Consider the following 71,348-nt stretch of genomic DNA (forward strand, 5'->3'; position numbering starts at 1 on the left):
TAGGCACTTATGAATGGGTAGTTATGCCCTTTGGTTTGAAAAATGCTGGTGCAACTTATCAGCGGGCAATGAATGCTATATTCCATGAATATATTGCGATATTTATGGAGGTTTATATCAATGACGTTATGGTCAAGTCGATTTCAGTGAATCAACACATTGATCACCTAAGAAAAGTATTTGTTACCATGAGGAAGAAGGGATTAAAGATGAATCTTTTAAAATATTTGTTTGGTGTATCGGCTGGGAATTTCCTAGGTTTTGTGGTTCATAAGAAAGGAATTGCAATCGATAAAAATAAGGCCAATGCAATATTAGCGGTGTCTGCGCCCAAATCGAAAAAAGAAGTGCAATCCTTCCTAGAAAAGGTGAATTACCTTAGAAGGTTCATTTCAAATCTTTTTGACCGAACTCGAGTGTTTGCACCTTTAGTGAAATTAAAGAATGACTCATAGTTTGAATGGACAAATGAACACCAATTGGCATTTGATTCGATTAAGGCATATTTATCTAAGGCTTTGATTATGGCGAATGTTCGTCCATATGAGCCCTTAAAATTATACATTGCAGCATCTATGAACACAATTGGGTGTATGCTAGCCCAAGATGATGAGAATGGGCATGAACGGGCAGTTTATTACCTTAGTCGAGTATTAACTGATATCGAGACAAGGTACTTCCCGATAGAAAAATTGTGTTTATCTTTGTACTATGTTTGTATGAAGTTAAAATGCTATATGGTTTCCAAATCGGTAAAAGTTGTAGTACAAACTGATCTCATTAAATATATGTTAAGTTTTCCGATGTTACGGGGACATTTAGGAAAATAGATGCTAGCTTTAATAGAATTTGATTTACAGCATGTCCCTGCTAAAGCTGTGAAAGGTCAGGTCAGTGCAGATTTTCTGGTTGATAATTCGAATAATCTGAATGACTAGAGGGCAAATGTAATCGATATTGAAGTCGATTATTGGAAGTTATATTTTGATGGATCGAAGCATAAGGACGATGCAGGTGTTGGAATTCTTATTATTTCACCAGAAGGGATTCCATCAGAATTTTTATTTGAGTTAAAATATCCCTGCTCGAATAATGTGACAGAGTACGAAGTTTTGATTTTGGGTCTCAAAATATTAATTAGTAAAGGAGCTTTGGAAGTCCAAATACTAGGGGATTCTCAGTTAGTTTTAAAGCAGTTATCGAAGGAGTTTAAATGCAATAATGAGAAGTTGCAAAATTATTTAACAACTTTTTGGGAGTTGTTAACCTCCTTTCGAAAAGTTTCTCTAGTCCACATCCCAATGATTTATAATAAAATTGCTAATGAATTAGCCCAAATTGCTTCGAGATATAAAATAGGTCCAGAAACTCTTAAAAAATTGGCTAATATTCATCAAATATTAGTGCCTGTGGATGAAAGAGAGGCTTTGTGCATAGATGAATTGGAAGATAATGATTGGGGAAAGCCTATTGTTGAGTATTTAAAGAATCCCAGTATCCCAATCGATAGAAAGATAAAATTGCAAGCAATAAATTTTGTCTTAATGGCTGATGAATTGTATAAGAAAGGAATCAATGGAAGTTTGTCGAGATGTTTAGGCCAAGATGATCAAAATATTGCTCTGGGCGAAGTCCATAAAGGGATATGTGGAGCCCATCAGGCTGGGAAGAAGATGAAATGGGTATTATATCACAATCATGTGTATTGGCCAACTATGATCAAAGATTGTATTGAATATGCAAAGGCATGTCAAGAGTATCAAAAACATAGTTTGATACAACAGATCCCAACATCTGAGTTGCATTCGATCATAAAACCATGGCCATTTAGAGGTTGTGCTTTGGATCTAATTGGGTTAATTCACCCTCCTTCATCAAAACAGCATAAATTTATCTTGGTAGTAATCGATTACTTCACAAAGTGGGTTGAAGCGATTCCCTTAATAGAAGTTGGTCAAAATGAAATAATATACTTCATTGAGAAACATATAATCCATTGATTTGGAATTCCTCAAACATTGAGTACTGATCAATGGACTATGTTTACTGGTCAGCGGATTAAAAATTTTGCAGTCTCGAGGAATATTAATATGATTACCTCAACTCCTTATTATGCACAGGCTAATGGGCAAGTAGAGGCAGCAAATAAAATCCTGATAAGTCTGATAAAAAAGCATATCGGGAATAGACCTCGAACATGGCATGAAACTTTAAGCCAAGTATTATGGGCTTATCGAAATTCACCAAGGGGGTCAAGGTACTTCACCCTATAAATTGGTCTATGGCCATGATGCAGTGCTACCACTAGAGATTAATTTGAATATTTTGAGAGTATCAAAACAGAATGACTTGCCAGTCGATGATTACTGGAATGCAATATTTGATGAGTTGAATGAATTAGATTCAGAGCGAATCTTGGCACTTGAGAATATGATTCGACAAAAAGAAGGTGTTGCTCGAAGTTATAATCGTCGAATAAAAGAAAAGTGTTTCAGTATAGGTGAGTTGGTTTTAAAAGTTATTTTGCCAATGGAAAAAAAATCGAGATTTCTTGGCAAATGGTCTCATACTTGGGAAGGACCTTTCCAAGTAATAGGATTGTATTCGGAAAATGCATATCGGATAAAAAATATCGAATCGGGAAACATAATTGATTCGATCGATGGAAAATACTTAAAGCAATATTATTGTTTGCTAAATTAGAGTCAAAGTGCATAAGTCTGAAAAGAAATAAAACTATTACAAATACTGAAATTTAAGAAGAAGTATGAGTCATCATGAGATTTGCCAAGTCTGAGCGTAGCTTTGCTCTTTCCTGATCCAGAGCTGCAAGTGCCTCAGCATGCTTGAATTTTTCATATTGGACCTTGTCAAGTTGTTTCCCATATTCATCTTGTTTGGTCTCAATAGAAACAATTTCTTGGATGAGTTGTTGTTGTTCTTGCTGGGCAGTAGTCAAAGGTATGGCTATGTTAGCTCGTCTCTTGCGTATTTCGGCAAGTTTTTCATTGATCTGGGATAATTTTGTTTCAAGTTTTATCTCTTCCTTGTCATAAAAGAATGAACAGAGATAGCCTGAGAGATTCTCAGATCAAATTCTTCATGAGAAGCTTTGATTGGTTTAAGGGCTGCAACACAACCTTCTACTTCAGTTTTGATTTTAGCTTTCTTGTTCTCGATCTCTTGGAGTTTGTTTTGAAAAGCTACACTGTTGTTGGCAACTTGTTTGAATTGGCGGACTATGGCAAAATGTGGAGTAGAAGCCGAAAGTTCAAAGGCAGAATTCAAAAGATCAGATAAAAGCTGGTTGAGAATTGCATCATTGACCCATGTAGCAGGTGGATGGTCCAAGAGTTTAAGAAGTGACCGAAGTTGTTCTTGAGTATCAACATTCAACTCGAATAAAGAACTAGATGTAGAAGATCTTGGAAGTATTGGTGCAGAAACAGGCACTTCATCCTCTTGGATGGCTTGATTTAAGATGGAAACCAGGTTGGCTAAGGTGGCACTTTTTGGTGTGGTAGAAACACCCAAATTCCCATATCCTTCACCAGGAGGAGTTTGAAATTCAGCCTGCTGGGGAGGACTAGAGGGCCTTTGGGGAGTTTCTAAGACTCTAGATCGAGGCGAATCTGAATTGGTAGTTTCAGTAACTCGAGAGACAGAGTCAAAGTCTGGAGCCACTTGGTATTCAGTAGAAAGTGCAGCCTGGTTGATTGGTGAGGTAGGCTCAAGGATTTGAGTCTGTGTTGGAGAGTGGTGAGTAGGGTCTTTGGTCAAATCAACCACCGGTGTTCCAGTGGGAGGTGGAAAAGGAATCTGTAGTGGTTCAACGGACACCGTAGCTTAGATTGAATCATGAGATGTGGAATATCCCATATCATGATGTGGTTGTAGAAGTGGTTGATAAGGTGCCAAAGGAGATATGATTGAGTGAGCAGCAGTAGTGGGATGATATGAAAGGTACACAGTTATAAGTTAAGATTTATTCTAACTCGAATGAAATATATGTAGAAATGATAATGTTACCAGAATGAGTCTTGGCTTTCGAATTAATTGAGGACCAGGATCTGAATCGGCTATATCCTCTGATTGAGAGGAAGCAGCAAGGATGTTCCGGATGGATTGCTCACTTCCATCGGAGCTCTCACTTGACGGTTGTAACCATAACTGATGAAAAAATCAAAATCAAGAGTTGTTAAATAAATGTGATTTTCAGAATATTTCAATTTAAAGTGTATGGATATATGCAGAAATAGTTACCCTTCTGGAAGTCCTGGTGGGAGTCCTTCGACTCTTGTGTTGTGGTTGTCTTGAGCAGGTTGTGGTGTCAGCTTTTCTTTTTTAAAATTTTTTGGGAGAACCTTCAGCAATAGGGGCTGTTCGAATAGCAGATTGCTGGATTTCCTCTAAAGTACGACTGTACCTAAAGTAGTAAGCAGTCCACCATTCGAAACAAGACTTGGTGATATATGAACTGCGATCATAAACGAGGAAATTGAAATGCTCCCTTTGTTATTGATTTGTTAAGAGGCAGAAATCAAGTTCAATTTGAGAAGTTAGAGTGATGTGGCAAAATGGTTTATTGTTTCAAGGAAGAGGGGTTGGAATGACCTGTGAGAAACCCAGTTGCCTGGCTGTGAAATGAGGGGCATACAGGGTTATTTTGAACTTTTCTTTTTTGTGCTGGGGCAATCCTGTAGGAATTACTTGAACGGCCAGCAAATTTGCCCAATTTCGATTAGCCAGTTCATTTTCCTCAGTATCATGTGGAAAGAGCAAGCGATCAAGCCATGCAAGACCACAATTTCGATGCAAAAAGGGAGCGAAATTGAGGTTTTCATTATAAAAATCTTTACAAGAATGGAAGAGAGAAAAGACAGCCCAAAATTGGTCTTCATCCGATTGTGTACTTGAGAAATTTGGCTTATAATCAGCCAAGCGAAAGCCTTCCTTGTGTTGTTTATCAGTAGCACCACCTCCAGGCTTTGTCATATACTTTTCAAAAACGGCATTAAGCCATAGTTGGAGAAGCCAGAGAGGGCCACCTGTACTTATCAGATAATTATTTCGGAGACAATTTACAAATTGACCAAGCTCTTCATAAATATACCCTAGAAGAAGCTGGGCCAAATTAAGATTATTTTCCTCATGAAGCAGAGCAGCCAGAGGAAGAAAAAAATTTGATATTTGGACACTTCGGGAGCAGAAAATGATTGCATTTAGCCAATAAAACAGAAAGGCCAAGCCGTGAAGTCAACCCCTCGAGGGTTAATCTTTGAATTGTTTCTGAAAGATTTTTGATTGATGAAGAAAGAGATGTCAAGGGATTGGTTGATTAACAAATCCTCTCCTTGAGCACTGGGGAAGAAAGGTAGTTTCTTGTTGGCCCTTTCCAGGGTTTCGACAGGCCCAAGGAAATAATGAACATCTCCACCCACTGTAAAAGGGATCAGGATTCTGTTATCATTGACTTAGTTCAGTACACGAAGAGATGGTGGAGCCGGTGGTTCAACTGCGGGGCCTTTGCCTTTGTCTTGAGCGGCAGTATGAGGCGATGAAGCGGCCATTGCAGAACAGAGAAGAGTGAAGTTTAGGGATTGAAGAATAGTGGTCGCGGAGAAGATGGATGCAAGAGAAATCGAGAGAATAAAGGTTCGAAAAGATTTGTCAAAGATGGAAGTGTCGAATTTAAAGGAAATTTCACTATAGCCGTTATCGCAGATGGAATTCAAAGGGAAAGGAGGTAACTTCGCAAAGAAGGCGAAGTGGTGGAGAAAGAAAGCGCAAGTCACAGGAAACGTGTCGAACGGGTCAGTATTAATAAATGATAATTATTACCGACTTAGGAAATTGAAGTTTTGAATTTGGATTAAGTGCTTTATCTTCCAAAAATGATTTCGAAGACAAACACGTTAATCCAAGGGGGCAATTTGTTAATCGAAAAATAATTTCGATTAGGTGATGCTAATTCGAAGTATTGAAGAAATAATTAGAAGGGAGACAGATGTAGAAAAAGGTGCACGTGCAGGTATTAGTTGGGAGTTGCTTGACATGCACTCGATTTTGGATTCCTTCTTAAATCGAACGGCCTGATCGAACAAAGTATTCGAATGAGAAATCGAATAATTGCTCGAATAAAGGATCGAACGGTTACATAGATGGAGAAGTTGAAGGCTTTTACCACATGAGGAATTGATAGGTAACATTTCATTAGTAAAAGAGAGGGAACGGTTACCAAACAGTGCGCATTCAAAACAGCACCATGTAATCGATAATCGGTTATAAAAGTAGACTATAAATGTTAGAAAGTTTTAGGGAATAAAGGTTGGAACTTTGCTTCAGAAATTACTCATGCACTCTCACGTCCCAAAGACTTTTTGAGTTTGCCTCGAGTCAATTATGTGTAGGGTTCCTTCCACATGTCTTTATTTTCCATTTACATTTTCTGTAAACTTTATCTTTCAAGCAAATTTATGTTTCAAGCAAACATTTAAGTTTCAAACGTAATTTACATTCCAGTACCTTTAATTTTTATGTCAAAAGCCCTTTGACCCAGTCGAAGGCATCTTTACTGCTTTCTTTTAATTTCAACACAATCTTTTCGATAAACCTCTTTTATCCCTTTACAATTTTTTATTTATTTATTGTTTCAATACCTGTCTAATCGAAGACACTTTGATGCACTTATAGAAAACTGGTACCTGCAAAAGAGGAGTTGGTTTCGCTCCCAGACTATTAGAATCGAACTACCATCGATTTGCTAAAAATCGACAAAACAAACTTTAACCATGTACATCTCTAATCCAAATGGACATTTAATTCTTTTAGTTTTGTCAATCATTATGAAAAGTCTTAAATGGCTTTAGGATCAAAGAAAAATCTACTTCCAGTCCTAAATAAAATAAGAAAAAAAACAATTAAGAGAACGAAAAGAAAATAAAAGAATAAGGAAGCAGTAATTCTGTCAACAATTACACCAAGTATCAGCCGAATTTATTTACATAACAACTCTAAACTGTCATTTGACTAAGAGCTATACATCTTTATAACTTAAATTCCTAATAACTAATAACTTCCTTCTACAACATTATAACTATAGTTACCTTAGGTAGTAACATGGGTCCTTTGTGATATTCTACTTGGATGAAAAGAAGCTCATGCACATTGGGGGATGAACCCCAAATAAGGCAAGAATTGATGAAGGTAGAATCCATAATCCATCACCACAAATCAAACCAGAAGCAACTGCAGGAACCATCAAACTTGCCTCCTCACTTTTTAGTTTGTGCCAAGCATACACTACCAAACTACCTACACACATGTCGATTGCAAAGTATCCACCAACTAAGAAAGGGACAGCCATTGCCATTGGAAGTGGAATCCATCTTCCAACTTTCTTGGGGGAAAGATCCCTCACTAAGTTGGCTGCTATGGCAAACGCGAAAAAACCATAACAAAGTTGCAAGCAATGCTGGGGGAGGGTGGAGAAGCCTTCAACACCAAGAATGGCCATGTTTCTGTATATGATGGCATATGGGGCCTTGTACTCACCATCTGGATTCCCTACATCAAAGGCCTTGTAGAAAAGGAAGAATGTCAGAGGCGCAACAACACAACCTATTGCTGTGCCGATTGCTTGGCTCAAAAGCATTGATCGAGGCGACGTGTAAGTTAGATGGCCGGTTTTGAAATCGTGCATCAAATCGGAACAAATGGAAACAATTGATTTGATCAAGCCACAGGCCACGAGTCCAGAAACTACACCATCGTTCTTTCCAACCAAGGCCGCAACCATAAAGAGCGCCACTTTGCCATAGTTATAGGCCATGTTCATGTCAGTTAAGCCTGCACCATATGCATTGCAGAAGCCAAGTGCAGGTGCAAGAATATAAGCAACCACCACATAATACCACTTCAACTGGGGAATCATCAGAGGGATTACAATGACACAAATGACGGAGAAGAAAATATACCCTGCAGCTGCCAACCATACTGGAATACTTTCTCTTAGAAACACTTCATGCCTTCTAAGATCATCAAGAGGCAGCTGATTCTTCTTGTCCAAACCTACATGGACAAAGAAATATTAGATTTCACAGACATATAAGCTTCAGTAATCATACATGTCTAACAGTCTATACTACATGTATCAGGCCTTAATATTTGTTTACTCAAAATCCTTACACGTATCAAGATTTTTTCTTTTCTTGTTCTCATGTATCTTCAAGGCTGCGGAACAGATAAGTTTCACAAAATTGTAGAGCCCATCACCAAGAAGCAAGGCAATTGAAATAAAGACCTGGGAGGGTATAAAACGTTGAACAAAAATTGAGGCCTTCAAAGATGAAAACAATATAGATCTTATGGAGTCCTTCAACTCTAGCTAATATACCTTATAGCCATTTAGACTTTTCATGCTACTTTCTGGTAGATTAGTAGGGAACCATTCTCCCTTTTGTCCCCTGATTTGTGGCCACATAATGCCCCATGAAACCACAGCACCGAGAAGCAAGGATACGTTTACAAGATGGGAACAAATCATTCCTGCTCCAACATAAGTCATGCTAAAATCGAAGTAAAATCTGCTGAATTCAAGTGCTTTAATTAATTACATTGAACAACTATTCTATGATTCAGACTTCTATTTAAAAGAATAGAGACAAAGAAGACGCACGAGTTTTTCCAGGCTTTCAATCCAAAAGTGGGAAATTGAACAAATCCACAATGATCTCCACCTGCATAGAACCATTGGAAGAAGGCCCATAGGAAACTCAATGAAAAGTACTTCATGAAACTATGAACCTGTCTCCTGCAAAGAAGTTGAACTAGTTTATCCTTTATATAGATTGACCTTGTTTCAACTTGAAAGACTCCAAGAAAAAGGGAAAAAGGATAGGAACAGATTCACACTTGGCCATGGCATCGCCTTTAGGAGTATGGAACCCATTAATAAGAACAGCGGTAGCTGTTCCACTGGGATAAGTCAATTTGTAGTCTATTACCATAATCTGTTAAACAACAATATTATCATCATCAATTACACCATTAAAGTCACTCACAACCAAATTCTTGTACAATTAAGCTTATTAATTCATCACTTCTACATCAAACTACTAAACCAATAAACTAGGAGAATAACAGCCTTTAAATTACCAATTGTGTCCAATGAAGTTTGAAAAAAAAGCCATAGAATTCCTTGCTAATAAAAATACCTTTCTTATGGGGATCAATGCAAATAGCCCAACAAAACTAGTTACAAAGAGAAAGGATGACATCCAGCCAAATCCAGGATCCTTGATGCTAGTAGGACTATTTCCATATGTATCAACCCCTGCTAGCTCGTATGTCTTCCGATTCAAGGCCAAGAGATTGGAACTAAAACCACCTGCAGTTACACAAATTTATACACATCACACATAAGAGAGTTGAGAAACACCATCATTTACACGGAAACAAGCTTTAATTAGGGGTTAATCTAAACAGTAAACAGCAGAGAATATTCCTAAAACAGTTAAACAATGACCTCCAACTGCAAGTGTGTAGCACGCCACTGAACATGTCTGGATTACGGTATTCTCCTGCCTAGTGAAAGGTGTTGAAACAATATTGGCTTTGGAAAGGAGCTTAGTCCAAGTCCTAATGAACACAAAGCCAAGTAGTGCAGCTGAAACATTAAGATTGGGGACTAATCCAGTTGTCAGGTTCAGCTTCATTGCTATCACACTATAAATGATTCCAATCAATATACTAGCTACTAGTCCGCGGATTGTGATTTGCCTCGTCCATGGAACTATCTTAGCCACATCCTCAGGCTCAATGGAAGCCTCTTCAAGGTCCTCTCTGTTGGAATTCTCTGCTTCTTTGAGTTCTTCATTGTTTATATTATTCATTGGATTCGACAAATCTTCAGCTCTTGGTGATTCCAGCAGCAAGGGAAACAGAATAGGGAAACATAATATATGAGAAGGATAATCATGTAAACCAATCAGATGATAAGAATACAGAGGAATTTGAGAATCTGATTCTACGATGAAAAAAAAAAGCAAGATTTTTAATGCTATACTTAACGTAATTAGTGCTGAAAAAAATTTCCAAATGTTAATCTTATTACCTGAATTTCCAGCTGGAGGTGGAAAAAAGCAGAATTTTCAAAAGAAGAACAATGAACTCTTGAGTGTAATTGGCAAGAATTGTGTTCTTCCCTCGGTGAATTGTAATTGAATTATGCAATTACGTTGAGCTGTCTTGCATGTTCTAACTAAGAAAAAGAGACGAGACGAGAAGCGTGAGAATCTCGGAAACTTAGGTACCTGAAATGGAGCAAGAACAGAATCAAGATGAGATGAACGAAATTCTGGTAATTACCAATGTGTGTTTGGCATTGCAAGAGAATTTGAATTGTTTTCGTTTTACCAAAAACAAATTAACATCTCTGCGTGTGAGATAGTACAACGTTGTTGTGTTGTACTGCCAACTACCTCTTTTTAAAAAATAAAAATTAAAACGTTTGTTTGTTGTACTACAGACAGTACAGTCACTCAATCAGTACTCCACTTTGATCAGAATTACTCAGCAAAGGGCCACCGCCACCACTTTGTTAGTTTGCATATTTCTAGGGTGAAATATTCGATTTTTTTTTGAACTTTTAAATGTAAATACCCCACTTTAACAATAACTGATTACTAATTCTTGTCTTAAAAGCTTTTTCTAATCATTTTATCTATGATATCATGACTAAATTTTTTTATTGAAAAGCATTCTTTTCTTTAAGTTTTCTTATTTTATAATAATAATAATTTAAATTTTAAATTATATTTATTTAATTCATTTACTAGGGGGACAGGTCAGGCAGTCTCTCTCTTTGCAATTCAGTGGTAAATGGTCAACGAAAACGAACCATAATTTACTCCTATCTTAAAGTTATAGATATGGACCTGGATTAATTAATGCAAGGGCAGGGGATGACTTTTCCAAGATTTCTGCGTCACAATCACATACTCATATGTTGACAAAGCTCTCGGTAATAAATCTGCTTATAAAATATGGGATCTGAAGTTATATTGGTATTTTAGAAAAAAAAATATATCATTAGTTATTTTTAAATTAAGATAATAGATTTATAAATAACAAATATTATAAATTTAAAGATGATTAAAATATTATTTTATTATTTTATTAGTATTGTCGTTTTAAATTTTTTTTTTTAAAATGATGGGATTTCTCACGCGTAAAGGTCAGCGATGTTCTTGGGTGTATATTAGAATTAATTAGTATTTATTAGAATTATTTAATATATTTAAATATTTATTATAAAATATTATGTCTTTATTATTACGATTCTCTTAGCAGTTAGCATCTATAAATTCCTTTTTATATTGTATGATTCTACACAATTTGAATAGATTCAAACATTTTCTCTACTGTTTTTCTTATCCTTTCTAAGAGAATATGTTATTTATCTTTAGGTAAAATCACCGTATTCGTACTTTTTTCAGTGTCATTTTTTTTCCTTTTCTTTTCTCAATGCTTCGATGCTTTCTCACCTCACCCGATTAGTTCATTAATTCACTACTTATTTATTCTCATGGAGAAATCATATGTTTTTCATCACTTTCCGATAATTTGTCATCTCTTCACACTTTGTTACTTTTCAGTAGTTTTCCAGCATGTCGGAATATATTAGAATCAATTAACATTTATTAGAATTATTTAATATATCTGAATATTTATTATAGAATATTAGGTTTTTATTATTACGATTCTCTTAACACTCATAAATACTCTTCTATATTGTATCATTCCACACAACTTGAATACTCACAAATATTTTTTCTATTACTCCCTTTCACCTTTCTAATAAAAGAAAATTTTAGTACAATTTTTCTTAAAAAATAACCTTTTTTCTTCGTCTACTTTATCACTATAAATAATTTTAGAACTAGAAAGAAAAATAAATTTTTTCACTTTTTAAATGATAATATTATTTACTAATTGTATATTATTAGCAAATTATTCTTAAAAAAATGATAAGAAATAAAATAATAAATTAAAAGATAATTAATAAAATCGCACAAAAAAGTGATATTATTGATTTTGGGAATTATGAAATTATTCTTCTAATTGAAAAAGGTAAAAACAATAATGAAGGAGACTGGTGTATGTGCATTGATTGGGAAAGATAGATAATTTAAAAACAAAACAGATTAAAAAAGAAAAAAAAATAGAATCACCATCACCATTTATAAGCCATATATAGGATGGACAAAGCGTATGTGATTATATTGAATAGAATTAAGATCTTTTAAAGTGAGAAAGTTGATAAAGTAAATATTTTTTTTTAAAGATATATCTTTTATTGCATAAAAGAACTTTATATTTGGAGTATATTATGTTCTTGTGGAGTTTCAAGACAAAAGAATTTTTCAACAGAGATGTTAAATAAAACTTATTTAATGGGTAAAGAAGAGAAATAAAACAATTAAGAGAGGAAGAAGTTCCAAAGCGGTAGTAACTGCTGTTCGTAGAGAAGGTTGGTTTGAGAAAATGATGTCGTCGGTATTTTTCTTTCAACAATATCACCTGAGACAGAATTTCCCCAGGTTCTTGGCGTTGGTCCTCAAAGACTAAAGCGTTCTGCGCCAACCAAATCTGCAATAGAAGGTAAGCCACCTGAACACTTCTGATTTTAAAATTGGGTTTCTCAACTTCCATGAATTGACTCCACCAATCCCAAGCTTTTAGGTTAGGGTCGCGGAGAATATTAATCACTATTAATTTTGTAACTTTTATAAAATATGTGTTTTATTATCTTAATCTAAAAATAATTAATTTTGATCCTATTGAATAATTCGGATGATGTTCCTCAGAATATTATTTGAAATATGCTTATATATCAGTCCAAAAAGCAAGAATAATTGAGTAAATAGGAGCCTTCATCATTGAAAGGATTCTAGTACTTTTTGCTGAAGAAAGTGATCATTATACTATTAGTCACATTGCTCCGCTGCTGTACACATAATCTTTGTTTATTCAACATTTGGTTCATGCATCAAAGGCAGTCTTCGACACCTTATGCAAAAACTTGTTCCCCCATGAATAATAATATTTATTTAAACCATACCCTTTCCGTCCACTTTTAAGTGTCATTTTGGTCATGTAACTTGAGAATTTGTTTTGCCTTCCAATGAATTGTAGTTGCAAACTAGATACACTGATCTCTGATTCATGAATGTAGCCAAAAAAAAAATCAAAAGGACCACCATTTAGGAATGGACCAGTAACTAATAAGCATCCTCCTCGTATGACATTATGCTATAATTACCTCATCTAGTATTTCTGCTACATCTATATTTCATCTATTTCTCCATATATGAAGGGAGATTCTGAAATACTACTTGGATGTAAAGAAGCTCATGCAGATTGGTGGCCGAACCCCGAACAAAGCGAGAAGGGATGAAGGTAGAATCCATAATCCATCACCACAAATCAAACCAGAAGCAACTGCAGGAACCATCAAATTTGCCTCCTCACTCTTCAGTGTGTGCCAAGAATACACAATCAAGCTACCCACACACATGTCAATTGCAAAGTATCCACCAACTAAGAAAGGGACAGCCATTGCCATTGGAAGTGGAATCCATCTTCCAACTTTCTTGGGGGAAAGATCCCTCACCAAGTTGGCTGCTATCGCAAACGCGAAAAAACCATAACAAAGTTGCAGGCAATGATGGGGGAGGGCGGAAAAGCCTTCGACGCCAAGAATGGCCATGTTTCTATAAATGAGGGCATATGGGGCCTTGTAATCACCATCTGGTTTCCCAACATCAAAGGCATTGTAGAAAAGGAAGAATGTGAGTGGAGCCACAACACAGCCTATCCCAGTGCCGATTGCTTGGCTTAGAAGCATTGAACGAGGGGATGTGAAAGTGAGATGGCCGGTCTTGAAATCATGCATCAAATCAGAAGAAATGGAAACAATTGATTTGATCAAGCCACACCCCACAAGCCCTGCAACTACACCGTCAGTTTTTCCGGCCAAGGATGCAAGCACAAAGAGAGCCACTTTGCCATAGTTATAAGCCATGTTCATGTCAGTTAATCCTGCACCATAAGCATTGCAAAATCCAAGAGCAGGTGCAAGAATATAGGCAACCACCACAAAATACCACTTCATTTGGGGGAACATCAAAGGTATCACAATGATGGAAATGATGCTGAGCAATATGTACCCTGCAACCGCCAACGATACTGGAATGCTATCTCTTATAAACACTTCATTCTGTCTAAATTCGTCATGAGACAGCTGCCTCTGGTTCTCCAAATCTGCAGTGACAAAGAAATATGAAAATGGCTGAGATCATAAACAGACAAACCAAACAACAGCTCTATGCAGAAAGACACATGGACTAGAATGATTACATGTATTACGCTTCTTCTTTTGCATGCTTGCATAGATATTAATGGCTGTGAAACAGAGAATTTTGACAAAATTATAGATCCCATCACCAAGGATCAAGGCGATTGAAACAAAGACCTACATCAAAGGGGATAATTGAAGGAAAATTAAAGCCTTGAAATGTGTGTGTATTTGGATTCCTTCAATTCTAACAAAATTTAGACCTTATAACCATTAAGACTCTTCATGCTACTTTCTGGTAGGCTCGCAGGGAACCATTCGCCTTTTAGTCTGCCGATTAATGGCCACATAATGCCCCACGAAAGCACAGCACCGAGAAGCAAGGATAGATTTACAAGATGGGAGCAAATCATTCCTGCTCCAACATAAGTCATGCTGAAATCAAAGTAAAATCTGCCAAATTCAAAGTGATTTAATCAATGACAATGAACAAGTACTCCGTGGATGATGCATTTACTAAATGGAAGATATTTAGATGAAGAGACACACGAGTTTTTCCAAGCTTTCAATCCAAAAGTTGGAAACTGAACAAACCCACACTGATCTCCACCCGTATAAAACCATTGAAAGAATCCCCAAAGGAAACTGAATGAGCAGTATTTCATGAAACCGTGAACCTGCTTCCTGCAAAAGCAGTTGAGTTAGTTTTACCTTTCATACATAAATATTTACTTTGTTGGACAAAATAAGATAAGCCAGAAATCAACAAAAAGAAAAAACGAAACAGATTTGTACTTGGCCATGGCGTCTCCTTTAGGAGTATGGAATCCATTAATAAGAATTGCAGTAGCTGTTCCACTGGGATAAGTCAATTTGTAGTCTATTATCATTATCTGTTAAAGAACAAAAGTTTCATCAGCAACACCATTCAAGTAAAAATTCTTGTACAATTGAGATTATGAAAAAAGATGGAATTCAATTCAATACCTTTCTTATGGGGACCAGCGCCAATAGCCCTACAAAACTGGTAACGAAGAGAAAGGCTGTCATCCAGCCGATTCCAGGTTCCTTGATGCTGTTAGGTGTATTCCCTTCTGTATCAATCCCTGCTTGCTCATATGTCCTCCTATTCAATCCCAAGAGATAAGAACCAAAACCACCTACAACCAAACAATAGAGTTCAATTCAATAAACCAAATATGCAAAGCACTCCCAGTATAATTTACACAAACACAATTCAACAGCTTGAGAAAACCAACCTGCTATGGCGATGCTGTAGCAAGCCACTGCACAAGTCTGGATTACGGTATTCTCCTGCCGAGTGAAAGGTGTTGAAATAATATTGGCTTTGGAAAGGAGCTTAGTCCAAGTCCTAATGAACACAAAGCCAAGCAGTGCAGCCGAGACATTGAGATTAGGTACTAGTCCAGTTGTAAGGCCCAGCTTCATCACTATCACACTGTAAATGATTCCAATCAGTAAGCTAGCTATTAGTCCCCGGACAGTGATTTGCTTTCCCCATGTAGCTATCCTGTTCAGCTCCTCACCCTCAATCTGCGGCTGTTCAGGGTCCTCTCTGTTGCAATTCTCAATTTCTTTGAGATCTTCACTGTTTATACTATTGATTTCCATTGGATTCATCAAATCCTCACCTGTGAGTGAATCAAGCACCACCAAAAAAGACAATTAGGAAGCATAATATTCAATGATTGTTATTAAAACTCCTTGCTGATACACTTGATTGTTAAACTTATTACGCAAAGAGAACAAACAATGCCGTATTTGTAATTGAGGAAAGGAAATATACTAATATTTAAATGAAGAATAAATTAAAATTCTAATAAGATATCTGGTCCAGAGACCAAAAGGACAAAATGATATTAGAATCTGATCCTAGAGCTGGGAAAAATCAGATATTTTATTTCAACGTAATGACTGGTGAGAAATGAAACCCCCAACAGATAGATTACCGCTTAATTCTTCTTTCCTCTTCAACTACACCCAAAAACAAAAATGGAATCTTTGAGACAAAGACCAAAGCTTTCAATTCTCCACGATCAGGATCAGAAAAAGATGAAGAAGGACAATAATATTGGCCACCTAAAACAACAAAGTCTGAGACAGAAAAAACCACAATCCAGAGTTTTGCAGCTTTCAAATCAGTGAAACTCAGAACAGAACGTAGACGCACCAATAGAACGAGTCCTTCAACGTTGAAATAGCCGTTAGTATTGATGATAAAAAGACCAGTATGTAGAAGGCAATAGCATAGGTGAAAATAAGCAGCAAAGTGCGCTATTTATATATGAATACAGATGAACCTTCATCAATATCCCTCTCTGCATGTAGTACAACGCAACTGTGTGGTACTACAAACCAATTTCTAAAAAGGCGATTTGTAAGAATTTTTTTTGTACTACACAACTACCCACTTTGGAAGTAAAGTTTTGTTTTTTGTGCGCGCGCTATGTGTTCGGCTGTGGAATTTTATTGGAATGATTAATGGGAAAATGAAAATGGTTGGCGTTGACTCATAGATGGGACGAGTTGTAGGAAATAATTGGGGTAGTTGCTATGTTCTTAGCTTCACTAACTTAAACATGTTTTTGTTGTTCATGGCTTGGCTTAAAAGCTTAAGAAATCAGTGCGTGTTTTTCCATTTCTGTTATGTGTTGTTTAGCAGTGGTGGTGGTGGTGGAGACTGGAGAGAGTGGCGTGTGGCCAAAGCATGCGGTAAGAGTAAGACTGGAAATATACCACTCTTATACGCTGTACGTTATGATAGGTCAACGAGCCATGTCCATGACTATATTTCTCCTGATATTTTTTTTTTTTAAATTCATGGGAAAATGAAGGTCAATTTTTTTTTCGTTGTATGAACGTCAAGTTGACAAGACAAAAATTTCGGTTAAAAAAATGGGCTCAGAAATCTCGACTAATTTAATTGGGCTGGAGTCAACAGGTGAGCGATGCCCAGAAGAAACTGGGCCGAGGAAACAAGGGCCAAAAGTGTGGCCCCCTTTCGTCATCCTCAACCTCAAGCAATCACGTTAGGATTCTTTTCGCCTTACAGACCGACCCTCTTCGAGAGAGCGCGATAGATATAGAGAAGAAGAAGAAGAAGAAGAAAGGGTTTTGATTGTGAATGCTTGTTATCCATATCGCAAAGAAAAAAAAAATCGCCATACAAAAGTAAGATTTTTTGAGTGAGGTGAAACTTAAGGGGTTGGAAAAAAATGGGGGGTTCATCAGATACGAGGTTCCTGCAAGACTTGCTATTATACGCGGCCAGCGCTGCTATGAGTTGCCTGGTTCTCTTCGTTGGGTTACGACAACTTGACCCAACCCGGGAGGCTTCCAAAAAGGTCCTCGAACACAAGAAGGAGATTGCCAAGCGTCTTGGTCGACCCCTTGTCCAGACCAACCCTTACGAGGTTACTCTCTTTTCCTCTGTTTGTTTGTTTGTTTCTTCAGTTTACTTTGGAATTTGTTAGGATTGGTTTTATGCCCTTTAGTTTCTGAGTTACGATGTTGCTACTGCTCCAAATACATAGAATTGGTTTGAATTTTGAATTGTTAGTTTAAGTATTGAATTTTGAATTGTTAGTTTAAGTCTCCATTTGTTTTGGTTAGGAGTTAGGATGACTGTGTGTGTACGAGGAACTTTCCTAAGACCTGTTAGTTTAAGTCTCAATTATGGTTTTGGAATCCTCTTTGATGAAGAAATTATTTTTTAAGGGCAAACTATACTTATCTGCCTGAGGTTTGGTGGAATCCATTGTGACTCCCTTCTATTTGTGCAGAGTTTAATGTTTTCAATGTTATCGTTTACAAACTACGGAGTGTTTTATTATGCAAATCTACCCAAGCCTTAAAGAAGTTTGGTGGAATTTTACCGAAATCTCAAGACAGATTAGTATGATTTTGCGTTAATTTAAACATAGGATTGTATTTTCTTTTTTTAATTTGTGCCCTTAATTGTGTGCAGGATGTTATAGCAGGTGACGTTATAAATCCTGATCACATCGATGTGGAGTTTGACTCTATTGGGGGATTGGAAACAATCAAGCAAGCTCTGTTTGAGCTTGTTATACTGCCTCTGAAAAGACCGGACTTGTTTTCGTATGGTAAGCTTCTTGGACCTCAAAAGGGCGTCCTGTTGTATGGACCTCCAGGAACTGGGAAAACCATGCTTGCGAAAGCAATTGCTAAGGAGTCAGGAGCTGTTTTTATTAATGTGAGGATATCAAACCTGATGAGCAAGTGGTTTGGTGATGCCCAAAAGCTTGGTAAGTGCCACATATCTTCATGAATAATCCTACATTCTACTATAAAACATCAAAACTATAGTTATCATGACAGACACTGTTATTTCCTGATTGAATATTTGAATGTCCATGCAGAGTTATTGTCGACTTCGGCTTTCTGTTCAATAAATTAAAACTCTTATGCTCTTATCGGTCACACACAAAAGTTCAACTGTGAAGATAATACAGTAGTGTATCATTGACTATTGTTTTATGTTTATTGAAAATTGGCTTGTCTTCCTGTGTTGTACTTATTGTTATACACGTTCTGTTGTTTTAGTGAATTATGCGAGTAGTTACTACCATTCAGATAGAAAAACTTATATGAAATACTGTTTATATATGACAAAATTTCTGTGACAAATTCAACACAAGTTATCTTAGTTATTAGTTATTTTTATGGGTGAAGTTTTACAGATAAGTTGTAAGATGATATTTCAATGTAATCTGCTGAGCTTATTGATTATTTTTGAATAATAATGATAATGCATTTGTGATAAGTTATCTTAGTTTTCAAGCCTGCCTTTGATTTTTAATGTTCTTACCTCCTAATGTTCTTCATTTGATGTTTGGTTTTTGTGTTTTAAATTTTTTTATTTGTTTATATCTAATTTAATGTTAATGATAATATTCTGCTATTCTTTTGCAGTGACTGCTGTATTTACCCTTGCTAATAAGCTCCAGCCTGCCATCATATTCATTGATGAGGTTGACAGTTTTTTGGGTCAACGTCGTACATCGGATCATGAGGCTTTATTAAACATGAAAACTGAGTTTATGGCTCTATGGGATGGATTTACCACAGATCGTAAGTTCTGTAATCATTATGACATAATATTCCTTTTATGCTAAGATATTCAAAATAAGTTGTAAATATGATAATAGCAATTTTGATGGAGGTTTATTTAGTCTTTTCAAGTTATTTATATTTGAGTAATTTCTGATGACTTCTGCTTTCCTGTGTGTGTGTGTAGATAATGCTCGAGTTATGGTCCTTGCAGCTACCAATCGTCCTTCTGAACTTGATGAAGCAATACTTCGACGCCTTCCTCAAGCTTTTGAAATTGGAATTCCAGACCAGAGGGAGAGAGCTGCGATATTGAAGGTTATCTTAAGGGGAGAGAGGGTTGACGAAGGCATAGACTTTGATTATATAGCTAGCTTATGTGAGGGTTATACTGGGTCAGATCTGTTTGACCTTTGCAAGAAGGCTGCCTATCTTCCTATTCGAGAACTACTGGATGAAGAGAAGAAGGGAAAACGTTCTTCCGTAAGTACAATTTTTATCTCTTGTACTTTGTCTTCCACCTCGATCTTTCCATTTCTCTATGGTGGATATCCACAGCTCACTTGACTGGAATCCATATGGATATCAGTTCACTTATGTTAACTAAAGGACAAATTGATTTTCTTTTTGGGGTAAATCCTATTTGGTCCCTAACATTTTAATCATCCTTTTTTAGCCCAAAATGTTTAAAATGGCATTAATGTTATCCCATCGTCAAATCTCTCACTAACACTTAACAAAATTGATGTACTATCAATAATGCTTTTGTTAAAGCTATGTTCAATTCCCTATCCCACCTTCACCCTTTCAACAAACCCAAATCCCATTCTCCTACTCCCTTTTACTCTATTAATTCTCCAAGAGGGGTTTGAGGAGGAGGAAGAAGAGAGTAGGAGAATGGGGTTCGGGCTTGTTGAGAGGGTGAAGGTGGGAGAGGGGGTTGAGCAAACGTAGCTTTAACAAAAGCATTATTAATAGTATATCAATTTCGTTAAGTATTAGTGAAGAATTTGACGGTGGGATAACATTGACGTCATTTTAAACGTTTTGGGCTAAAAATAGAACGATTAAAACGTTAGGGACCAAAATAGGATTTACCCCAAATGTTGGGAACCAAAACAATACTTTACCCATTATTGTGTGTTTCAATAGTTATATTATTTGCATGCTTGAACTACACTGGTATAAAGGAAGCAACTACAGAATGTGGTAGATCAGTTTGTGACTTGGTGTTACAATATGACTTCTATAGTTACTTTTTGGGAAGGGTTTAACTAACATGTGCCCTTAGTGCGAAAGTCCAGAAAATTTTTTTTAACTTTTAAACTATGAAAAGTTATAGTATTAATGTTTGGTACAGTTTTCAAAATTAACTTGTGACTTTTCGAGAAGTTATTTGAAGTGCCTATGAAGAAGTTAAAAAGAGTAACTATAACAAAAAGCTGTCTATCACTCCCTTTTCAAAATAAGCACTTCTGTGACTAAAATGTCAAATACAAAATAACTTATTTATAAGCTACTTTTAATATAAGTCCTTATGTTTTAAGCTTCCTTTCTAGAAGATTTTAATTAAGTTGTTTATCCAAACTGCTCTTTATTTTCAAAGGCTTTTAGATTATACAGTATTGAAAGTTTGAAACAGAAGCTGCCCGTGCCTTCTGTTGTTTTGTAACTTATGGATGGAAGTGGTAGAATAAGGGAGTTGGTGGCGTTATCATATATGAAGTGCTGGAGATGTTGACATTCACTGAGCTTAATCTATTTTTAACCTTTCAGGTGCCTAGGCCTTTGTCGCAGTTGGATTTGGAGAAGGTCCTTGACACTTCCCAGAAGACGAAGGCTGCTGCAAGTGCATATAGTGGGTTGTCATCATCAAGGTGGACACCAAGTGAGTCAGGTGATTATCAACTTCAAGCTGCAATCAATGAAATTTCTAAGCTTGTGGTTTCTCACATGATTAACCTCCATGCTCAGGATCCGTAAAATGTTTTGACTTTGTTTAGAGCATTATTCTGCTGTTACTTATGTTGCCCATTCCAGATTGTAACAGGCTAACAACTACTACTTCCTAGTTATAGACTTATAGTAGTTCTAGAGTAACTTTATTATTACTATATATTGATTATATTATAGAAATTCGTGGTTGGCTTTTGCATTTTGCTCTATATGTTGCACGTATTTTTGTTGCAGCACTTTTTAAATTTATATGTATAGGTAACTATGGAGGATGATTACTATACCTGCTACGCAAATAAATTTGGATATTGTTATATAATATGATGCATTGAAATGACAAAAGAGTAACAGGTTTAGCTCATTTTATTTAAGATAGATGATACATCCACATTCTACAACTCGTATAGTACTAATTCTGATACACAATGGGGGCAAAATTAAATATTTTCTTCATGCCTGAACAGTTTAGACTTTAGACTTTAGTGGACTAAAGATCCAGGTTTAAATAACCAACCCATTGTTAAGTCTTGTCTAGATTTATAGGGAAGAGGAAAATCATGCTATATGAATCAGTTTCAACCAAAAAAAAAAAAAACTTATATTTAATCTTGCTGCTACTAAGATAACCCACATGTTAACCTGCATTGCTGTATTATATATGATTAAACTTCTGATTAATGGAGTTAGATCCAACACTGACATGAGCAACAACTTCAACAGAATAAGCTTAAGATTCATCAAGAGGATGCTGTAAGCAAGTTGCCAACAACCATCAATGATTGAGACCCTCGGGGGAAATAAACTGGCATTGAAGTGTGTTCGGCATGGTTATTACTTTTAAGCATTGTGGGTCAGTAATAATCCTTGTGTTTTTGTTGTCTTTCTGGTCCACCCGCATAAGATGATGATTAACTCAAACCCGTAGAAAAAGGTTGAAAGCTCTTCCCAATCTCATTCATTGATTATATATTTATATATGGTTTAGGACCACAAGTCTGTACTTTATCTTCTCTCTCGAACATATATTTATACAGTGGAAACAGGACCACTAGTGAGGGCTGTACTATGTGTGGCTTGGTTGATGCTCCTCCCTCGTGGTTCCATAATTACTAAACCACTTTTTTAATTTAAGGTTAGAGGGTTAAAAAAGTTTAAAAAAGTGAACATGGAAGCTTTTCTCTTCTTCTTCTTCTTCTTCTTTCTTTCTTTTTTTTCTTTTTTTTTTCTTTTTTTTTTTTTTTTAATATATAAAGTAAAGGAAAGGTTGAAAACAATACAAGAAGGAACGGTGTTTCTTTTTATGATTAGCGGTTGGTTTCAGAAATATCCCCGTCATGATCGAAGCCTTAGAAATGGAGATAATAATGCAAATTTTGTACTTTTAAAGTAAAGAAATTTATTAAGAAAATTAAAGGCTAATAATCTCTTAGAAGAGTTTCTTTACAATTAATCCATCATTTCTTTTTTGTTGGGGAATTTAGCAAACTTCTTTACTTAGAAGCCAAATATGGTGTCGCTGTCAGTGGCATGACAAGGCTTAATTGTTTGACGAACATGGCCATGTTTGTAGCCGCTGGGCACTGACCACAATCATTTAATAGTAAGTCATAGCTATTAAATTTACGATGCTGGCCCCTCAGATCTTTAAGCCTCGAAAGATCAGCAAGAATGAACTGTCCCTAAAGATTCATAGTGTATCTTGTCATACTCAACTCAATTATGTCCATTATAAGAGAATTTCTTTTGCAGTTACAATTCCTTTAAAAGAAAATTGTCAAACCGTATATGATATATCTCGTTATATTCACGGTCAAGATTTAATCAATCGCCTCGGTCAAAAGTCAGTTTTAAGTACAATATTTTAGATTTAGATATGTCTCTTCTTAAACCAAGTTGAGTTGGTCTAGTGGTTAGTTCATTAATCCGCTTAAATAAATGTTGGAGGTTTGAATCTCACTTTATGCATGCAACAGTCCATTGATTAGTAGCAAATCCTTAAATAGAAATATGTCTCTTCTTAATAGTTGCCATAATATATTCCTAGAAATTCATGTCCATTTTAATTAAACTATCCTTTTATTTAATTATTTATACTATTTATTCTTTTTTCCAACACCATTTATTTTTATTTGAATAAATATGGAAATATCGATTCGAGCTTGATTTTGGTTCTTGATTTTCTTTCGATTTCGACATAGATGTCAATTCAAGCTTGTATCAATGATATCAATTCAAAAAGTAGATACGACTCCTATAAAAAAGTGGGCTCGAATTCGGAATTTATCGATTTTAGTATAAATGGTAACTTTGCAACTAATGAAAAAGTAATTAAAACCCTGTATTAGTAATATTGAGAAAGATAAATGTCGAACACTTGCTACAAAGTACAAATTGAATTAAATAGATCAAAACATGAAATGAAGACAAAAACTAAAATGCTTGAAAGGAAAGCTGGAACAAACTTGACAAAAGAAAAATAAAGAAACAGTAAAAACAATAATAAAAATAGAAATTGATTCTTAATATTTACATGCACTTGTATTCTATAGTCGTGGTGTGATTTAGAATTTTGTAAAGATTTAGTGTGTCTTATAGTGTTGAAAGATTGAAGTTTTTCTAAAATTTTTTGATTCTCCTCTTTATAGAGAGAATCCTGAGTTAAGACCCTTCTATTGACAGTTACCACGTTCTCTATATTATTTGTTCTCCAAGGCCTACCCACGTTTTTACTATATCGTGGAAGTCAAAAAACAGTCTCTACATTTAAGTTAAGGCAAATTTTATGGTATTTTTGTTGCTGTGTTTAAATTGTTTAATTTATTTTTAAAAATAAAAAATAAAATATTTAAAATAAAATATTTAAAATTTATTAAATATTATCTATTTATCTTTTTTAATAAGTTACGTATAATGTAAAAGACATCATAATATTCATCGTTAAGGTGAATCCTATCCATTATGCTCCAATATCTTTACCACGTGTTGATTGCCTTTTCCTCTCTTATCAATTTGACTACTCTATTTTCCCTTCGACTTATTTAATACTTGATCCCCAAGTATTTTTCGACTTGCATCGTTTTGCTATCGAACTATATATATATATATATATATATATATATATATAAAACACGTACAAATGCTTTTGATTCGAGATCAATATACATTGTGAGATCCCCTAATCAATTGATAAAGTAAAATCTTATGATTATGTTCTACAATGACCACTTCTATTAAAAAGGATTGATGCTCAGAGTAATTTTACTATTGCGTTTCTGCAAGGACGATATGGATAGCGATCAATAATATAAAGGTTTAATTATTCTGCATATCACTCTAGTTTTATCGAATTTTCAATTAGGTTTTTACATTTTTTTTTTCATTTAGGTCCTTATATGTTAATTTTTTTTTCAATTAAGTCCATACTGTAAAAATAACGTTTAAGATAACAGAAAATTCTTGATAAAAAACGAATATTCTTGTCATTTGGTTGGAGTAGCTAGTTGAACAAATATTAATTTTTCCAAAATACCAAAAGCACCCCTTACATTTTATCCAAAAGAAAAAAAACCCTAAATTGTTCTCTAGAGATCGCGTCGGTCCATCGTCGTCATCTGTCTCTGGCGTCATCTGCAACGGACGCTTGGTGGTCTACTGTCCGTCGCCTCCTTCTCTGTGTTGGTCTGCTCTGCTTTGTTCTGTTCGGAGGTCTTGTGCGCTGTTTGCCCGTCCAAGCCGTCACCATCCCTCGCGGTGCTTCACCTCGCCTGACGTCGCTGTGCCGCATGGAGCCGAGCTTCGTAGCGCCTGGCCTCCCGTCCTCGCATTGTGCTTTTGTTCGATCTCCCTGTATTCGAACTGTTTGTAAACAGGTGAAAAAAAAAGCCTCTTTTTTCAGCTTTAAAACTTTGATGTTTATGCTAATTTTTTTTTAAGATATGGCATTGGTTGAGTATCTATTTGTTGAATTGATTTTTGGATTGTTTTGATATAATAGTTTATTTAGGGTTTACAATATGGATATTTATGTACAGAAATTTTATTAATTGGTGAATTGACATATAAATTAATTTTGCTGATGATGAATTTAGTTTATTCTTGATTGTTTATTGTTATTGCTGTGATGATGCTGTTTTATTAGGATTCTGTTTCTTTTTTTTTTAATGTAATGATGGAGATTTTTACCATAGACATAAATCACTGCAATGTGCCTAATTCTCCTTCGTGTATTCCGTTTTCTGGATAAATAGTAAAATTTGAGTGTGAGAAAACTGAATCAAGAGTTTAGGGTTTTTAATTTTTGTTCTTTTATGGTAATTCTCCTACTGGTGCTACCCCGTTGCTGCTGGTAATGCCATTGTTGTTTTTGGAGAAGATGCTACTCTTGTCACCACTATGATTCATCAACCTAATTTTTCTGTTGCTGTTGGTAATTCCTCTCAAAATGATGAAGATGCCAAGAATTCTCCTGTGAATTAATGTCACTAATTCTATATGGATTATTACAATTAAATAATGTGGATTAGGATTGTAGTTGTGGTTAAAACTGTTGTATGCCTCAATAAGATAAAAAAGATATTTTGTTATTTTTGAATTGTTTCGAGACTTAGTTGCTTTTGTTTATCTTCTCCCCAGGTACAATGTAATGGTTTTAGAAGCACTGTCTGGGATCTAACTTGAATGCCATTGTTAACTTCATTGAGGTAAGATTATTCATTATTTTTTTTATCATAATGGTTTCAATACATCCATGGTTGATTGAAATGCTGTATATCTGAGATTATATGTTATATAGGTGTTGCATGTAAAAGCTGCGAATAGAAATGTGTTAAATATAGTTATGCATTTCTTATTTTTAGGGATGGGTATATGGAGGTGTATATGGAAGTGCCCGAAGAATCCCAAAGAGATGAATGGATCTCACAAAGATGATTTTACTCCAACTTCTTTTGTTTCAAAAGCAGGATACCATGCTTTGATTGAAGTTTTTGATGAAAATGACTATCTTGTTAGGACACCTGATGAACTCAAGTCTGCTCTTTCAGAATCTTTTTCAACTTGAAAATTGGCCGTTATCAATGTTATTGTTAATCTTATACCAGTTCAGAGTATGGGAGACTGCAACACAAGAACTGATTTCTATATTATCTGTATTGCACTGAAAACTACATTTTCTATGGTTTTCATTTTTAGATTTCAAATTTCAATAATACAAATTACATAGTCTTGTGATTTTCTATGGTGTACTATGATATGATAAAGACATAAACTATATTCCATAAATTTACACAAATGTAAAATGTTACATGATCATAATGAATACTTGAATAATGGAAACTGAATTTTACATATATTAATTACTACTATTTTTGTTTCATTTTATCCCTTTCTTTTTGTTGTATGTTCTTAAGATAAGGTATTTTGAAATTAAAAAAAAGATATTTTTGATACAATTTGTATATAAATAAGCAAAAAAAATGATAATGACAAAATAAAAAGGACTATAGAAATATCTTTCATGTCGTAAAACCATTAAATAGGGATTATAGAAATATTTTTAATTGAATATTTATAGTTTTACCAAATTTTCAATTAGGTCCCTATATTTTTTTTCTTTTCAATTGGGTCCCTAAGGGTATACAAGTAATTTCACAATTCACTAACATTTTTTAACGTTTAACGTTAACAGGGATTTAATTGAAAAAAAAAATTAACGTACAGGGACCCAATTGAAAAGAAAAAAAGTATAGGGAACTAATTGAAAATTCGGTAAAACTATAGGGACCTGCAGGGTAATTAAACTTAATATAAAAATAAACTAACAAAGAATTATACGGCATGAAAAGTACTCTACCAATATAATAAGAGTAAATAATGAACAACTAGATCTGTAGGTAGAGTTAAACCCTAAAATGGTCTTTGAGATTCATAAAATGCAATGATTTAGTCCCTAACTTACTAATTGCGCTATTTGCGTTCCTAAAATTTTAACCATGTTGCCGACAACGACGTAGAAAATGAGTACCACGCTGGAGTTTGCTTCCGCCGCTCTTAGGCCCTAATCCCACCGAGCTTGCCTCCGCCTTCAGCATTTCCCCAGAGCCGTTCCAGACTCTTCTTGACATCAATCGCGCTTCGCAGGACACCATCTCACCATCTCCGCAATTCACGGCGGTGCCTCCAGGCCTTCTCCTCCAATAATTTCCAACTCGACAATTGCACCGCCATGCTTGAGTCCGACGCCACAACGTTTGCTGATGAGGAATTAGAGCCCGATCGAGATGGCTCTGGCTTGATTCCAGGAAACTCCGGAAGATCGATAGCGCCGCCGAGGAGGCCGATTCGGCAGCTCCACCGGCCAAAAAGGAGATTGGAGGAAGAGAGAGCCCATATAATGTTGTTGTAGACAAAGATGCTGGGACAGTGCGTGTGAGTATTGGAAAATATGGAGTAGGCATAAGAGAAAAAATCAAGCGACGCAGAGGCGTATATGAATCGCGAGAGGAGTATATCATTTTCAACAAAACCTGCGGTAAGCATGAAGGCTTGCATTTGGCGAAGATGGCTCTTATTTGAGCAACGGCGGAGGCAAGCTCCGACGGGATTAGGGCCTAAGAGCGGCGGGAGGCAAACAAGCTCCAACGTGGTACTCATTTGCCGCGTCACTGCCGGCGGCAAGATTAAATGGTCGAAAATGAGGTGAGGGACCAATTAGATGTATATTTTACAATATCAGAGATGTAAATAGTGCAATTGGTAAATCAAGGACTAAATCAGTTAAATTCGTAAATCTTAGGGACCACTTTAGAGTTTAACTCTCTATAGGCACAATAGGCAGTTTAATAGTCAATGCTTGATAATTGAAACTAGGTTAGTAGGTTTGTGGGTTCAAAACTAGCAACCTGCCATTTTCCAACTTTCAATATGTATCAAAGGCGGCAACCAACAAAGGTATCATTGAATGTAATAATTTTTGCTAGATTTTTTGTTCAATCTCGACATAATGTGTCAATCAAACTTGTATCAACAATTTCAATTCGAGAAGCAGATATGACTCTTTTTAAAAAATCTTAACCCAAAATTTATGGACCATAAGTATCGAAATAAATTTTGCAAGTAGTGAAAAAGAATGTAAATTTTGTATATGTTAGTACAAAAAATGAATTGTTTCGACAAGAAGGTGTTTTGACTACTAGAAGTGAAAACGGACAAGTTGAAGTTGAAGAAAGAGGGTACAAAGAACGTCGAAGTGGAAAGGTAGTTAGTGACTTTCAAACTGAAGAGGAGAACATGGGAGCAAAATTGGAAGAACATGATGAAAAGACATGGGACTTGAAGACTAAGGAAGACGTGGGTGTCAAAACTTGGGGATCAAGATTCCTCATGGTCAGGGCAAGGTTATGGCTGAGAAAAAGGAGGAAGAAAAATAGTGGGCAACATGATCCAAATCAAGTTCATGGCCTATAAATAGTAGAAACTTATAAGAGTACTGGGACTTCAATCAAGAACACTAGATCATCACATAAACTCATAGAATTCCCAGTCTCTGCGACACAACGGAAGAACATAGAGTGCAAGTGTATGTGAGTGTTGGAAGTCAAATTTCTAGTTTGTTTTTATTTTGTTTATTTGATTCACTTTCATTTACTTTCTTTAAACTTTTGTTATCATTTTACTTTGATCAATATTTCACACTTTCATTTTCCTCTTTATTTAATTATTTATTTCTTTATTGTTTTCCATAATTTTGCCACTAGTAATGTCGATATAAAATTGTTTGACACCATAATCAAGTAATTTCCGGGTCGAGATAACTCTTTTTCAGAGAAGTCGTATTTGCTCCCCGATACTTGAGATTTTGATACAAGCTCGTTTTGACACTATTTGTCAAAGTCAACCAAAAAATGACTGAAACAAATTGGCACGTCCGGTGGGACCCTGGATTAGATTCGTGTCAAGTTGTGTATGCAATTACGTAGTGGTAAGTTAATCATGACGGATAAAGCTTCAACTTCGACGGATATGTCGAATAATGATAGTGAAAATTCCATTAGAGGCCTTGAAACAGAGGCAGTCCCTTTGACCAGTCTTTCGAGCCAATGGTCGACAGAAGTTATTCCAACGGCCATAGCCGTCATATGGCCTCAATATGAACTACCCCCCAAATTACTCAACACCCTTGGAGAATCCTAATGCCATATATATTGGAGGTATTAACACTATAAGAAATAATCTTTTATATAATCCAACACCTCCATTAGGTTATCCTCTAATGGGGACACACCATCAATATTACCCTTACATGGCAAATTATAATGCCTATCAACCCTTAATACACAACCCTCAATATCTTGGGACTGTTCCCATACCACAAACCATTCCTATGGTGTCGAATGTCATTTTGACATAGGGTGTAGGATACCCTAGGGTGTCGATAGGAGGGACCCGTACGGGCATCTTCGCCTAATACAGTCGAGTCTTTAGCTATATTTAGACAACAAATCGAGGATAGTCATTATGACCTAGTAAATATGCTAACTCAACAAAAGGATACAATATTAAATCCAGTGTTAAAAAATAACAATGTTAGAATAAAGCAAGTTGCTCGACGAGTTAATGATATTGCGAGAGCGATTAATTGACCAATAGTCCAATTTTTTGGGGAAATTCATGGTAATAATCCTCTTCTCATTTTGAATAGAGGAGATGATCCAAATAGGGTATTAAATGAGGCTAGAGCAAATAATGCTGCTCAAACTTATGGTCAAAATATAACTCAAGCTGTTTAGCAAATCTTGAATCGAGAAGGATTAAATATTGGAATAACAAATCAACCTTATTTTATATCCCTCTTTCCTGATTAAGTTTTATAGGTTGAGCTTCCTAGGGGAGTTAAAACTCCTAAATCCTTCACCAAGTTTGCAGGTGAAAGTAGGGAGTCGACAGTTGAACACATCGCTCGATATTCAGTCGAAATAGGCGAATTGGCCAATAATGAATATTTGAAAATGAGATATTTTTCCTCTTCATTGACAAAGAATGCTTTTACTTGGTTTTTGAATCTACAACTTAATTCGATCCTTAATTCGGTTCAATTAGAAAGAAGTTTTCATGATCAATTCTTTAGAGGTGAAATGAAGGTAACTTTGTTGGATCTATTCACAATAAAGAGAGGAAAAGCCGAGGCGATCGATGACTATCTTATACGGTTCAAGAATATGATAAAAAAATGCTTCACCCCTATTCTTGAACCTTAAATAGTCAAGATTGCCATCAATGACCTTGATTTTAATGTTCGAAAGAAACTAGTAAATCAAAATTCTTTGATTTGGCTCAATTGGCCGATAAGGTTCAACAAATTAAAAAGTTAAACAAAGAAAAAAAGAACTAAAGTCGAACAAAAGAAAACCCTTATTCAATAAAAAAGTTAATTATGTTGATTCCATGAGTGAGGAAGAGTCAAACAGTGAATCTGCCTTTGCTGCAGAATTAAAAAATGGACCTCCTTATGTGTCTCGATCTCTTAATCTGGCAAAAGATAAGACTCCTTTATTAGGAGGAAAGAATTATTCTTTTGACCTAACAAAAGTTGAGCAAATCTTTGATATGTTATTAAAAGATAAGCAACTTGTACTCCTTGAAGGAAAAAGAATGGTATCGGTTTCTGAAATTAGAAATAAGAAGTTTTGTAAATTCCATCAAGCTTTTGGGCATTATACCAATAATTATGTTCGTTTCAGGGATTTGATACAGAACGCTATCGACGAATGTCGATTAAAGTTTGCTGATAAACCTGAAATGAAGGTAGATTCTGATCCCTTCCAAGTCACATCGAATTTTGCTGAAACAGAAGAAGTGGCGTTTACAGTCAATGTGGCTTTTGTCGAACCTATGAAAAAAGATGAGCAATTTGAATTGGACATGTTTGAAGCTGAAAGGTCCATTTACTCAAAAGCGGGAGAAGATTTGTTAGACTTCTTGTTGCGACAAAAGGAGGAGGAAGGAAATGTAGCTATATGCCCACGATGTAGTGCCCTATTCAACACGTCGGCTGCTAAAGCTTTCAGCTCATAATAAAATATTAGAGTGCATGTCCATCAGGAAGAAACAAGCCAAGCTCGGTTGAAGCAAGGGGTCAAAGGTCGAGAATCTGCAACTGCTCCTGTCAAACAACACATGCGCGGTGGTGACAGTCGACCAGAAACCCCAAGATGTGTCGAGTCGAACTAGAGTTCCCCCATCTAACGTATCGAACAATAAATGGGTTCAGAACAATGCCCCAAATTACTCTAGGAATTATAGTTTTAATGTTCCTAGGGGTGGTTTTGGAAATTGGGCTGAAACCCGAAAAAGAGGAAACTCTAGACAAAGAGCAGGAAGAAGGGGCCATTGTAGAGGAAGGTATCGATGCAATTTTTTAGAAGGAGCTCCCTTCGTTCCAAGAGTTGTGGCCCAAACATAAAATGCTTATGCCAATACACAGGGGCCATACTCAGAATTGACTAAAGAACGTAGGTAACCATAGAGGCAGGAACAGAAAGAAGACAAGATATCCCCGAGAAAAGACCAGGAGAATGAGGAGTCAAAAGAGATATCTGTTATTAAGTCGATCAATTCAATCCCAGAAGGAAAAGAAGAAGAGGCGCTAACAGAAAATTTTGACTCTAGTATCAAAGATTATCTAGATGTGATATTTGGTGAAACTAGTTTTAGGCATGTTGCCACCGTCTCTACTCTTCCTTTACACTTTCAAGGCGATCCTGAGGGGCCTTGGAATTATCTCGAAGGAGATTGTGATTATATAATCCAAAGTGACGAATGTCGATTTGTTGAAAATTGCATGATTAAGGAAGAGTTATTCGAAAGACCTGATGAGATTAACAAAGGCCATCTTCAACCATTGCATATTAAGGCAAAAGTCGAAGGATTGATGATTAATCGTATTTTGGTCGATGGAGGAGTAGTAATTAATTTGTTACCTGAAAGTATGCTCCCATTATTCTAGAAAATATTCGATGATCTGATTAAAACAAATTTGGCTGTCATTGGATTCAATGGTAAGTCGATAATTGCCCTAGGAATAATCCCACTCAGGGTTAAAGTCGGAAGCGTCAAACGACCAACAGTGTTTATAGTGGTACCCACTAAGGCAACTTTTAATATTCTTTTGGGAAGAGATTGGATCCATGGGGTAAAGACAATCCCCTTGACTCTGCATCAGAAATTGGTGCTGTGGGATGAGGATGGAAGGATCGAGGAAATTGAAACTGATGATGGCCCCTGTTATGTCGAACAAATGAATGTCAGCTTCAAAGAATATCATTCCAGTGTTCAACCACTGGATATTGATATGAGAACCTTTGACCTACCCTCATCAAAGGTTGCTATGTAAGGGCCCATGGTATGAAATTGGTCCCTAAGGCCAAGGAAGACTTGGTCATTATATCTACTTAAATGGATATATCAAGCAATTGGGCTCGACTCTCAACCTATATCGCTGAGAAGAAGGAGTGCATAGAAAAACGTGCACTAGATTGTATATATGACCTCGACTCCTTAGGGTTTGAAAGATCCAATTTAATTTATAAAGATTTGCAAAAGAAAAAGGTTGCAGTACAAGATCCTTTCAATGAAACCGAGATTGGTGGAAAAGGGCGAGTGACTTCCATCAGTGGATGCCTAGACCCTGAATTCAAGAAAGAATTGATAGAAGTCTTAAAGAAATATCAAGATTGTTTTGCTTGGCAATATGAAGAGATGTTTGGTTTGGATAGATCTTTAGTCGCACATAAACCCCTCTTGTTGAGAATACTCGACTTATCAAACAAGCTCCGAGACAATTTGCTCCGAAAATTATGATAAAGATCAAGGAAGAGGTTGAACGATTATTAAAGGCTAGTTTTATTCGCACAGCCAGATATGTCGAACGGATTGCAAATATTGTTCATGTTATTAAGAAAAATGGGAAATTAAGAGTGTGTATTGGTTTCAGGGATTTGAAAATAGAGCTACGCCAAATTATGAGTATCACATGCCAATTGTAGAAATGTTAATTGACTTTACTGCGGAAAGCAAACTTCTGAGCTTCATGGATGGATATTTAGGATATAATCAAATATTCATATCCCAAGAAGATGTATCAAAAATAGCCTTTCGATACCCTGGATCCATTGCCACTTATAAATGGTTAGTTATGCTATTTGGGTTGGAAAACGCTAGAGCTAACTACCAGAGAGCTATGAATTCGATTTTCCATGATTTCATTGGTAAGTTTATGGAAATTTATATTGATGATGTGGTAGTTAAGTCAGAATCGAAACAAGCTCATCTGCGTAATTTAGAGGCAGCATTTCAATGGATAAGGTATCATCGACTCAAAATGAACCCATTAAAATGTGCTTTCGATATTTCTATAGAAAATGTTCTGGGATTCATTGTGCAAAAAAAAGGAGTAGCTGTTGACACCAATAAATGCGAAGCCATTTTTGACTCATCTCCTCCTAGAAATAAGAAGGAACTACAATCTTTCCTAGGTAAAATAAATTTTCTCCTAGGTTTCATTTCAAATTTATTTGAAAAAATGAAAGTATTTATCCCTTTATTGAAATTGTAGCAGGGAGAAAAATTCAAATGGAAAGAGGAGCATCAAAAGGCTTTCAACCAAATAAAGCAATATTTAACTTCACCGCCAATCTTGACACTAGTCAAAAAAGGTCAACCACTTAAATTATATATTATTGCATGAGATAAAACTTTAGGGAGCATGCTAGCTCAGGAAGATAAGGATGAAAACGAGAATGTAGTTTACTATCTAAGTTGAATGTTGACTGAGGTAGAAATTAGATATAGCATTGTCGAACATTTTTGTTTGGCCCTTTATTTCTCTTGTACTAAATTGAAAAGTTATTTAATTGGAAAGAATGTTTATGTTGTGTTGAAATTTGATGTTATTAAATACATCCTTTCTTATCTAATACTAAGGAAAAGAATTGGTAAGTGGATGTTAGGATTAATCGAATATTCTTTGTTTTACGTCAAAGCTAGGATTGTCGAAGGACAAATGATCGCTAATTTTCTAGCAGAACATCCCTGTGTTGAGGTTTATGAGCAACCCGAAATTGAGTATTTAGAACACAAATCTTGGAAGTTATTTTTTGATAGGACGAAACACCAAAATGGGGTAGGAGTTAGAATAGTCTTGATCGCCCCTAAAGATATTCTAACCAAATTTATGTTCCAACTAAAGTCAGGTTTGTTAAATAATGAGGTAGAATATTAGGATTTGATCATTGGCCTAGAACTTTTAATTGAGAAAGGAGCAAAGAAAGTTAAAATATTGGGAGATTCACAATTAGTGATTAAACAGTTGGCTAGAAACTATCGAGTTATTAGTCAGAGTTTGGCCAAATATTTTGCAGTGGTCGTACGACTATTGGCTGAGTTTGACTCTGTTTCTATCAAACACATATTTAAATACTCGAATGAAGACACCAATGAGCTAGCTCAAATGGCTTCTGGCTATAAAATATCTCCCAAGTTGATAAAGGAGTTTAGTAAGGTTAAGACTAATTTAACTCCTTTAGAGGTAAGAGAGGTTTGTTGTGCAAACACTCTCGATCGAAATGATTGTAGATATAAGATCATCGACTTCCTTAAAAACTCCAATTAAAGAATAGATCAAAAAATTAAATATCTAGCAATGAACCTTGTATTGGTTAGTGGAGACCTATTCAATAAAAGTGTCAATGGTTCTTTACTCCAATGCTTAAGTATGCAAGATGTATATTTACCTATGGCAGAGGCGCATGAAGGTATTTGTGGAGCTCATCAAACGAGTCAAAAAATGCATTGGATCCTACATCGACAATAACTATATTAGCATTCAATAATGATAAGGATTGTATTAATTTTGCTCGACATTGCGATCAGTGCCAAAGGCATGCACCAATTCAAAGAGTCACTACTTCTGATTTACATGCTGTAATTAGGCCATGGCCATTTAAAGTGTGGGATCTTGATTTAATAAGGATGATCGATCCTCCCTCGACTAAGGGACATAAGTTTATCTTAGTAGCGGTCGATTATTTTATGAAATGGGTAGAAGCTATGCCCATGAAGGAAGTTACCCAAGCCAAGGTGATTGACTTTATTGAGGAATCGATCATTTATAGATTTGGTATTCCTCAAACCATAACTACAGACAAAGGGACTATGTTCACAAGTCGACAAGTCAAAGGATACATTGAGTCAAGATGAATTAAACTTATATGTAGCGTTTGTTTTGAGGTACTGGGACAGAGACTGGGAAACTGAGACTCAATATCATGTTTGTTGGTTTAGAGACTGGTACTAAAAATTCTGTCTTTGTCTCCAAAATTTTAGTATTTCAGTACCTCCAAAAAGTGAGGACACAGGGGACTAAAATTTTTAAAGACGGAAATTGAAACTTTAATAACATTTTATACCTAAAATACCCTCATTTCAATTAATTAATTCTAATTTTACCCTTTATGCAAATTAAATTAGAGTTATATTCTTATTTCAATCTTTGTCCCCCACTTTGCACCAAACAGAATACTGAGATTTATTTCAATCTCTATCTCTTAGTCTCTGTCTCTCAGTCTCAGTCTTTCAGTCTCTGTCTCTCCACCAAACGCTACCATACACTCGACCCCATATTATGCCTAAGTAAATGGCCAGGTCAAAGCTGTTAATAAAACTTTAATCATTTTAATTAAGAAACATATAGGGAGGCAACCTCGAAATTGGCATAATACTTTGAGACAAGTATTATGGGCATATAGATGTTCTTCTCGAGAGGCTACAAGTTCAACTCCGTATGAACTGGTATATGGCCATAAAGCAGTATTGCCACTTGAAATTAATTTGCAAACAGTTAGAGTGGCAAAGAAAAATGATTTACCAGTAAAATAATATTGGTCGAGTATGATTAATGAACTAGATCAATTAAACCAATCTCGATTAATGGCTCTTGATTAAATGGCGAGACAAAAAGATAGTATTGCCAAGTCATAAAATAAGAGAATAAAAAAGAAAACATTTATGGTTGGTGATTTGATATTAAAGTTAGTCCTTCCAACTAAACAAGTAAAAGGAAAATGGTCTCCTCTGTGGGAAGAACCTTTTAGGGTCGAAAAAATATTTGATGGCAATGCTTATGAATTAAAAGATATAACTTCTACTTGACAAGTAGGGCATATAAACGGTAAATATTTAAAGTATATCATTGTCATTAAGCAAAAGATGGAAAGTGCATACAAAAGAAGTTGAGAGTTCAAGTTTCAATAAATCAATATAGAGACCTAAACTTAAGTTTGAGATCTTCTTGTTTTCGGCCCAAGGCAGCGGCTTCTTCGACCGTTTCCTCTTTGGCTTTGATGGTCTGGTTGACATTTTCCATAAGGGACGTACAACCTGAAGTTTTGGAGACATGAAGTTGACTTATTTTCTGAAATATTCGATCAAGGTCTGTATTGGTAGATTCGATTTTTGTTTTGCTTGCCTTTAGCTCAACTAATTCTTTTTCAAGCAATTCAATCTTAGTGACAATATATTTTCCTTGACACGACCTTCTATTAAGACATCTTCAATTTGAGACTTAGTTATCTCGCATTGCATTAATTGTCTATCATGGATAGCCAGAGTCTCAATTGCTTTGTTGAAGTTCTTCTCGACAGACTCAACTTTGAAAATATGATTATAAATATCTTCAATGAAAGTTTCCAAGGCCGAGTAAGTATCAGTCAAAATTTTTTGGTTTGTAAAGTCAAGAGCTCTTAATAATCGAGCCTTCAAGTCAGAATTATTGTTGATCTCTTCCAAAGGGTGATTGAGACATTCAAGAACAATGCTGACCCTTTCGACAACCAAAGGGTCGGGTCCTAGTGGAAGTTGCGACTCAGGAGAGGTGACTTCTTCTTCACGGATCGGAATGACTTTTTCTGTGGCTTGCACTGAAGGGATTTCAGGTCCTTGACTAGAAGAGAAAACTTTTGTTCCTTCAGAAGAATACACTTGTCGAGCTTCAGAAAGAATATTGGCCAAATCAAAATCGAAGTCGTCAAAATTCAGATCCTCAGCCTCTGGAGCAGGAACATTTATAGGAGATTTGTCCTGTTCGACATCAGTCGGATTTTTAGTATGAACAATAGTTGAGGTTGTTATGGATGATGTCGAGACAAGACCAGATTTCTGCTGAGTTTCAGCATCGGTCAGAAGAGGCATGTAGCTTTTCTAGGCAAGTAATGAAGTGTTACATAAGAAATGGTAATACAATATAAATAAAGCATAAAACAATAGGGAGAGTGTGATTACCATTGAGAAATCAATAGAAGCTTGGGAAGCCACAGTCAAGGGTATAGGCTAAATTAGACTTAAGAAAGGCAAATATACAGTAACCTTTGGGGGGTTGAGTAACTTCGAATTTGACACCAAAAGGATCAACACCTGATTCAGAGTAGCATTATGGTTTAGCTTGAGACTTAGAGCTACATGTGATAGGTTTCGACTAAAAGAAGAAAGTAGATAATTACAGTATGCAAGATTTAAGTCGATTTTAAAACGTGAAAAGTGCAAAGAATACCTTGATGGGAGGAACTGGATCAGATTTTTGTACTTTCCTAGGTTTATCTGCTATAAGGATGTCAACGACTGCACATTTTTTCGACGGAAGGGTGGCCTCACTTGCACTCAATCGTCTTCTACCTTGACCTCTTTTGGATTTTGTTTCCTTAGGGGAAGCTTCCTCGTCTGACTCCCATTTTTCTCGACCAGTTTATGGTCGGGAGTAACACCTATTAAAGTTGTTAGCCGAGCAGCTAGAAAAGTAAAAGGGTATAAGAAAAGTAAGGATTTAAAAGATTTTTTAAGTACTAAGAAAAACATGGTACCTGGAGGATATCCAGCAATTCTCGTTCGACCATGAATTCTATCCCTGGAACCTTATTCAGAGTAGCATTATGGTTTAGCTTGAGACTTAGAGCTACATGTGACAGGTTTCGACTAAAAGAAGAAAGTAGATAATTACAGTATGCAAGATTTAAGTCGATTTTAAAACGTGAAAAGTGCAAAGAATACCTTGATGGGAGGAACTGGATCAGATTTTTGTACTTTCCTAGGTTTATCTGCTATAAGGATGTCAACGATTGCACATTTTTTCGACGGAAGGGTGGCCTCACTTGCACTCAATCGTCTTCTACCTTGACCTCTTTTGGATTTTGTTTCCTTAGGGGAAGCTTCCTCGTCTGACTCCCATTTTTCTTGACCAGTTTATGGTCGGGAGTAACACCTATTAAAGTTGTTAGCCGAGCAGCTAGAAAAGTAAAAGGGTATAAAGAAAGTAAGGACTTAAAAGATTTTTTAAGTACTAAGAAAAACATGGTACCTAGAGGATATCCAGCAATTCTCGTTCGACCATGAATTCTATCCCTGGAACATGGGTAATAGATGGAACTAGTAGTATTTATGTCCAGGGTACGGGGGTCTTTTCTCTAGAATCGATAATCTACTCCTAATGCTCCTTTAGGAGGGTCAGATAGTTGATCAACAAGGCCAAAATGGGCATTAGAAAAAGAAGAAAATTTAAATGGTTTCATAAAATTCATTTTCTGCACAAAGGGGTCTCGACTTAAAGCTTTAAAATAGCGATTGAGACATTTGTGAAAGTGTGCTTCCTTTTTTCTTTTCTCATACCTCTTTGGACTTGATGAAAACGTACTTTACATTGCAAAAATGCTATTTTACCTTATAATATTTCTCAAAGGCAACAATTTTTTTAATGTGCTCACCTTTGATTTTCTTCAATACAGCAGTAGTCTGTGTAGGAGGAAGAACCAAGTTAGAAAGAGCTTGCTCAATTGAAAGGCAATGAGAAGCATAATAGTTTGACCACCATTTGTGAAAATTAGGGGTCGAAAGGAAGCTGAATTTGGGACCAAATCTTTGGTATTGGATAGTTTCTCGTTGATGATTCATATCTAAAATTTGTTCGAATTCTTTCAAATTCAATACTTCATAATGAATCATCTGAGCTCCAGCTTCAAGAGAGAGTGGGAAGGTAGTGCTTGTGCGAGACCGAATTGCCTTGACAAATACTGTGGAGAATATGTGACAAGTTTCTTCTTAAGAGCCATGGTCGACTCACGAGGAAGCCCTACGGGGAGAATTTGAGGAGTAAGGGGTTTTGCCCATAGTTCATCAAGAGCTTCTTAATTTTCAGACTTGAGACTTGTGAGAGAATGAAGATAACCTATCTTACTTTTTAAACAGGCCAGAAGTTTCGGATGATAGGTCGAGTCATCGTTGTTTTTAACATTAAGGAGAAGTTTAATAAAGTGGCAAAAAGCATCGATGGAGGATATACCCTTAGGTTTCAACCAAGTAAGAGAAGAAAGTCGAATACCTTCAGGTGGTGTTTTTGGAAATTCAGAAGGGGTAGTAAATTGAGGCTCGAACACTAACCTGAACCATAAATTGACAACCTAGAGGGGGCTAAATAAATTGATTGATGATTCCCCTCGTCGAATTTCACTAACTAGCAAAGAAAGAGTTTCATACAATTTACCCAAGATAAGAGAGGGAAGATTGATGTATTTCTTGTGATGAAGCATGATATCTAATGAAAGGTAATTGCTCTTCTGGATTTGGATTGATTTCAGACAAACGACAAAACCATTAATACATAAAAGCAAAAAGGTAACATGTTCACTGTCGGTAATGGGATCCTCATCAGAACCCATGTTATTTTGAATGAATCCCGACACGGAGGTCGAGTCGAAATTAATGTCATAGACATCTTCAAGACATGGGATTGTCCAGCAGACATCTCCATCGAGAGATAAACCAGCCAGAGCTAAGATTTTCATTAGGGTCGGACCCATCATCCCATAAGAAAAATGAAAATTATTTGTGGCTGGACACCAAAAGTATAAACTAGCTCCAAGTAAAGGGGCAGTGTAGGAAAGGTCATGGATAGAAAGTCGAAGAGTCAATATTATACTTAGAGACTTCCATAAAGATTTGTAAGTGGGAGAAAGTCTCGACAGCCAAGTTACCAAAGATGAGCTTGACTCTTTTGAGGGAGCAGTCCTAAATACTCGACTGGAAAAGTATATAGCTTTGGTGTTCTTACAAAAAGTTAAAGGAAGGTGTTCCAGAGTAGAAGGAAAGAAAGAAGAAATCGACTTAAATTGTCCTAAAGTCGAGATTGGACCTAAGAATGAATATGTGACATTGGAGACTTGAAATGAAAGTAGTACCTGACTACACTATAAGGCGGTAGTCTCAACATCGGGATTGGAATCTCTTAGAGCCCCATCATCATTATAAAATTATGACATGATGGTTACCAGAGGTGGAGGACTTACGACTTGAACGTTGTCATCACTCTCTTGGGACGAAGAAATGGGAGTAGTAGAAGCCCTACCTAGAGGAGCAGCAGTAGTAGCTTTGGCGGCAGAGATAGAAGCAGATGCCATTGTCATCCCCGTAGTAGAAGTAGTAATAGGGATGTTGGTGGTAATCGTTGCAGCCATAGTAGTAGATGAAGAGGAGGCATTACTAGAATTAAGGCCAAATTGAGTAGCCATGGAATGAAATTTTCAAATGAAGAAGGTTTTGCAAAAAAAGTAAGAAAGTCTTGAGAGAGACGAATTTTTGGGAAGTGTTTGATGAAAGTAATGAGTAATGATGAGGACTTAGGAATACCAAAAGAATTTAAATCAATGAAAGGCCCTAGAGCCCATTAGAAATGTTAACATTCCAAGAAACACGTAAACCATTTCATTTTCTTATAAGCATTTTTCAAATTTTAAAAATTTGATAGAAACACGTTAAGAGCATGTGATTTAGTAAAATTACTTTGACACAAGTTTTAAAGGACAAAAGTGGGATCTTTTTGCAGTAAAAAATATTTTGATGCTCTTTGAAATTGGAGAAGTTGTTGATGATAATGCGTATGGAATGAGATACAAATAACGATCGAACAACGCATGTAAAAATAAAGTATCTCAACAAATATCATTGTCAACAAAACAAAGAAAGTCAAAAATACTAAACAAAATAAGGGCAATTACAGTATGCTCCTTAACATTAGCTTCAAATCTTATTGAAGTTGGTCCAGGTTTGAAGATTTGTGTGCTGCTTCTTTAGCGTTGGTGGCTCGAGTGACAGCTTCGACTAAAACATCTCGACCGGTAAGCTTGGAAGCATGAGTTTTTTCAATCATTTCCAGTCGAAGATAAAGGGCAGCATTGGTGGATACAACTTTGTCTCTTCCTGATTTTAGATCAGCCAATTCTTTCTCTAAGGTTGCCATTTTTGACACTATTTGTTGTTCTTTTGTCTGACCCTCTGACAAAACATCAGTAACTTGAGACTTAGTCGCGTTATATTTTGTTAGCTAAGTGTCATAGTCAACTAAAGTCTCAAGTGATTTGTTCAGTTCTTACTCAACATCATGAATTCTGGAAAAGTGGGAGGAAACGTCCTTAATAAATGAACCAAGGGCAGAAGACATGTTGGAAAAAATATGTTGATCGAGAAAGGAAAGCGCATCAGTAAGTTGAGCCATTAGAACGTTATTGTTAATATCCTCAATAGAATGATTCAGGCAGTCAAGAATAAGATTGATGTTATCAACCACTTGAGGATTTAGACTCAGGACCACAAGGGGAGTAGATTTTTCTATGACCTCTTCTTCTTTGGTCGACGCTACCTGAGTTGAGTTTTCAGTTATTTTAAACCCTGGACTAGAAGAAATCGCCACAGTTCCTTTAGAGGAATAGACCTGTCAAGCTTCGGACAAAAGGTTTTCCAGGTCGAAGTCAAAATCATCAGAGTTCAAATCTCCAGCTTTTTTAGCAGGAACATGATCGACGAATTTCTGTATCGACAGTATGGGAGTAGTGTCTTCGTTGATGAATTTTATGTCAATTTTTTAGGAAAAAACATAGGATCAGGTGGCAGTCAAAAGGAACATAACATAAAATCTAAGTAAAAGAGGTACCAATGGAGAAGAAATTGAAATATGAGCTGCTAGATTCTGAGTCGGAATCAAAACAGGGGTAAACAGATTAACAGTTGGAGTAGGTTGAGCGAGATGAAGGAATTCTATTTCAGCATAGACTGGCTGATCTATTTCTTGATTAGAAGGATTGTCGACATTAGCAACTAGAGAGGAAGTCATTTTATGGGATTTCTTTGACTGCATTATATTGAAAAATTACAAGTATAAGGTGAAATTACTAAGTTGTATTAGACATCAATAAGTATATACCTTTGAGGTTGTAGGTCAAATTTTTTTAGGCTTTGGTGTTTCAGCTCTCGACAGAACATCAATGGGGCCATGCTTCTTTGAAGTAAGAGTTGCACCAATTGACCTTCCTCTACTTTGACTTCTATCTTGTGTGGTCTTTTCTGTTGATGTTACATCTTCATCAATATCCAAAGTTTCCTCAACTAATTGTGGGTTAGCAGCAACTTGATTGATAGGTGTGTGTCGAGTAACTGGAGAAATTAAAAAGATGAGGTAAGTTGGGTATTGAAATTATGCCTAAGAAAGTACTGAGTACTTGAAAGAAGATTTCTTTTACTCACCTCTAATTTTATTTGACGTTATCTGCGTAGGAGAAAAGACAAGATTCGAAAGGGCTTGATCAACAGATATATAATAAGCAAAGAAGTACTTTGACCACCATTTGTAAAAACTAGAAGTTGACAGGAAACGACGAGTGACATTCAGATGTTGGTATTGAGTCGACATTCTCTGGTGGTTCACTTCTAATACCTCATCAAATTCTTTTGTCTCCAACACCTCATAATGAACCTTTTGAGCCTTAGGGTCGAGAGACAAAAGAGAGCGTAAGGCTTAAGCTAAGCCAAATTGTCGAGCTACATACTGGGGCGAATAAACGACTAGTTTCTTCTTAAGTGCCGAGATCGATTCATGCGGTAAGCTGACAGGAAGGATTTGAGGAGTTAAGATCTTAGCCCACATATCATTGACTAGTGCTTGTTTTTCTGGTTGAGAGCTAGTAAAAGAGTTTAGGCATGAAATAGAACTAGGATGAAACGAAAATGGGTTTGAAAAATGTGAAATATTATTGTCTTCATTAATGTCGAACAGAATTCTGACAAAGTATCTAAAGGCACCAATGGGAGACATGGTTTTTGGTTTCGTCCAAGAAACTTGAGAAAGACGAATGCCATCGATTGGAGTATTGGGGATTGCCAACTCAGAAGCTGTAAGTCGAGGCTCAAGAACAGTTTTGAGCCACAAATTCACAACCCAAAGGGGACCGAAAGGGTTGATTGAAAGATCCTGTTGACTAATTTCACCAACAATCAAGGAAAGTGTTTCATAAAATTGACTCAGAATCAAGGCTGGAAGATTGATGAGTTTTTTGTGATGAATCATGATGGCCAGGGGCAAGTAGTTATTCTTCTGAATTTAGATTGACTTTGAGCAAAAAATAAAGGAATTAAGCCAAAGCAAGAGGAAAGTTACCTGCCCACTGTCAGATACGGAGTCTCCATCGGAACCCATGTTGTTTTGGATAAAACTCGATATGAAATTCGAGTCAAAATTAATGGCAAAATCATCCTCAGGGTAATCGTTCGACCATGACACGAATTCACCATCGACGGGTAGGCCAGTCAGGGTCAAAATATCCATCAGAGTTGGACCCATCATTCCATAAAAAAAGTGAAAGTTGTTAGTGGCAGCGCACCAAAAGTACAAACTGGCCCCTAGTAAAGGAGAAATGTAAGACATGTCGAAAGTAGTTAATTCTAGGGCATGAATAATATTTAGAGATTCCCAAATAAGCCTATATGTAGGTGTAAGTCGAGACATCCAGGACGAAAAAAGAGGACTCAAATTCCTAGGGAGAGCAATTCTAAAAACTCGACCAGCAAAGTATGAAGCATTGACATTTTTGCAGAAAATCAAGGGTAAATGCTCTTGTGGTGGTGGAAAGAAAGAAGAAACAGAATCAATTTGTTCTTGAGTTGCCAAAGGACCTAAAAAGGAATGAAAAACTCCATTAATTGAGAATGGCAAAAGTACCTAGTGACGCCAGAGATCTTAGGTTTCTACATTTGGGTTTGAGGCTCTCAAATCTCCATCTTCATTATAAAATTGTGCTATTTCAGCTACCAATGGAGGAAGAGGAAGGGTTTTATCTTCTTCTTTGCAAGAACGAGAAGTGGTGGCCATGAATGCTGAAGATGAGAATGTGGTGATGATGGTTGATGTAGAGGTTGAATGAAAGAGCGATTGAGAAATTGTGGAAGGCATGTTGCTCAAAGAGAAAAAGGATTAGGATTTCAAGAAGCCAGTTTCTTGAAAATTGGGGATGATTTGATTCAAGGAGTAACTATTGAGTGTTTTATTCAAGAGAAGGCTTAGTAAGACTTAGGACGTTGTGCATTCCCAGAAAAGTGCGCGTTATTTTAAAAGAAGCGTAACTGTTTTTCAAATTTTTCAAATTTTAAAGAATTCGAAAAGGTTACACGTGCCCAGCACGAGGAATATTAAAACTTGTATTTTTGAACAAAATCACAAGTTTTAAAGGAAAAATTTTTTAGTACAAAAAATGGATTGTTTCGACTACAAGAAGCGAAAACGGGCCAGTTGAAGTCGAAGAAAGAGGGTACAAAGAACATCGAAGTCAAAAGGTAGTTGGTGACCTTCCTTGAGCATCAAGGCTTGCTACTCAACCTTCAAACTGAAGAGGAGAACATGGAAGCAAAATTTGAGGAGCAAGCTGAAGAGGGGTGAGACTTGAAGACCACGGGAGACGTGAATGTCAAAGCTTGGGGATCAAGATTCTTCGTGGTCAAGGCAAGGTCATGGCTGAGAAAAATGAGAAAGTAAGATAGTGAAAACTTAGAAGAGTTCCGAGACTTCAATGAAGAACACTAGATCATTACATAAGATCAATGAAGTACATGTGAGTGTTGAAAATCAAATTTCTAGTTTGTTTTTCTTTTGTTTATTTGATTCACTTTCGTTTACTTTCTTTAAATTTTTGTTATTATTTTTCTTTGATCAATATTTCACACTTTTATTATTTTTCTCTTTATTTAATTATTTATTCCTTTATTGTTTTCCATAATTTTGTCACTTGTAATGTCAATATAAAATTGCTTTGACACCGTAATCAAGTAATTCCTGGGTTAAGTTCACTCTTTTTCAGAGAATTCGTATCTTCTCTCTGATACTTGAAATCTTGATACAATCTCATTTCGACACTACTTGTCGAAGTCGACCAAAAAATGAGTGAAACAGTATCATTAATAAAAAGAATTATACAAACAAATGTTTATCAGAAATGAACATGAAAGTAGAATCAAGCAGACTTGAAATGAAGATTTGTGTTGTTGAGTGAAAGTCTTCTGTAATTCTTTGCTTCTTTTATTTATAGAGAAAATTCTTGATTCATTAGAAGCTTTTCTTGGTTGTTACGTAAGTTCTCCCATATTCTTTCTAAACTTGCTCCTCAAAATTATACACCCAAGTTTTGTTTCAACTTGGGAGTCAAGTATAATGCACCTCACACTCATAATAGTTTATTCATTAGGATCCTATTACAAAATTTAAGCACGTGTTAATTATGATCCTTTATCCATATCTTTGACTCCCTTTATTACTTTCATCTTTTTTAACTAATATTCCATAGAAGAATCTTTAGTGAATACCCTTAGAAGTATCTTTTTATTTGGTCAACTGAATACATGTCAAATGTGAAAACATCACCCACAAAATCAATCTCTTCATTTTCGACTTCATAGCTTAATATAATGTATTTGTGTCGAGGATTGCTTACCACCACCATCATTGATACTACACTTCTTATATTTCCTCGATCTTGAAAGTCAGTATAACTTGTTTTATCAACAAGTACTTTAAGTCGAAAGATATAGTGTTGGTCAAAGTTCATTTTGTACCAACAAATTGCCCATTGAAACTTATCATTTCGTAAATATTTGAGAAAAAATTTTCATATTCCACACATGTTGTCCTTTTAAATTCTAAAATTTGAAAAGATAGTTATGAAGGCTGAAATAATGTGCGTGTTTTTCTGAAAATGTGCAACATTAATCTATGGTTCCAGACCTATGGGCTTTGAGCCATTATTACCATTATTAACTTCATTTAAAATATTTTGAAAAAGAATATTCCATCTTCTCATTTACATTTTTACTCTTTCCATCTTCTGCAATCGTTCATTTTCTGCAATCTTTCATCTTTCTCAAAATCATACTCCTTCATCAAAAGTTCCTATGGCTTCTCAATCTCCTAGAATTGTTGCTAAAAAAATCTCATCTTCCTAAGTCCAAAACCCAACTCTTGTGGATGCCATTGCATCTTCTACTACTAATGCTACTGTGGCGGCCTTTATCGTTGTTGCTAATGCTGCAACTTCTACCTCTATTATCGCCACTTCCTTATCTCAAATCCTTAAGTAGCAAGATAAAGATGATGTTCAAGTAGTGAAACTACCTCCTTTGGCTGCTAATATGGCTCAATTTTATAATGAAGATGACACTTTGAGGACCCTAAATTTTACTGTGGAGGCTACTAAGCTTTGAGGAAGCCAGGTATTCTTTTCTTTCAGGATTAATGAAGTTATGCATTCTTTCTTAAGACCCCTTTCAACTCAAGAACAAGTTGAGTCTACATCTTTTTTTTTCCTTTCTTCCAAAATCACTTGTCTATCATATTTTTAAAACCACTAAAGCCACTTATTTTGGTAGTTGAGTTTTCTGAACGACCCCTTCTAAAGAGTCAAGCATTCTATTTTCTTCCTGGATGTCGAGACTTGCTCCGACATACAAGTCAATATAGAAAATTATTAGGCATCACTCAAGCTCTAAAATTAGCCACCTTCAACCTTTCACACATTGCACCCCCTTTTAGGAGCGAGTCTTTATTTTTGGTGTACGTTGACCGACAATTTATGTTTTTTTTATAGTATGATGGGACCAATCTTGATGGAGTTTGTTGCTTTAACAAGTCTGCTTTCTGATAGGAAATGCGTATCTTAGTCTTTTGATTGTCCTAAAGAAACTTTTGATTAAGTTTGACTCGACTGTTATCTCAGGCTTTGTTCAAAATAACATGGGTGAAAGTGGTGACCCTATTTCTAATAGCGAGTATGTAGTTTTTCTTTTATGTTAGCGGACGGAATGCATTTGTTTTTTGTCCTAAGTCAATTTAAATTAAAAAAAGCAACTATCTTCCTTTAGGTAGCGTTTGTTTTGAGATACTGAAATGGAGACTGGGAGACTTATACTCAGTATCATGTTTGTTGGCTCAGAGACTGGTACTAAAATTTTAGTCTCTGTCTCCAAAATTTTAGTATTTCAGTATCTCTAAATAGTAGGAACACAGAAAACTGAAATTTTTGGAGATAAAGACTAAAATTTTAATAATATTTTATATCTAAAGTACCTCCATTTCAATTAATTAATTCCAACTTTACTCTTTGTACAAATAAAATTAGAGTTTCATTCTTATTTCAGTTTTTGTCTCCCACTTTACACCAAACACAATATTAAAATTTATTTCAATCTCAGTCTCTCTTAGTCTCTTAGTCTCTTAGTCTCTGTCTCTCTTCCAAACTTCCAAATGCTACCTTAATGATCATGCTACATGATGAGAAATATGTCGACCTTTCATCCCTTATTATAGGTCAACTATATGAGTATTTATCTCTAATGGTTAGTACGCCAAGGGAAATCCTCGATTAACCCATTTGGCCCTCTATGGGTTGTGAATCTTTGGTTAAAAGCTATTTTAGAACCATAATTCACTTCTTCTTCGGTCGACATTCCAAAGTCATCCATTGATGGAGTTCGACTTTCCTTCCTCTCATTGTCGAAACCCAAAAATATGTTTACTACAAATTCTTTTGTCATTTCATTTCTTTATTAATTGAACATTAAGTCAGATGACAATACCTCTTATTATCCTAATGCATTTATCTATCGACCAAGTCTTTTGCTCTTTCTCAATTCTTTCGTAAGTTCCAAACTAAAAAACCAGACCATTGTTAATGACTTATGGTCACGTATTTGCACTCCCAACTCCTTTCTGTCGAGCTTTCTCATGATTCAACAATGGCTCTGAAAAAAAATTGGTGACCTATTTACTTCAATATGTAGCTTGACAATTTGGGTTGGCTTAAGTACTACTTTTTCCTTTATCTCTCAACCTAAAAGCTCAATGGTTCACTATAAAATGCAGGAGATGAAAAAATTTGACAAAGTTTTGGATTTCAACCAATGGCGGAACTTGAAACAAAATTTTAGGGGCCAGATAGAAGATAATTGTCAAGATGCTTTTGATATGGACCCCATTTAAGTTAAGCTCGTCTAACCTCATCTCTCTGACTTGGGTGATATTACCAAATTTGAAGCCGTTTTCTAGGGTCTCCTTCCAAAGAATTAAGGTTAAATTCATCAGATGAAGTCTTTGAACTTTTGAAGATTGTATCTCACTTTTTTCGTGTTTCATTAAAGTAGAAGAACTATCTACAGGTGTTAATATTGTAAAAGTTATATGTTCTCCTTCTTGAATATTAGCCTTCCTCTTAAAAAATGTATCAATTCTTTGATTTTTTTTATGATTATTTTATATAAAAATTTAAATATATATCCTGTAAAATATGTAAAAAAGAAGTTAGAAGGACAAATATTAAAATTTATAATATTTATTGAATTTTTTTATCAATTTATACAAATACAATAATATCAATACTTATTGAATATTCTAATATTTTTTATCATATAAAAAGTTAAATTAAATAAAAAGTAAAATATAAAATAATATTAAATTACATAAATAAAAAATACCTAATTTTTTATATTTGAACTCAAAGGTAGAATGAGTGTTGCTTATTGAATAGAGAGTTATGAAATACGAATACACTGAGTTCAGTCCAAATCCAACATATTTTAAATGTTTAAAACTAAAAACTATTGTGTAATAAAAATAAGAGATAAAGATTAAACTTTAGTATTTTAAGTCATAGTAAAATATTTGAGCCAATTAAACTATTTTTTACTTTTTAAAAAAATATTACTAATTTTTTTAATAAAAATTTAGGGGGACCATGGCCTCCTCATAACTGACCTCTGATTTCAACCACCAAATAATGAACGAACAATATCAGAGTTTGAATGTTGCCTGTTACTTCTTGTTTACCTCCTCATTCCACACATGGTGGTCAAATTATTTTGTTTCTCAATGCTCCTCAATCAATCAAGTTCTTTTTAATTTAGTTTTTTCTGTTAGTAGACTGCAACAATGTTAAAGAAAATTAAGGACAACCACATAGCAAAAATATTAAAATTTGAGAAGTATTACAAAGTTAAATGGTACTTAAAAAATAAAATGGATTTTCAATAAAATTTTTGAGATATAGAAAAAGAAAAAATAAAGGCACATTTTGATATGGGTTTTTGATTGATATATTTAATATGAATTATTTAATAAACTTGTTTTAGATAAGCTGAAAGTGAAGAAAGAAAAAAGGTAAACCACCTTATAAGTTATAATTTGTATACACTCGTTTTCCTTAAATATAACTAATTTTGCAGACAAATTCTTAATAAATCTTAATATCCAGACCCAAATTATCTTTTCCTTTTTATTTAGAGGAAACAAAAGCTTAACTTTTAAGTTATCCTGTCCAAAAGTGTTTTTTTTATAGAAGCAAACATTAGGAAGGAAATATTTTCTTAACATGCGAAGCAACATATTATTTGCAAACTTAATAATATTAGTAATCTTACTTTAACTTAAAAATTGCAGTGAGTGATAGTACATAATAGTCTCTCTCTCTCTCTCTCTCTCTCTCTCTCTCTCTCAAAATATTGTTCATGGTTGCATAGTTGATTTGATTAAGACAACTTACCTTATAGCCTGTCATTTTCTGCGAAGAAGCAGCACTTCTCGAATTCATTGGTCAATAAGATATGGCAAGGAAACCAGTAGTCAATATATATTCATCACTCTTAAAAGTTAAAACAAAATAAAAGAAAAAAAAAAACGATTTTAGGAATAATTTAGAAATTTCTGCGCAGAACAAGTAGGAGTCAAAAACCTTGAAAACGGAACGCCCTAAAAGAACAACACGTTTATATATCCATTTACTTTGAAATATAAAACTTGCCGGCACGGACCTTCTTTGTGCGACGACTTCTTCAAAGTTCAAACACATTAATTCCATCATCACCATTATCAATACCAATTCCAACAATATCATTCCCTGCAACATCATCATTGATTCATTCTTCATCACACTTCACAAACCAAAATTATATTCGCCTTCAAATAAATCAATTCTCTTACCTTCTCACTTCTCAGTTCTCATCAACAACAACATGAAGCTTTGGCCATGGCCTTGGGCCACTTCCATATCTACCCTCTTCTTCATCGTTGTTTCCACCTTCCTTGTCCTTCGGTTCTTCCGCAAAACCTCTGCTCTCCAAATCCTCAATAAATGGTGGCTCTCCTTCGAGGACCGACTCCACGTCCACCAGTCCTTCAAAGTCCCACTCTACAACCACCATTTCCAGGAGAATCATCTCTACCGGAAAATCCTCACCTACCTCGATTCTCTCCCTTCGGTACAAGACTCCGATTACACTAACCTCTTCTCCGGCCACAACCCCGCAGATATCTACCTCCACCTCGACGCCAACCAGACCATTCAGGACATCTTCCTCGGCGCCAAGCTCTCTTGGACCAAGACCAATGACGCCGTCATCGGCGGCGTCGGTTCCGATTCCGCCGCTCTCGTGCTCCGAATCAAGAAGAAGGACAAGCGCAGGGTTTTCCGGCAGTACTTCCAGCACATTCTTTCCGTGGCGGAGGAAATTGAACTGAGAAGGAAGGAGATCAGGCTGTACACGAACTCCAGCGCCGGCGAGTCGTCGCGGTGGAGGTCGGTCGCGTTCACGCATCCGGCGAGCTTCGATACGGTGGCGATGGACGCCGAGCTGAAGAACAAGGTGAAATCGGATCTGGACCAGTTCCTCAAGTCAAAGCAGTACTATCACCGGTTAGGCCGCGTTTGGAAGCGGAGTTACCTCCTCTACGGTGCCTCCGGCACGGGGAAATCGAGCTTCATCGCCGCGATGGCGAAGTTCCTTTGCTACGACATCTACGACATCGACGTTTCGAAGGTAACCGACGGATCCAATTGGAAAACTCTGCTGATGCAAACGACGAGCAAATCGATGATTGTGATCGAGGACCTAGACCGGTTACTGTCTGGAAAATCAACGGCGGTGATCAGCGTTTCGAGCATACTGAACTTCATGGACGGCATCGTTTCGTGCTGTGGCGAGGAGCGCGTGATGGTGTTCACGATGAACGGCACGAAGGATGAGGTGGATCAAGCGGTGCTGAGGCCTGGTAGGATTGACGTTCACATACACTTCCCCTTATGCGATTTCTCAACGTTCAAGATTCTCGCGAGCAGTTACCTAGGGCTTAAGGAACACAAGCTTTTCACTCAGGTGGAGGAAGTTTTCCAGACCGGGGCACGGCTTAGCCCGGCCGAAGTCGGCGAGATTATGATATCGAACCGGAATTCACCGACTCGGGCCTTGAAAACGGTTATAACGGCTTTGCAGGCTCAATCAAACGGTGGTGGTGATTCGAGGATAGCAAGAGGGGGAGGGAGGTTGAGTGAGAGCGGCTCGGGTCGGAGCAGTGATGATAACGAATCGGGTGCGGTTATATGTAGGGAAAGCTTTCATACTGTAAGGGAGTTCCGGAAGTTGTATGGGCTTCTGCGGATGGGAAGTAGGAGGAAGGAGGAGAAGGAATATTCGGGGCCCATTGAGAAGGATACTCCATCAATTGAGGGTGGTCGGGTGAATTAGATCTGAATTGTTTTTTTTTTCTTCTATAGATGGGCTCAACAAAAAAATTGTAAAGTAGCTGCTTGGTACTAACAATTATATTGCATTGGTTATTTTTTTAATTTTTTTTTTCTTTTAGTTTGGGGGTTTTCAGTCATTAATTATATAATTTTTTTTTTTTACGACAGGAAAAAAATTATCTGTGCATTAAAGTGCCAAAAAAAGAATTTCACAGTGTAATCTTTCTTAGTGTAAAAATACGATGTGAATATTGAGTAGCTAGTCTTAAAAAAAAAAAACAAAATGTATTTTTTTCTTTTGTCAATGAAATGCATCATGTTATTTTTTAAATTTGTTTGATTAACATTCTTTCCTGCGATAATCGGAAGAAATCTTAGGTTTGGGCTCACTTAGAATTTACCATTGTGCGCCAAAGCAATATATTTCGGGGGCAGGACAGGAATTTGATAAACCATAAACTATGCCAAAGATTATTGAAAATTATTATATGTATTGTTTTGAGATGTTACATTAATACCTTAGACATATGAAGACAACTGGGCCTGTAACAAGGGTCATACAAAGCAATGAATATCGATAGACTATGATGTTACAACTTGCACAAGCTCCAACAGGGAGAAAAATTTTCTCTCATCAGGAGAGAACTTGAAATTGCTCCAATAGGGAGAGACATAATCACAAATCACCAAATCTTTCTTCTTCTTAACCAAACCCTTTTGTAACCGAACCTTTTCATAATCGTATTCAAGTTCAGATTTCTCCTAAATCCAAGTTATTAGACCTGAAACAGAACCATAAAGACAAACTCAACACAACATTATCACTAAACCTTTTAACTACAATGGACAAAATTAGATGGCTGAAATACACCAAATATCCATTGAAGGTAGAACAATCAAATTCAAGTAAGAAGAGCACAAAGAATTCAGAATGAACTGCATCAATCTTGTAGGAGTAACTGAGAAGGAAATCAACTTCAGAACATGCAAAAATACATTAATGGGAATGTGGAGAAATTTTGAAAGAGTATTCAATTATTCATATTAGAAGTAAGCAAAAATAAAATTTTAATCAATTTCAAAATCAAAGAAAAGAGCTATAGATCCTTAAAAACGGGTCATGGAGCTTCAAAGGCCAACTGCTGAATCTTAAATTGTGTACACAAAATATGACAATTGAAGAGTTTGAGCACAATTTTATAGAATAATGAATTCAAATCCATAGATTACCTTTGGAGTTCATTAAAAAAGAAACACCAACAAATATCGGTGATATGATGGGCATCATGAAAGAGGTAGAGGATCCAATAAGAGACAACATTCTAGTTAGAAACTTTTTAAGAGATAGGGTGGCATTGAATGTGAAAGAGGCTCTCCCAACAGGTTTTTGGTTGGAAAGAAAGGACTTGTCAAACTGCTAAATTTTTTTTAAGTATGACTGACTTCAAAATAGTTACTGTCTCAACTGCAGAATACTTGTGCATGTACGAAAAGAATGTTCAGGAGAAACAACAATGGCGATCTGGGATCCTTCAAAGCCAAGATATACAATAGATTTAGGAACGAACCAAGTCAGAAATTTGAGCTACAGATATGATACAAGCAATAGGTCAGAAGAATGAATGGAACAAGAGGCAGAGGAGGAGGCACATAAGTTTCAAGAGGAAGGACGGTGCATAGTGTGTCAACAAGAGCCAGCACCTAGTTAGAAAAAAAATAATCTTAGGGAGAGACACAATCAATTAAGCGAGAAAATCATGAAGAAATAGAAGAGTAGAGAGCAGGAAAATCAGATTTTGATAGAGTAGTTGGAAGAAATCTCTAAAAATCAGGGATTGAATGAGAAGTATCTAGAAGAGTATGTTGCCGATCTAATAGAAGTAATGGAAAGGGTTACCAAGACAATTAGGAAGCGAAAGAATATAAGGGGAATGTGCCTGGATATAGGAGGCCTAAGTGAAAAAGATGACCAAACGAACAGCATGGAGGATTTATTTAGTCAGAGATATCCTATTTTGAACCTAAGGAACCATGATATAAATAAAAAATATGCCAATGAAACAAATAGCCCAACTCAAGGTCATAAACAATGGGAGGGAGGTGGTATAAGTAAGGAGCCCAGAAAATTAAATAAAATCTTAAAAAAAAAAGTTTAGGAGAAAGAACGAGGGATAGGAAGACATCTAGACAAGAGAGGGTATGAAAGAAAATGAGCTTCTAGGAAAGGATAGTAGTTACAGAATTATTAAAGGAGGATATTGGTGATGTAGTGATAAGAATGATGAAGATAGAAAGGAAGATAATGGAAAGAAAAAAGAAATTCACAAGACAAAGAACGATGGGGTATACATTGTGGAGCTGGCACATGAAGAAGAAGAAGAAGGAAGTAGAGAGGAGGAGACGATGACAAATAAACCAACATGATGGGAATTGGAATTGGTGAAAGGCATCAATAGCAAATTGAATTTTAAAAGAAAGAGAAGGGAGGAAGGAATACTCAGAATCATGGGAGAAGATGAAGGACATGAGAAAGATAAAGAAACTAGGAGCATTATAAAGAGGAGCAGTGTTGAAGGAACAAGCAAGGGAGAGGATGATGCACAAATGATGATTGTCCAAGAAGAGTTCAAGATCAGTTTTATGGCCAGGAGGTGGGTCTAATCCAACCCCACTGATAAACCCATATTTTATGATGTATTTTGTGCTCAAATTGAGTGTTTCTATCAATTCTTCACCCACTTATTCATGTAAATTGCATGATTTTACTATTCCTTCCTTATTTCATGATATATGTAAAAACATGTTTCCTATGCTTTAAAAATATTAATTTTAATTACCCCTTATTACCATTCGATACTGTGATTTGTGTGTTAAGTATTTTCAGGTCTCATAGGGCAGGAATGGCTTAAAGGACAGAAAGGAAACTTACAAAAATGGAAGAAAAATACAAAAATGGAGTTTTGAAGAAAAGGCAGTGACGCGAACGCATGGACAACGCGAACGCGTGCCTAGCGCGAAATGGCAGCGACGCGTACGCGTGGACGACGCGGACGCGTGCCTTGAGCATAACGCAATTCACGCGAACGCGTGACATACGCGAACGCGTGACATACGCCACGTACAAGAATCTGCAGAAAACGCCCCCAGCGATTTCTGGACCCTTTTTCGGCCCAAATCCAAGTCAGAAACACAGAATATAAGCCAGAGAATAAAGGAATCAAAGAACAGAACAACTTAGTGATAGAATAATAGATAATTTTAGGATTAGATGTAGTTTTAGAGAGAGAGGTTCTCTCCTCTCTCTTAGGATTATGATTTAGGATTTCTATTATGTTTAAGCTATGATCTCTTCAATCACAGGTTCAATATTCCTTTAATTTATTTTCTACTTTTATTTATTCCATTACCTTAATTGTCATTTATCTTTTCATTATTGATTTACAAACTTTCCATGTTAGATTTGAATATTCTATTTAATAATAATTGAGGTATTTCAGATTAATGATTGTTTTATTTATGATGCTTTCAATTTAATTTAGATCTATTTTCCCCTTTTGGCTTTGGTTAAGTAATTAGCAACACTTGAGTTATCAAACTCAGCTGTTGATTGAAATTGGAATTCTCTGTTGGTTAATTTGTACTCCAATAACTCTAGTCTTTCCATAGGAGTTGACTAGGACTTGAGGATCAAATTAATTAGTCCACTTAACTCTCCTTTGTTTAGCAAGGGTTAATTTAAGTGGGAGCAGAATCTAATTCTCATCACACCTGATAAGGATAACTAGGATAGGATTTCAATTTCTAATACCTTGCCAAGAGATTTTATAATTATTAGTTTATTTTTCTTGCCATTTAAATTACTTGTTCTCTATTTTAAAAACCCAAAAATACACCTTTTTTCCATAACCAATAATAAATCATTCTTCCTTGCAATTCCTTGAGAAGACGACCCGAGGTTTGAATACTTCGGTTATAAATTTTTATTGGGTTTTGTTACTTGTGACAACCAAAGTTTTTGTACGAAAGGATTCTTTGTTGGTTTAGAAACTATACTTACAATGCGATTATTTTTATAAAATTCTAAATTAGCAGGAATCTAATCGTCAAAATGGCGCCGTTGCCGGGAAATTGCAACTGTGTGCCTTATTATTGGTTATTGTAAATATTTTCTTTTACCTGTTTATTTGTTTTTATTTTTGTTTTTAATCTTTATTAGTACTGTGAGTTCTCACCCCCGTTGCTTTGAGTTTGGTTCTAATAATATTGAAAGAAATGGAAGCTTTAACAGGAACATGCATCAAGGTCAAAACAATCAGAGATGGACGGAGCCACGAGGATCTGATCAACCCTTTAGGCAACAACACCTTCCAAACTACCATGGACGACGACTATTCAACAATGCATGTCGAGACAATAGTTATGGTGGACCCTTTCGTAACAACCATCACCCACCAATTTACTACAGTCAAGAGCCATTCCGAGGTGCATACTAAGATGATAGATATGGTGGACTCCCCTGTAGTTACCGACAAGCCCCGCCATATACCTATGAACCACCTCCTCAACATAGCTATGAACCACCACACTCACAACCCCCTACTACCATTGACCTTCATATGACCTTAACCCTTATCCACTCCAATTCCAACCCAATTACTCCCAAGAACCACCACCTCCCAATGTACCATGTCCATATCCATCACCCCAAGAATCAAGGGAGCAACTCAAGGAAACATTTGAAAAATTTCATGCCACACTTCACCAATTGAATCAAGTGATAAATCGACTGCCTTCCCGACGTTCGGACACTCAAGGAACCCCCATGGCTTCAAATGGGCAATCTAATGAAGAACGCAGCATGAAGGAGATACTAGAAGCTCCAATGGATAGTAAAGAGCATGATTTTGTACTGGAACAAGTAGAGGAAGCTGAAATTGTCGAAGAAGAAGAATTGGCTGAAGACTTAGGAGATGCTGAACCTCTATGGGAATCCAGAATTGAGGAGAATTCTGTCAAGAATTTTGCAGTTAATGCTAAAGAGGATAGTGCACAACCCCCAAAGCAGGAATCTTATGAAGAGCTGGACAGAACAACTCCAGAGGCAAGTTTCCTTGACAATGATAATGAGTCAAGTCCTCATAGTAATGAACTTGCATCCGCAAGTGAATTCTTTGAGATGGAAGAATCTTCCCCAAGTGAATACGAAGATGATGCGAAGGTAGACTTTTCGCAACCTCCAACCTATGATTTGAGTGATGAGGAAGATATCGAAGACTTAGATCAAGATGTGGTTGAAATTAAAGAAGTTCGCAAGGAAGTGGAGGAATTCACAGAAGAACACAAGGGAGTAGAGCTTAAAAAACCACTGGAAACACATATCCCGAGGCCATTACCACCCAATACAAAATTCAAGTGGGTAAGATCCTTAGCCTTTATCTTTATTTTTCCACTTGAATATGGTTTGCTAGAAACAGACGGCCAGCTTAGAGCTCTTTGCAGCTTTAAGAGTAAAAGGGAAATGGTTCGTACTCAGAGCTAGTATGCAAGATTCAATAAGGTTCCACGCTTCAATTTGAAGTGCAAGGATTGGTTACGAGTTCAATTGAATGGGTCTCGGAAAATATTTGGTCATCTTGGTGAGAATACTATTTCCAAACCGCCCGCTGGAAAAATATAGATCGAGACAAAGGCGGATACAAAAGTAAAGTTTGGGATCCTGGAATTTATTCTGACATTCAACATCTCAGGAGCCTGAAAACATGTTTGAATTTGCTCAAAGGCTTTACATGCCTAGTTTGGGACTCCGGAGGCTGTTGGAATTCCAAACACTGGTGGAGATTTTTGGATGAATTCAAGCACAAGCCACCATAACAAAGGACTCCCCAAATGTCCAACTTAAGGACTTTAACTAAAAGTGCTAGGTGGGAGACAACCCACCATGGTATGATCGTTCCTTTTTCGATTTTAATTTTATTTCATTTTGTTTGTTTTTAAGTTTTATTTTATTCTATTTTTATTGAACCTGGAATTATTCATATCATCCACATTAGCATTGCATATTGCATACTGCATAATTGCACACAAAAAAATCCTTTTAGTTAAATAAGTAAATAAGGGGACAAAATTACCCCAATAATAAGTTTAATGATCAATGCATATGGAAGTAAAATAAAAAACAAATTTGGTACATGAGTATGTGACACAAAAGTGGGAAAATTGGGAAGACCATGATAGTTTTGAATTTTTATAAAGTATGTATATGTTAGGTGAGATCTTAGACTAATTAAGGATTCAACTTATAGCTCACTTAACCTTATATATATATCCTTACCTTTACCTTGGCCCCATTATAACCTTAAAAAAGACCTCATGATGTTTGTATGTACACATTGTATATTTGTTGATTGGTTAGATGAAGAACAAAGTTTTAGAAAGCAGGAATGGAAAAGAATAGAGTGATTAACCCCAAACACTGAGTGACTAGAGAGTAAACACAAAATCCAGTGAAGGGTTCAATAGCTCATCACCATATATCTCTGCTTAATTGTTTAATTACTTGCAAGTTTGTGAAATATTTTTACCCAACTCAATTGTGAAGGTGCTTTAACATGATATAGGCTTGGGTATATGATTCCTTGAATTTATGAATCAAATTAACTACACGAAAGCTATATATATATATATATATATATATATATATATATATATATATTCATGTAGGTAGCTTGCATTTAGAATAGATTGCATTGCATGAGATTCCACCATTCTAACTTTATCCTTTCTCTTGAATTTAGCATGAGGACATGCTATTGTTTAAGTGTGGAGAGGTTGATAAACCCATATTTTATGATGTATTTTGTGCTCAAATTGAGTGTTTCTATCAATTCTTCACCCACTTATTCATGCAAATTGTATGGTTTTACTATTCCTTATTTCATGATATATGTAAAAAAATGTTTTCTATGCTTTAAAAATATTAATTTTAATTACCCCTTATTACCATTCGATGCCGTGATTTGTGTGTTAAGTATTTTCAGGTCTCATAGGACAGGAATGGCTTAAAGGACAGAAAGAAAACATACAAAAATGGAAGGAAAACACAAAAATGGAGTTTTAAAGAAAAGGCAGCGACGCGAACGCATGGACAACGCGAAATGGCAGCGACGCGGACGCGTAGATGACGCGGACGCGTGCCTTGAGCAGAACGCAATTGACACGAATGCATGACTGACGCGTACGCGTGACAAGAAAAACTCCCAGACCATGCGAACGCGTGACCCACGCGAACGCGTGACAGACGCCACATACAAGAATCTGCAGAAAATGCCCCCAGCGATTTCTGGACCCTTTTTCGGCCCAAATCCAAGTCAGAAACATAGAATATAAGCCAGAGAATGAAGGAATCAAAGAACAAAACAACTTAGTGATAGAATAATAGATAATTTTAGGATTAGATGTAGTTTTAGAGAGAGAAGTTCTCTCTTCTCTCTTAGGATTAGGATTTAGGATTTCTATTATGTTTAAGTTATGATCTCTTCAATCACAGGTTCAATATTCCTTTAATTTATTTTCTACTTTTATTTATTCTATTACCTTAATTGTCATTTATCTTTTCATTATTGATTTACAAACTTTTCATGTTAGATTTGAATATTCTATTTAATAATAATTGAGGTATTTCAGATTAATGATTGTTTTATTTATGATGCTTTCAATTCAATTTAGATCTATTTTCCCCTTTTGGCTTTGGTTAAGTAATTAGCAACACTTGAGTTATCAAACTCAGCTGTTGATTGAAATTGGAATTCTCTGCTGGTTAATTTGTACTCCAATAACTCTAGTCTTTCCATAGGAGTTGACTAGGACTTGAGGATCAAATTAATTAGTCCACTTGACTCTCCTTTGTTTAGCAAGGGTTAATTTAAGTGGGAGCAGAATCCAATTCTCATCACACCTGATAAGGATAACTAGGATAGGATTTCAATTTCTAATACCTTGCCAAGAGATTTTATAATTATTAATTTATTTTTCTTGCCATTTAAATTACTTGTTCTCTATTTCAAAAACCCAAAATACACCTTTTTTCCATAACCAATAATAAATCATACTTCCCTGCAATTTCTTGAGAAGACAACCCGAGGTTTGAATACTTCGGTTATAAATTTTTATTGGATTTTGTTACTTGTGACAACCAAAATTTTTGTACAAAAGGATTCTCTGTTGGTTTAGAAACTATACTTACAACGCGATTATTTTTATAAAATTCTAAATTAGCAGGAATTTAATCGTCACCCACCCAGAGACATAAGTCTCCTTAGTTGGAACTATCATGGGGTAGCGGCACCCGCGACAGAATTGGAATGATTGGAATTATATAAGAAATTAAAACTAGTCGTCATGTTCCTCATAGAAACTAGAGTTAAGGAATGTAAAATTAAAAGACTTAGAAGGATATTACGTTTTGAAGACTCTTTCTACATACGAGCCCGGGTTATCCGGAGGTCTTGCTCTAGTTTGAAATAAAAGTTTGAAAGTTGATATTACTCTTGTAGTCATAGATATATTAGTGCGCATATTAAAGATAATATAGGAAATATTTGGGACTACTTTTTTTATGGGGATCAAATTTTTAGGAAAAAAAAAACAACAATGGCAGAACTCACAACTAATAACACGGGATTAACAGGTCCTAAGCTTTCCATTTGAGATTTTAATGATATTCTAAACTAAGATGAGAAGATCGGTCTGTACCCGAAGCCAAGGGAGCAAATGCAGGAATTTAAAATGTTTGTGGATAGTAATAATCTCATGGATATGGAGCTAAAAGGTAACAAATATACTTGGTTTAGTAATCCAAGAAATAGTTTTGTTGCCAGGGAGAGAATAGATAGAGCCATAACAAATTGGGAATGGTGGAGGATATATCAACACACATCAATGGAAGCTTTCCCAGCTATAAGTTGTGACCACATTCCAATTTTACTCAAGTTTGGACAAAAAAAGATGCAATAGTTTTTTTAAATATGAGACTTTTTAGAAAGATCATCAGGAGTCCTCACCTCCGAGAATTGCCAACGACAATGGAACAAAACTTGCAAATCTTCGTCGCTGCTTATAACGAACGAATCGTACTTCACATCATCCCGCAAAACGAAAATCAGAATTCTGTAGAATAACTTCTCCACCCGTTTCACGCCTTACAGCTCCAGTTTTCAGATTATAGTATTCTCAAACTCGGTGAAACTCATTGAAGGTTTGAGAAAAACACTAAACGAATCCTTATCAGTAAACTTAATTCCGGAACACTTTTTTTCTTAATTGATCCTCTATAGTGCACCAAAACTAAAAAACGAATTAAGCTCGTTTGATTTACTAGGAACCCTCACCATGCATGCATAAATCGAATGAGTATGATTCGATTTGCATGAAAAGCTACTAAATCGAATATGGCTATTTCGTTTTACTATCAACGAACCTAAATCGAGTATGCCTGCATCGATTTACATAGAAATAACCTTTAGGAACATGCACGTAATGTTTTTTCGTTTGGGTGATTTGCGTAAATTTGGGTTGGCATTGGTTTATTTAGGTTTTTTACCCTATATATATATATAGGCATTCAAACTTAACAATTTCAATATCAAAATACATAGTAATTAACATAATACTACAATTATAATAGGTACTATAGAACACACATTCAAATCCTTCACAAGTATGCATCTAGTTCAACATAAAATACACAATCACACAATCAAAGCTTCATATAACACAACCGAAAAAAAATAACAAAGCAACAATTAAATGTTCTAATAAACTAAAAGTATAAAACTGAAATCCTTCAATATCTTCATCTTTCATGGCATCAACATTATCATCTTCACCATCTTTATTAGAAACATTATTTCTTTCAATTTCAGGTTCAACACGGCTAACAGAATCATCATCATTCACATGTTTATGTTCTTCCTCTATTAAATTTTGTTGTGGATCCCCAATGAACTCATTCTCACCTCCCTCACCCATGTTGAATTCATTACTATTCATACTTGGAATAATAAATTCATTACTATTTAGATCATCATTAGTATTGTCATTCGTTGGCAGGTGAGAATGCTTAATACTTTCAGCAATATTCTCATTAACATCTTTAGTTATCCACTCATCATCAGAATGCACTGTTCCAAATTCAAGTTTCAAAATTTTTCTAATTTGCTTGCCCTTTAATTTCAAATTATACATCACATAAACTAAGTCATTCATTTTTTTATGCAACCGATGTCTTCTCTTTGTATGAACCTAAAAACATATAATACCAATAGTTAATAAATACACAAAAATCAAAATTAAAATAAATGAAGAATAGTTCTAGGAATCACCATTTCGAATGTACTCCAATTACACTCACAATCAGATGAACTACAAGTTAAGCTTAGAATTCAAATAGCAAACTTCTTTAATTCTAGACAACTATCTCCATAAAGTCCCACCACTCAGCAGGTAGCATGATCTTTCTACTACTCTTTGCAGTTTCATTGCCAAAGAGGTCTCTAGCATAATGAAAGTCAGAAAGTTGTAGACCAATCTTTTTCTTTTCTTCCTGGTTTGGAACCAAATTTTTCAAACAAGTATATAGACCAATCTTAATGTCAACATCATCAACCATGAAATTAGGTTCATAGCGATAATGAGGATTAAGATAATATGTAGCAGCATGCAATGACCTATGCAGTTGGCTTTCCCACCTCGCATCAATAATTTTCCATATAGGTTCATAACTAAAAAAAAACAATGCAAATGAATAAGAATAAAAAAATCAAATAAATAACTGAATATAATAAGAAAACATGGTAACATGATACATTGATAATCAAATATTAAGAAAGTTAATTAGTCAAGATTACCTTTTTTTTAACACAACCAAAGTTAGTCTTGATTGTTTCTTTGGCTTTTCTCATGCCTTCAAATATGAAATACATGGCTGGTTTTTCATCTGAATCTATCAAGCGAAGGACTGTAATGAAAGGAGCAGCAGCCTTGAGGCATATGACAATATTCTTCCACAGCCTACTATCCAAGGCCATGTTTTGGATTTTTATTCCTTCTGACGTTGATGCAACCTTAGTTGTCTTCCAAGCATTAGAAATAAACATAGTCATCAATGGTCCTTTATTATCATGAAGACAAGTGAGAGTCAAATAGACAGTGAAAAATCTTGTGGCACCTAGCCGAAGCAAGTCCTTTCCCTTTGTAAAATTTTTCAACATGCTAATGAGCATAATCCTGTAGTAGATAGAAGTGGTGATTTTTCTTCCTTTTTTTATGGTTGCTTCATGCACCTTTAACTTTTCAAAATCTTTTAATATCAAATCAATGCAGTGTAGAGCACATGGTGTCCAATACAAACTTTTTCTAGTCTCTATTAATTTTTCTCCAGCAGTTTTATAATTAGCAGCATTGTTTGTAATAATTTGGACCACATTCTCTTCGCCAACAAATTTTATAGCATCTTATAGTATTTTGAGAACTTTATCCGTTGTTTTTAATATGTCAGAAGTGTCCAATGAATAAAGAAAAAATGTTCCTTTGGGGCTGTTCACCAAGAAGTTACAAATACTATGCCTTTTTTTATCTGTCCATCCATCTGACATGATTGAACAACAAGTTCTCTTCCACTCTTCCTTAAACTCTATAAGTATTTCATCAACATTGGTCACTACTTTCTTTGATTGAGTTTATCTTAACTCATGGTAAAAAGGGAGTTTGTAGCCAATTCCATATCTTCCAATCATCTCACAAAATTTTAAAAACTCGGGATTCTTAATAACACTGAAAGAAATAGCACTTGTATAGAAAAATATAGCACATTGTTGATCACATTGTTCTTTTAAATCCTTCTTCATCATTTGATTTATTGTTGATTGAACTTGAGCCCCTTTTCCTTTTGTGACAAAGTTGCGCATATCTTTTCCCTTTTGTTGAGAATTGTCCTTTTTCTTTTCTTTTTCTATTTGCTCAGGATAATCCTTATCATCACCAAATCTTCTCTAATGATGCTTCTTTAGCCTCCATACAGACTTTCAACATCACAGCCTTAACTTCTTCAGGTACTGAAGCACAAGGCTCTGAATCCTCTTTAGTATCGGCAAGATGATGCTTGAACCTATAAATTCTTCCGTTTATAGTCTTTGAGTAATAATTACACTTTACTTTTTTTACCATTGCCTTGAACATCAATCTCATGTTTCCATCCTATATCACTTCTATTTCTGGTTGCATTTTTTCTCCTAGAAATAGTAGGTCTAGGAATACTAGGAACTGAAGACCTCTTCCTGAACCAACATTCTCAAACATTTTGTGTTTTTATCCCTAAATCAACAAATGAACAAACTAATAATTAATTTAGCAAAGTTATCCACTTATCCTTATCCATCTCTGAATAATGATTAGAAATTATGAAATATGAATTAACAAAGTTGATAAATTCAGATTTCAGAGTTTCAGACATTCAAATTCAATAACAACTAACTAACACTCGCAAGTAACAACGACAAATTACAAAATGCAACAATTCAGAACAAACTAAACTTACACTAACAAGTAACAACTACAAAATACAGCAATTCAGTAACTAATTTTTTTTAAACATACCTGAATGGCTGAATGGAGTAGGCTCAGCTGACATTGAGGAACCAGGCATTGTTGTGCTGTGTAGACAGACAAGTGACGGGCTGACAGCACGAATGGCGGAAGTGCAACGACCGACAGAGGACACGACGAACGACAGCAGCATGGCAGACAGAAGAGGCTCCACGAATCCACGTGCTTTGATGCAGAACATGGTCAACAGAGAGAAGAATTAGAGAGTGAGAGCAAGAGAACGGTGGAAAGGGAGACAGTGATGAGCTATCTGGGGAACGACGAATGGCAAACGATAGTGAGGGACGGAAGGCAGCGAGGGACGGATGACGAAACGTGAAGAAGGCTTTAAGAAGAGAGTGAGTGCGAGCAAAGTGAGGGGTTTAGCTGTTTAGGGTTACGTTGCTACCTTTCTTTTTTTTGGCCCAAAACAGTGCTATTTTGGCTAAAAAAGCCAACCAAATCCAACTCTCTGACTCGCTCATAAACTCGCGAGTTTGGCTGAGTTTATGTGCGTCTACCCGAGTCTATCCAAAAATGAGTTTGTGTCCAAGTTAACTCGATTTCACTACCTAAACTCGTAAACTCGTACGAGTTTACGAGTTAACCCACGAGTTTGACAACAATGGGGGAGACTAAAGTCGTTTTAATTCCAAAGATAAGGCAACTGGAAAGCTTAAATTAGTTAAGACCTATTAGCTATTTTAATTTTTTCTACAAAATTATTTCAAAGATTTTGGTGAATAGGCTTAAGAGCATGTTGGACAAAATAATGTTCCCTATTCAAAGTGCCTTTATGCAAGAGAGATACACTCAAGACAATATTCTCATTGTGTAGGAGGCTTTCCCTAGCTTGACAAGAAAGGGAAAGGGAACTCTAATTGCTTAGCAATCAAACTTAATATGAATAAATCATATGATAAGCTTGAATAGAATTTTATTGAGAAAGTTTTGGTAGCATTTGGGCTTCATAGCAAGTGGGTCAGGATGTGCATGGAATGTGTTATGAGTACAACTTACAGATTCAAAATTAATGATGACTTATCAAATGAGATCAATCAACATAGAGGGTTAAGACAAGGTAATTTGCTCTCTCCCTATCTTTTCATTCTAGCATCAGAGGTCTTCTCTATTCTTATCAGAGGTTTTCTCTCCCCAATAGACCTTTTGTTTGCAAATGACTGCATTATCTTTAACAAGAAAACAAGGAGAAAATTTATCAAATTATTCTTATTTTGAATAAATACACTAAGGCTTTAGGATAGAGGAGCAACTTAGACAAATCAGGGATCACCTTTAGTCAATAAATGCCTATTCAACCCAGGATGGAAACAGAGGACATCATGGGTATAGCGGCTTAGGATGACCCGAGAAATATTTGGGGCTTCCAACTCAATGGGGAAGGTCAAAGAATAAAGTTTTAGCGTGGATTGAGAAAAAATGTTAGAGCTAAAATGGATGGATGGATGGAGAAACTGTTAAATCAAGCAAGAAAGAAAGTTTTAATCAAGTCGGTCATTCAAGCTATCCCAACTTATGCAATGAATGTGATGTTGTTCCCAAAGAATTTTTGTGGAAGATTAAGTGCTAAAATTGAAAAGTTTTGAGAGGCATCAGGGGACAAAGATAGAGGCATACATTGAAAAAGTTAGAGTATAACTAGTAAAGGTAAGGTTGATGGAGGGCTTGACTTCAGGGATTTTCAATGTCAAAACATTGCGCATCTTGCTAAACAAGCTTGGAGGATTATAGAGAATCTAGAAGCATTATGGGTGAGAATAAGAGCATAAGAGAGGCATCTTGGACTTAGAAGAGCATTTTAATCGAAAGGAATTTCTTAAAGAGACAAGGCAGATGGAGCATTGGGGAAGGTTCTAAGATCAAAATTTGAGAAGATAAGTGGATATTAGGGCTAGACAGAATTCAATGTAGAAGGAATCCTAATATTCACTTAGTGAGAGATCTTTTAAGAGAGGGTGTATGGTTGAATGAACATAAAATTAGTGAGATATTCCCAAATGAGATAAAGAAAAAGATTTTGCAAACTCTAATCAACCGAACTAATAGAGGAGACGAACTTATATGGCCTTATAGATGGGTTACCATGCGGTGAAAAAAGAGCAATCAGATTAAGAGGGGAATGTTCCGTTAACTAGTACAGATTTTAGAGACTTATGTAAAGATATATGGAATCTCTAGATCCCATAAAAAATTAAATTTTTTCTATAGAAAGCAATACATAATATCATTCATGTCAATTACAATTTATGCAAAAAAAAAAAAGGAACTGCTAACGATCCTAAATGTCAAATTTGCATGGAAGAAGTGGAAACGATTTAGCATGTTCTGTTGCTCTGTTCATGGACAAAAACAGTATAGTTCGGCAGACAAACTCATTGTTTTCCAACCCTAGAATCAATAATAAGATTTGGTGCATGGCTAATGGAGATGTTCTAAAAAATAAAAACACAAGGAAGAGAGGATAACAAAATCAAGATGGTCAGGATTGGATTCATCAGTTGGGAGATATGAAAAGCTAGAAATAATACAATTTTCAACAAGCAGAAATCAATCCACAAGTAACAATTATAAAAGTAAACATGATGGAATCAAAATTCAAAGCAGCTAACAGAACAAGAGAAACAACTCAAGCAAATACAATAGTACAATCAAGGAGAAGGGACAAGAAGGTTAACTAGAGACTACCTTCAGAAGATTGGGTCAAAGTAAATGTTGTTGCAGCATACCAAAACCAAACAGGGGAGGGTGCCTTATCAGTAGCAATCAGAGATTGGACAGGAAAAATCATCACCAGAACAACAGGGAAGATCAAGGTCTCGTCTAGTCTAGCAGCAGAGGCATATGCAGTTAGGGAAGCACTAATTTTGGCAAGAAATCTTCAAATAGAGCAAGTAATGATTGAATCTGATAGTCTCATCTTAGTCGAAGTTGTGAAATCGAAGGCTAGGATTGGGGATATAGAACCAATTCTTATAGATATACAATGGTTAGCTTCGGAAAACCCAAGAATTGGTTTCACGTTGATTCCAAGGGAAGAAATTTTCTAGCGCATCAAATAGCAAAAAAGTGTGTGACGGGTGAACTAACAGAAGATTGGACATGGAATTTGCAAGAAAATTTATAACAAATAGCATCCTCAGAAGCTCAGGGCTTGAATAAATGTAACCGCAGGGGGTCCAACCGAGGGCCAAGGAATATGGGAAAAAACAGAGAATCTGGTTATCGGAGATGGGAGGACAATGGACCGGACCAGAAGACTTGACAAAGGAGCTACGTCAGAAGGTGATGGAGAATCATTTCTTGGCGACACTGAGAGGGCAACTCGGGGTTTTGGCGTCAACCAGTTTGGAAAGGCAGGTGGATTCCAAAATCAGAGGAAGACCACAGGTGGTGCAATGTCCAGTGGCATAGAGAGAGGGAACAAAATGCTACATTTCGACTGGAGGGCGATAAGCGCAAACCTTCATGGAAACTCGACGGTAAAATTACTTCAACAGGGGAAACAATGGAAGAAAAATAGAATATGCAGTGGGTATCACAGCAACCATTTCAGAAGAGCTGATGGTGATCGATACCAATTGGCGAAGACTTCTTCAATGTCGGTGATTTTGGGCTTCAAGCGTCATAGGCGATGCAAGCGATGATAGTAAGGTAGGCGAGTACAGGAATGCAGACGTGGGTGAAGTTGCGACCAAGGATAATGACGCAGGTGAAGGTAACAATGTGGACGACTGCGGCATGGAAAGCGGAGACAGTGACAGAAGTGTTTTTCGAAGGAGATGAAAATCGCACCTCAGTGCATTTCTGAAAGGAGTTTTAGAAGTTAGGTCGGATTGGGATATGGAGCTTCGTTTTCCTTTGGATCTGGATCGGTTGTTAGCCTCTGTCCTGAAAAAAACCAATGAATATCAATATTCATTGGAAGTATCCTGTGATTTATTAGAGTATAAATCTCTGGATAAAAATATTTTTAAAATCAGTATTTATAGGTAGATTGAGAGCGAATAGTTGTTATAAAGAGTGCCTCGTGTGTAAAATCTGAAGAAAGTTAATTAAGTAAATTAATTAATTGAAACTCTGTTAATTGGAATTAAGATGCCTGAAATATGTAAAAATATTAAAATTTATAATTTAGTGATGTAACGGTAAAAATGAATTAAGAAAATTAAATTGAGCGCAAAGATATAATGATTTTGGGAAAAATGCGTACCAGCATTAAAATAACTGTACCGGCTTAGAGATGTACAATACTGCGAGTGAGAAAATTAATTATGAGGGAGAAAGATCAAGAAATCAAAATTTACAATTTGGAAAAACAAAAATATTTAGGATACAAATTAAAACACTAATCTTAAAAGTTTTGACCCAAAATTGAGCTAACAGGCTAAAACGATTGAATCGGGTCCATGTTGGGCCCAAGTCCAAGGCTTATAAGCCTTTCTCTTAGCACATTTCAGCATTTTATTTCCCCATTTCATAGGGAGTTGCTGAAATAGAGAAGAGAAGGAGAGAAAAGAGAGGTGAGAGCAAACCCTAACCCTCACCACCTTCAATCCTCCATAACTTCTGCTCTGAAGCTTTGATTGTCGCACCGTTTGCAGCCATGTAAAGCTTGTCTCCTCCTCTTTAATTCTATCTAAATAGTTTGGTGAGTAACTTGAAATTTCAGCTCTAGTTTTTCATTCAAAGCTAATTTAGTGTTTGAGTTTGGGTATTGAGGGTTCTTGGTGATTTTAATGTTATACGGGTTCTCTAGCTTGTGTTTTTGGTGGTTTTCATCACTCATTTTAGTGGATAAAGGTAAGGATCCTATTTTCCCTCTTAGGTAATCAATTTATGTAAACCCTAGTTTTTGATATTGTACCAAATTGTATGATATGATATTAGATTGAGTATTTGAAAGCTTGATTTGGTGAATTTGTGGAGATTGGACTTAGATGTCGGTGAGAGTCGAATTGAGGCTTGGAAGTTTGAAGGGAAAAAGCTCAAAACTACGACATTAAGGTATGGATTTAAGTTTCGGATAAGTACCATGTAATGTGACATGAAATCCTAGGCTAGTGGACCTAGGATTATTGTTGAATTTTTGTGGTTGGTTGTTTGGTTTAATGGAATTATGATATATGTTGGTTGATGATTGAGTTTGAATGAGATTGAATAAATATTGTGAATTTATTGCTTATTGAGGCATTGATATAGAAATTAGGTCGAAGGCCGTGATAGGGTGAAGAATCCCCTATGAGGTAAGTTGAGATAAGTGGTGTTAAATATTGTATGAGAATGAGATATTTGATGATGATTGGTTGTGAATTTTGTTTGTACAAGTGTGTATGTTGAGGTTGTCTTGAGAAATTGATTAAATAGGTGTTGAATGATTAGAAAGGGTAGAGAATTGATAAATGTATGTTGAGGGAGTTTAAAAGTGGTATTGGAATGATTTTTGAATTGAATTGGAATTGAAAATTGGTGAAAATTGTTGTGCAGAAATGTTTGGGTAAAAACAGATTTTTGACGAAATTCGACAGGTCATAGCTTATCCCTCGAACCTCTAAATTTTTTTGGAACTTGTTTTAAATAAAAATTTGGTTTGTCTATTTTGTGACGTTCAAAGAACAGACAAAAAACGAATTTTAACGAAAAGTTATGAATGTTTAAAAATCTGGTTTCAAAATTGAATTCTACAGAAGTTGCAAAATTTTTAGGTCATGCGTAGCACTCCAGAATTTAAAATATTTCATGCGAGTACCATGTGAGTACCATGCATATGCGTAAAAGTGGACTCGCCTCATGCGTACGCACGACCACCCTATTTTCGGAAAATGTGTTTTTTTTAACTATTTTAGCCTATCCAATCCACTTTTAACCCCTGTAAACCCCAATTAAGGTCTATTAACTAGTTCTTAGACTTTGAAATAAGTGCGAGCACATTGAATGGGTTAAATTGATATTGAGAGAGAATGTGGAGTAGAGGATCTATATTAATGATGAGTTGATATTATTAAAATGATATGATGATGACGGGGATTATGTGTATGTATATATCTATAAATACTTAAGATGTTGAGATATGATTGAGAATGATAATGATTATGATGAATTATGACTAAAAATCAATTGATAAGTGTTTGAGTTTCTTGGGTAGATGCAGTGGTTCACTCTACTTGCTCCAAGTTGATATTGGAATGAATTTGAAGTGATTGAAGGGAATGAGTTGCCATGTTTAAATGATGAGGATGAGTTAGATTGATATGAGGCTCCCTGGGCAGATGTAGTGGTTCGCCCCACTTGCTCCAGGTTGAGATTTGGGGCTCCCTGCGTAGATGCAGTGGGTCACTCTACTTAGAGCTAGCAATTCATACCCT

The 71,348-nt window shown here is 35.8% G+C and overlaps 4 protein-coding genes and 1 long non-coding RNA gene across 11 annotated transcripts; 2 read left to right on the top strand and 3 right to left on the bottom strand.

Annotated features, from left to right (window-relative positions):
- Positions 1 to 6,940: 6,940 nt before the first annotated feature.
- LOC112765216 (metal-nicotianamine transporter YSL3) lies at positions 6,941 to 10,508 on the bottom strand. 4 transcript variants are annotated; one of them, XM_072223467.1, is made up of 9 exons: positions 10,369 to 10,508; positions 10,115 to 10,261; positions 9,527 to 9,915; positions 9,216 to 9,388; positions 8,914 to 9,011; positions 8,678 to 8,812; positions 8,396 to 8,585; positions 8,188 to 8,302; positions 6,941 to 8,070 (listed from the first exon to the last, which is right to left on the bottom strand). In XM_072223467.1, the coding sequence occupies exons 3-9, from the start codon at positions 9,891 to 9,893 to the stop codon at positions 7,139 to 7,141; spliced, it is 2,010 nt and encodes a 669-aa protein (XP_072079568.1). In that variant the 5' UTR covers positions 9,894 to 9,915; positions 10,115 to 10,261; positions 10,369 to 10,508; the 3' UTR covers positions 6,941 to 7,138. The 4 variants fall into 4 exon arrangements, with proteins under 4 accessions (XP_072079568.1, XP_025666914.1, XP_025666915.1 ...); XM_025811129.3 differs by having other exon boundaries at positions 8,396 to 8,588; XM_025811130.3 differs by having other exon boundaries at positions 10,115 to 10,472.
- Positions 10,509 to 12,917: 2,409 nt separating this feature from the next.
- Positions 12,918 to 16,687, bottom strand: LOC112764869 (metal-nicotianamine transporter YSL3). Of its 2 annotated transcripts, none has more exons than XM_029294588.2 (8): positions 16,551 to 16,687; positions 15,619 to 16,011; positions 15,347 to 15,519; positions 15,155 to 15,252; positions 14,909 to 15,043; positions 14,623 to 14,812; positions 14,422 to 14,536; positions 12,918 to 14,325 (listed from the first exon to the last, which is right to left on the bottom strand). In XM_029294588.2, exons 2-8 carry the CDS (start codon positions 15,998 to 16,000, stop codon positions 13,394 to 13,396), a joined length of 2,025 nt encoding a protein of 674 aa, XP_029150421.1. In that variant the 5' UTR covers positions 16,001 to 16,011; positions 16,551 to 16,687; the 3' UTR covers positions 12,918 to 13,393. The 2 variants fall into 2 exon arrangements, with proteins under 2 accessions (XP_029150421.1, XP_025666465.1); XM_025810680.3 differs by lacking the exon at positions 16,551 to 16,687 and adding an exon at positions 16,330 to 16,476.
- A 421-nt stretch (positions 16,688 to 17,108) lies between these two features.
- On the top strand, positions 17,109 to 22,594 carry LOC112764871 (uncharacterized). Of its 3 annotated transcripts, XM_025810682.3 has the most exons (6): positions 17,109 to 17,793; positions 18,348 to 18,648; positions 19,316 to 19,474; positions 19,641 to 19,936; positions 21,230 to 21,350; positions 22,130 to 22,594. In XM_025810682.3, the coding sequence occupies exons 1-6, from the start codon at positions 17,596 to 17,598 to the stop codon at positions 22,132 to 22,134; spliced, it is 1,080 nt and encodes a 359-aa protein (XP_025666467.1). In that variant the 5' UTR covers positions 17,109 to 17,595; the 3' UTR covers positions 22,135 to 22,594. The 3 variants fall into 3 exon arrangements, with proteins under 3 accessions (XP_025666467.1, XP_072079569.1, XP_025666466.1); XM_072223468.1 differs by lacking the exon at positions 22,130 to 22,594 and having other exon boundaries at positions 19,641 to 20,051; positions 20,533 to 21,618; XM_025810681.3 differs by lacking the exon at positions 22,130 to 22,594 and having other exon boundaries at positions 21,230 to 21,618.
- Positions 22,595 to 50,116: 27,522 nt separating this feature from the next.
- LOC112765144 (AAA-ATPase At2g46620) lies at positions 50,117 to 52,657 on the top strand. Its single transcript, XM_025811019.3, has one exon. It carries the CDS (start codon positions 50,819 to 50,821, stop codon positions 52,325 to 52,327), a length of 1,509 nt encoding a protein of 502 aa, XP_025666804.1. The 5' UTR covers positions 50,117 to 50,818; the 3' UTR covers positions 52,328 to 52,657.
- A 112-nt stretch (positions 52,658 to 52,769) lies between these two features.
- On the bottom strand, positions 52,770 to 53,716 carry LOC140181047 (uncharacterized). Its single transcript, XR_011875615.1, has 2 exons — positions 53,557 to 53,716; positions 52,770 to 53,108 (listed from the first exon to the last, which is right to left on the bottom strand). It is a non-coding gene; the product is annotated as an uncharacterized lncRNA (long non-coding RNA).
- Positions 53,717 to 71,348: the final 17,632 nt, after the last annotated feature.

The sequence above is a fragment of the Arachis hypogaea genome, chromosome 17 (genome assembly GCF_003086295.3).
Source record: "Arachis hypogaea cultivar Tifrunner chromosome 17, arahy.Tifrunner.gnm2.J5K5, whole genome shotgun sequence".
In the NCBI taxonomy this organism is placed as follows: domain Eukaryota; kingdom Viridiplantae; phylum Streptophyta; class Magnoliopsida; order Fabales; family Fabaceae; genus Arachis; species Arachis hypogaea.

What these genes read in the sequence shown, in the direction of transcription:
- LOC112765216 (XM_025811129.3), bottom strand. Translation starts at nt 9,893, where the DNA reads ATGAATAATATAAACAATGAAGAACTCAAAGAAGCAGAGAATTCCAAC. An exon ending in CATTGATCCCCATAAGAAAG is followed by an intron (nt 9,012 to 9,215) that starts GTATTTTTATTA and finishes GTTGTTTAACAG; the next exon opens with ATTATGGTAATAGACTACAA. An exon ending in AAAGGCGATGCCATGGCCAA is followed by an intron (nt 8,813 to 8,913) that starts GTGTGAATCTGT and finishes ACTTCTTTGCAG; the next exon opens with GAGACAGGTTCATAGTTTCA.
- LOC112764869 (XM_029294588.2), bottom strand. Translation starts at nt 16,000, where the DNA reads ATGAATCCAATGGAAATCAATAGTATAAACAGTGAAGATCTCAAAGAA. An exon ending in AAAGGAGACGCCATGGCCAA is followed by an intron (nt 15,044 to 15,154) that starts GTACAAATCTGT and finishes CTGCTTTTGCAG; the next exon opens with GAAGCAGGTTCACGGTTTCA. An exon ending in TTGAAAGCTTGGAAAAACTC is followed by an intron (nt 14,813 to 14,908) that starts GTGTGTCTCTTC and finishes TGAATTTGGCAG; the next exon opens with ATTTTACTTTGATTTCAGCA.
- LOC112764871 (XM_025810681.3), top strand. Translation starts at nt 17,596, where the DNA reads ATGGGGGGTTCATCAGATACGAGGTTCCTGCAAGACTTGCTATTATAC. An exon ending in TCCAGACCAACCCTTACGAG is followed by an intron (nt 17,794 to 18,347) that starts GTTACTCTCTTT and finishes AATTGTGTGCAG; the next exon opens with GATGTTATAGCAGGTGACGT. An exon ending in GGATGGATTTACCACAGATC is followed by an intron (nt 19,475 to 19,640) that starts GTAAGTTCTGTA and finishes GTGTGTGTGTAG; the next exon opens with ATAATGCTCGAGTTATGGTC.
- LOC112765144 (XM_025811019.3), top strand. Translation starts at nt 50,819, where the DNA reads ATGAAGCTTTGGCCATGGCCTTGGGCCACTTCCATATCTACCCTCTTC.